Source organism: Saimiri boliviensis, chromosome 11 (genome assembly GCF_048565385.1).
Source record: "Saimiri boliviensis isolate mSaiBol1 chromosome 11, mSaiBol1.pri, whole genome shotgun sequence".
NCBI lineage: Eukaryota > Metazoa > Chordata > Mammalia > Primates > Cebidae > Saimiri > Saimiri boliviensis.
In genome coordinates this window covers 90331301-90403389 of record NC_133459.1, presented here as the reverse complement: position 1 = coordinate 90403389, position 72089 = coordinate 90331301, and the positions used below count along the sequence as shown (strand labels likewise).

General features: G+C 39.5%; 2 protein-coding genes and 1 pseudogene across 2 annotated transcripts; 2 read left to right on the top strand and 1 right to left on the bottom strand.

Moving 5' to 3' along the window:
* Positions 1–13465: 13465 nt before the first annotated feature.
* Positions 13466–15467, bottom strand: LOC141580458 (prefoldin subunit 5 pseudogene; annotated as a pseudogene).
* A 1407-nt stretch (positions 15468–16874) lies between these two features.
* On the top strand, positions 16875–65745 carry LOC101032310 (transport and Golgi organization protein 1 homolog). Its single transcript, XM_074381166.1, has 23 exons — positions 16875–16985; positions 17930–18061; positions 21553–21574; positions 23023–23111; positions 23361–23438; positions 23521–23631; positions 25302–25373; positions 25556–25660; positions 26328–26450; positions 26552–26663; positions 27583–27638; positions 27730–27820; positions 27994–28132; positions 33502–33603; positions 34124–34184; positions 34290–34325; positions 34401–34468; positions 34570–34670; positions 39037–39174; positions 41286–41354; positions 41482–41567; positions 61634–61784; positions 64992–65745. Exons 1-23 carry the CDS (start codon positions 16875–16877, stop codon positions 65279–65281), a joined length of 2343 nt encoding a protein of 780 aa, XP_074237267.1. The 3' UTR covers positions 65282–65745.
* LOC141580359 (uncharacterized) lies at positions 45971–60200 on the top strand. Its single transcript, XM_074381465.1, has 11 exons — positions 45971–46171; positions 47811–47961; positions 50506–50574; positions 50702–50781; positions 52421–52571; positions 55121–55189; positions 55317–55396; positions 57036–57186; positions 59719–59787; positions 59915–59994; positions 60117–60200. Exons 1-11 carry the CDS (start codon positions 46067–46069, stop codon positions 60198–60200), a joined length of 1089 nt encoding a protein of 362 aa, XP_074237566.1. The 5' UTR covers positions 45971–46066.
* Positions 65746–72089: the final 6344 nt, after the last annotated feature.

Below are 72089 nucleotides of genomic sequence, written 5' to 3'. Positions count from 1 at the left end.
CTGAGGAACACTCATGCCTCAGAGGTGTCACTGAAGCCAAATACTGAGAAAGACTTGGGCCCAGGTAAAGCTTGCTAATTTTTTTCTATGAAGTGGAGGTGTCATAAAGAAGGCCTTCTAGGAAATTGATTGTCAGAGGTAGTAGCTAGAGACATGTTAAACTCAAAGGAAAAGCAGATCCCAGAGCTAACTGAGAGAAAAGCAGGCGTTAAGACAGATGGAGATCAAAAATAGGAAAGACACCAGAGACTGTAACTAACCTACAAACCAGTGTTAGGCTGTCACTATCTTGTGTAAATTATTTCAATCTAAAATATTATTCTTCAGAGTCCTCATGCTTTAAAACAGTAGTTTTTAACCAAACCAACAGCATCAGAAGCTCTGGGGGTGGAACTAGCAGTCTGTGCTTAACAAAATGCCGATTGATTATTCCTCCAGGGAAGACTGACCTGATGCAAATTAGCAGTGTTTGGAGAACCACTGCTCTGAAACTCACAAAAGGCCAGGACAAAAAAACCAGGCCAGGCCAAAAGACCAGGCCAGGCCAAAAGACCAGGCCAAAAGACAAGGCCAAAAGGTAAGGCTGGGCCAGGCCTGGCCTAAAGGCAAGGCAAGGTCAGACCAGGCCAAAAGGCTAGGCCGTAAGGCAAGGCCAGACCCAAAGGCAAGGCCTGGCCAAGCCAAGAGGCCAGGCCAGGCCAAAAGGTCAGGCCAAAAATTGAAGCCAGGCCAAAAGGCCTGAACAAAAGACCAGGACAGGCCAAAAGCCCAGGCCAAAAGGGCTGCCCCGGCCAAAAGTTCACGCCAGGCCAAAAGGCCAGGACAAAAGGCAAAGCCAGGCCAAAAGGCAAGTACAAAAGGCAAGGCCAGGCCAAAAAGCAAGGCCAGACCAGACCAGGTCAAAAGGGCAGGCCAGGCCAAAAGATGAGGCCAGGCCAAAAGGCCAGGCCAAAAGTCAAGGCAAGGCCAAAAGGCCAGGACGAAAGGCAAGGCAAGGCCAAAAGACCAAGCCAGGACAAAAAGCCAGGACAAAAGGCAAGGCTGAAAGGCCAGGCCAAAAAACCAGGCCAGGCCAAAAGGCAAGGCAAGTCCAGGGGAGAAAAAAAGGCCAGGCAAAAAGGCCAGCCCAGGCCAAAAGGACAGGCCAAGAGGCCAGGCCAGACCAAAAGGACAGGCCAAAAGACAAGACCAGTTTGGGCCAAAAGGTGAGGCCAGGCCAAAAGGCCAGTCCAGGCCAGAAGGCCAGGCCAAAAGTCCAGGCCAGGCAAAAAGGTAAGACCAGACCAGGCCAAAAGGTAAGGGCAGGCCAAAAGATAAGGGCAGGCCAAAAAAGACAGGCCAGGGTAAAAGGCCAGACCAAAATGCAAGTCAAGACCAGGACAGACCAAAGGCCAGGCTAGAACAAAAGGCCAGGACAAAAGTCCAGGACAGGCCAAAAGGCCAGGCCAAAACGCAAGGTCAGGCCAAAAGGCCAGGCCAGGCCAAAAGCCAAGGACAGGCCAAAGGGCCAGGCCAAAAGGCAAGACCAAGACAGGCCAAAAGGCCAGGTCAAAAGACAAGGCCAGGACAAAAGGCAAGCCCAGGTTAAGAGGCCAGACCAAAAGGTGGGTCCAGGCCGAAAGCCCAGGCCAAAAAAACAGGACAGGCCAAAAGGCCAGGCCAGGACAGCCAGGCCAAAAGGCAAGACAAGGCCAGGCCAAGGCAAAAGACAAAGCCAAAAGGCCAGCCCAGGCCAAAAGTCCAGGCCAACAGGCCAGGTCAGGCCATGCCAAAAGGCCAGGCTAAGAGACCAGGCCAGGCCAAAAGGCCAGGCCTAAAGGCAAGGTCAAAAGGCAAGATCAGGACAGATCAGACCAAAAGGCAAGGCAAGGTCAGGCCAGGTCAAAAGGTAAGGCCAGGACAAAAGGCCAGAACAGACCAAAAGACCAGGACAGAAGAGCTGTCCAGGCCAAAAGGCAAGGCAAGGACAAAAGGCAAGTACAAAAGGCAAGGCCAGGCCAGGCCAGGTCAAAAGGCCAGGCCAAAAGGTGAGGCCAGGCCAAAAGGTGAGGCCAGGTCAAAAGGCCAGGACAGGCCAACAGCAAGGCCACCGCAAAAGGCCAGGACAAAAGGCCAGGCAAGGCAAAAAGGCTAGGACAGGCCCAAAGGCCTGGGTGGCCAGGCCAAAAAATCAGGCCAGGCCAAAAGGACAGGCAAGTCCAGCTCAGGCCAAAAGGCCAGGCCAGGCCAAAAGGCCCAGACCAAAAGGCTTGGCAAGTCCAGGCCAGGCAAAAAGGCAAGGCCAGGCAAAAAGGCAAGACAAGTCCAGACCAGGCCAAAAGGCAAGTCCAGACCTGGCCAAGAGGCCAGGTCAGGCCACACCAAAAGGCCAGGCCAGGACAAAAGGCCAGGCCAGGACAAATGTCCAGGCCAGGACAAAAGGTAAGTCCAGACCATGTCACACCAAGAGGCAATGGAAGGGCAGGCCAAGAGACCAGGCCAGGACCAAAGAACAGACCAAAAGGCCAGGCAAGGCCAGGCCAGGTAAAATGACAAGGGCAGGCCACAAGGCCAGGCCAAAAGTTCAGGCCAGTCAGGACAGGCCAAAAGGCCAGGCCACCACAAAAGACCAGGCCAAAAGGCAAGGCCAGGTCAAAAGACCAGACCAGGCCAAAAGACCAGCCCAAGCCAAAAGGACAGGCCAAAAGGCCAGGCCAGGCCAAAAGGCCAGGCCGAAAGACAAGGCCAAAAGGCAAGACCAGGCCAGGCCAAAAGGATGGGCCAAAAGGTGAGGCCAGGCCAAAAAGCTAGGAAAAAAGGCCAGGACAGGCCGAAAGGCCAGGCTAGCACAAAAGGCCAGGCCAAAAGACTAGGCAAAAAGACCAGCCCAGACACAAAGGCAGGCCAAGAGGCCAGGCCAGGCCAAAAGACCAGGCCAAAAAGTTAGGCCGAAAGGCAAGGCCGAAAGGCAAGGCAAGGCCAGACCCGGCCCAAAGGCAAGGACAGACCAGGCCAAAATGCCAGGCCAAAATGCCAGAACAGGCCAAAAGTGAAGGCCAGACCAGACCAAGCCCAAAGGCAAGTCCAGGCCAGACAAGACCAAAAGGCAAGGCAATGCCAGGCCAGACCAAAAGGCAAGGCCAGGCCAGACTAGACCAGGCCAGTGCGAGAACCACTGCTCTAAAACTCACAAATTCTGTTTTCCTTCTAATTTACCCCCTCTTTCCAAATACAGTACAGTGCAATGCAGTACTTTTTTTTTTGATTTGCTATCTGGACATGGTAAATAAAACTTCTTAAAATACAGTGAAGGGATCCAGGTATGTTTATACCATAAGCTTATAGGAGACAATACAGACATTGAACTGTGTAATAGTGCAGGGCAGACTGACACCAAGAGTATTTTACCATAGTGCATGGGAAACATCAGGTGAGAGATGGGAAAGTTTACTTTCCAGGCACAGTGCCTAACATTTAGTGGATACTCAATAAGTATTTTTTTTTAATGGGAAACAATTCTTATTTTAAAGCACAAAATATCTTTTTCCTCCCCATTCCAGGGCCAATTACAACAGAAGACCCTCCTATGGATGGCGTTGAAGCAAACAAGCAACTAGAGATGGTTGCCAAAGAGCCAGCAAGCGTCACACCTTTGGAAAATGCAATCCTTCTAATCTGTTCATTCACATTTTATTTAACTGAGTTGGTAAGTTCGACACATAGGGCTTTTTTTTTTTTTTAGCTAAAATGTTGATTATTACAGTTTCTAAGTTGATTTTGAGCATGAGGTGAATGACTTAAAATGTGTTTATGAAGATGACTCCTGATCCTGTGAACAGAGATCCTGAAATGAGCCACAGGTGTTTGGCTTTAATGGGCTCTTAGTTCCACACATAAGGAGGCTTTACTGTGTGCCGGAGCTGGACACAGGCACATCTGTCAAATGTGGTTCTCTTCAGGATCCTTTTCAGTCTAGCCAGGAGAGAAAGACATTCACTTGAAATGTACTATGATAATGAGCAGGAAGAGAAGTATTTACTGATGGTAGCACAATCTATGGCATAAATTGGTTCACTGTGGTGGGAGAGTGATACGAAAGGGCAGAAGTTTGCTGAGAGATGCTTTAAGCACAGTCGAAAGACAAATGGGAGCTTGACTTGGACTTGTCGAATAGAAGGGCTGGGGAGGGAGATGGGCAGGCAGCGGGCAGCATGCAGTCAGAAATAAGACATTCAGGAAGTGAAGGCATGAAGAAAAGGTTATTTGGGGAAGCCAGGGAAGCATGAGTAGTTGGTGTTTTCTTTCTTTTCTTCCTTTTCCTTGAGACAGGATTTTGTTCTGTCATCCAGGTTGGAGTGCAGTGGCGTGATCTCAGCTGACTGCAGCCTCTGCCTCCTGGGCTCAAGTGATCCTCCCGCCTCAGTCCCCTTACTGCCTGGGATCACAAGTGTGCACCACCACGCCTGGCTTTTTTTCTTTTTTTGTATTTTTAGTAGAGTTGGGGTTCCGCAATATTGCCCAGGCTGGTCTCGAAGTCTTTAGCCCATGGGAGCCGTCCACCATGGTCTCCCAAAGTGCTGGGATTACAGGCGTGAGCCACTGTTCTTGACCAGTTGGTGCTGTTAAAGTGTGGAGTTAAGATTAGCTGGGCATGGTGGTGTGCACCTGTAATCCCAGCTTACTTGGGAGGCTGAGACAGGGGAATAGCTTGAGCCCAGGAGGCAGAGGTTGCAGTCAGTGGAGATTGTGCCACCACATTCCAGCCTGGACAACAGAGCAAGACCCTGTCTCAGAAAAAATACAAATTAAAAAGTATGGAGCTAAGAGGGGGAAGGTCTATTGGAGGGACGCAGAAGTCAGAAAATTGTGTGCCATGGTGAGTGGTCAGATCATTGTTGGCAGAGATCCTTTGAAGATTTTAAGCAGGAAAGGGGTTGTTGGGTCTGTTTCTTAGAAAGAGTCACTTATGGTAGAATATTTATTTAAATCTTTCTAAGAGAGCCATGCTTGAAATGAGACGTTTAATGTCTGGAAGCTTATCTAGGCTTTTTAGGACTTAGCTCCCCCTTGTGGTACTTGCTGAAATCGGACTTTTTTTCTTGGTTAGCTAGAGGAATGAGCAAGCTCTTGAAGTTGGAGGCCAGGTTGTTCTTAGAGCTACAGAGAAAGCATGCTCCTCACCAAAGCAGTTTCCTCTAGGTCCTGTTATTTCAAGACTCAAATAGGAAAGAGGGTTTTTGTTGTTTTTCTGTCAGAATACATGGGTTTCAAGCCAGGATGATTTGCTTTCAAATCCTAAAGCCATTACTTAGAGGTTTAGGGCAAATTACTAAACTTTGAACCTCAACCTTCTCATCTGAAAAATGTAGATAATACCTACTCCAATTGTTGGTAAGAATTAAATGATTTAATAATGCTAAATGTCTGATATAGCATCTGGCATTTTATAAGATCTCATACCTCACCTAATTCTCATTTGGATGGTCAGAGGGCATGTAAAGATATTGAAAACCTGGGGATTTCAGGAGAAAGACCACCAGAATGGAAAACAAGGAGGAAACCAAACCATTTTTCAGTATTCTCCATGGTCGTGGTGGTGAAGATGTGTATTATCTATGCAATTGAGATAATGAAATTTTCAGTGATTAAGACTGCCTCGGCATTCAGAATTTGGTTTCCAGAATGAAATTATCACTTGGAAAGTTTAATAGTCCCAGTTGTGGAAGGAATTCTTTATTCATTGTATTTCTACATAGCCACAGAGCCCCCTTCTGGGCCTGGGTTGGGGGGATAGGAGTGGTGTGGGATATGATCTGTGATTAGGGGCTAACAAGGAAAGACAGACATGAATGGCAAGATAGAAGGGCACAGAGTTATAAGATGCTGACTTGAGAGGGATTGTCAAAAGAGCATTTTGATGGCTAAATGTGTACTAGAAATTGCTAGACATAAAAGATTCTAAGAGATATAAAGTGTAATTCTGACTTTTGAAAGGCTTAAAAAAAGTTTACCTAATATATGTGAAAATTGGAGAAAATGGAAGATATCTAAAGTAGTTGATGTAAAGTATCAAGTAGTTTATATATATAATTATTTGATAGGGTTGGAGAGTCCTGGGGTGCTGACTTTATTGGGAAAACTACACCAGAGATCAGACTCATAGATCAATAGTTGATTAATAGTTAGTGGAATTTTAGGGTTGGAAGAGACTTAGAAGCCTACTAGTTTAACTTCTCAGAAATTGTAGCAATTCCTTTTTTTTTTTTCTGCAATGGGGTCTTACTCTGTTGCCTAGGCTGAAGTGCAGTGGTGCAGTGGTATGATCATGACTCACTGCATCCTCCACCTCCCTGAGCACAGGTTATCCTTCTACCTCAGCCTCCTGAGTAGCTGGGACTGTGGATGTGTGCTACCACTCATAGCTAATTTTAAATGTTTTTTGTTTGTTTGTTTGTTTGTTTTTGTACAGACAGGGTTTTGCCATGTTTCTCAGTCTGGTCTCAAAATCCTGGGCTCAAGTAGTTTGCCCGCCTCAGCCTCCCTAAGTGTTGGGATTACAGACATGAGCCACCATGCCTGGCCAGTTATTCTTATTGATGATCAATTTCTCCCATTTTTGAATGGACGCCTGTTTGGCTTGTTTCTGGGCCCATTTGACACCCCTAGATGGTCATTGCTCCTTTCCAGGCCTTCTACTGATAGTATGACAAGATGTTCCAACCACATCTTGTACATTTCCTGCCCAAATCTTAAAGGAGCTACTTCTCCAAAGAATTTTGGGTCCTTTTAATGAGAGATGCTATTTAGAGATTACATTCTAGGTACTAAGATTGCTTATTGCTTATGAGTTAGCCATGACTTCTAGGACTTTTCAGAGGACAAAGCTAGGAAGTATGTGATGGTTTTTTTATGTGAATATTCATCATAATGTCATGGTGATTACAGGTGCCCATCCTCTATAAGAAATCCCTCTATAAGAAATAGAGACATCCCTCTATAAGAAATTTTATTTCGTTATTTCTCCTACCATTAAGAAATAAGCAAATGATTTGCACACCCATTCATGATGGCTTTATAGGGTCAGCTTTACCCTCCCAACTGAAACAATTAAAAAAAACAGACAAAATAAATGAAACAATATTTTTCAAGACATTGAACATCAGGCAACAAAGGACAGTAAGTCTTGAAAGATAAGGGACATACGCCATGAGCTCTCCAGTTGTCCCAGATTACTCCCCTAAGAGAGTTCCCAGGCCATGGCACAGAAAGAGAGAACCCAAGTGGAGCCTGGTGGACACCCTGAGTTGAAGAGATGGTACTGGGAGTCCAAAGAGACCCAGGTAGCTAGAGTTCACAGGATGGAACTCTAGCAAGAAGAGAGAGCTATGCAGAGAGAGAACTCTGGGAGTCTGTGAAGGATCCCTGTGAGTATTCAGCAGAATATTGATTGGCACATGAGTGTAACAGAACTACTCACAGTCAACAGAAATCTAATTGTTCAGAGGGAATGGTTTTTGACACAGAGCTAGACATAGTGCCTGAAAAACCTAATAATTGTGGAGAGATCCAGAGTACTCAGAAGGGTCTTGCCTCTGACTAAATGCTACTAATGCCTTGCTTGACAATCTTAAGATTGAAAACCAAACTCTTTCCAAGTAATTGAATTGCATCCTACTGCAAAGCTCAACGATATGTGTTCATAAGCATGACATTCATTCAAAGGTTATCAGGCATGCAAAGAAGCAAGAAAATATAAACCAGGATGAGGAGAAAAATCAACCCATCCAAGCCAACCAAGAACTGCCAGAGATGTTAGATTTAGGCAAGGATATTCAATCAGTGACTATTTCTGTACTTTAGATGTTTAAAAATTAAGGAGAAACTGCTGGGTGCAGTGGTTCATGCCTGCAACCCCAGCACCTTGGGAGGCTGAGGAGGGCAGATCATGAGGTCATGAGTTCAAGACCAGCCTGGCCAACATGGTGAAACCCTGTCTCTATTAAAAATACAAAAATTAGCCGAGTGTGGTTGTGGGCACCTATAATCCCAGCTACATGGGAGGCTGAGACAGAAAAATAGCTTTAACCCAGGAGGCTGAGGTTGCCTTGAGCCAAGATCACACCATTGCACTCCAGCCTAAGCAACAGAGTGAGACTCTATCTCTAAATAAATAAATAAATAAATAAATAAGGAGAGACATGAAAGATTTGTTTTTTTAAAAAGACCCACATCAGATTTCTGGAGATTGAAAACTACACAGTGCCTGAGATGATAAATGCACCAGAAGGGATTCATGCCAGAGCAGCCATTGTAGATGAAGAGATGAGTGAACTCGAAGATACAGCATTAGAAACTATCCTCAATGAAACAAAATGGGAAAAGGACACCAGGAAAAATGAACACAGCATCAGTGAGCTATGGAACACTGCCAGACAGCCTAATAGATGTGTAACTGGAATCTCTGTAGCGGAGGAGAAGAAAGGTGTTTAGAAAAATATTTGAAGAAATAATGGCTGAATTTTTTCCAAAATTTATGAACTGTAAAGCCACAGATCCAAGAAACTAAGTGAAACCCACAGCACAAGAAGCATGAAGAAATCCGCTCCAAGGTCTATCATAATCAAATTGCTCAAAACAGGTGATAAAGAGCAACCTTAAAAGCAACCAGGGCCAGGCACAGTGGCTCACGCCTGTAATTCCAGCACTTTGGGAGGCTGAGGAGGGTAAATCATGAAGTCAGAAGTTCGAGGCCAGACTTCCCACCACAGTGAAACCCTATCTCTACTAAATACAAAAATTAGCCAAATGTGGTAGCTTGTGCCTGTAGTCCCAGCTACTCGGGAGGCTGAGGTGGGAGAACTGCTTGAACCTGAGAGGTGGAGGCTGCAGTGAGCCGAGACTGTGCCACTGCACTCCAGCCTGCAGAGTAAAACTCCATCTGAAAAAAAAAAAAAAGACATTTTACATATATAGAGAGAAAGCATGACACAAATGACATTAGACTCCAATAATAAGGCATGAGAGCATACAATGGAGTAATAACTTTAATATACTTGAAGAGCAATATTGTTAACATGCAACATCAAACTTACCAAATATCTTTCAAAACCAAAGGTGAAATGAAGACCTTTTTCGACACCGACATACAAGAAATGAAAGAATTTACCCATATGTTTTCACCAAAAGAAATGTTAAAGGAAGTCCTGTAGGCATATGCAAAACGACAACAGATGGAAATAATGGAACTACACAAAGGAATGAAGAATGGCAGGTGATAGAACACTCCACACAAGAGCATTTACCAAAATAAACTATATTCTCAGCCACGAAACAAGTCTTAATGTATATACAGTGATTCAAGTAGTATACAGTGTGTTCTATTCACAGTATAATTAGGTTATAAATCAATAATGAAAAGATCTGGAAAATCCCCAAATATCTGGAAACTAGATGACACACTTCTTTCTGAACATCTTATGAGTTTAAAAGGAAAAGGAGAAATTATTATTTTGAGATAAATGAAAATGAAAACAGGTGAGGTACAGTGATTCATGCCTGTCATCTTAGTATCTTGGAAGGCTGAGGCAGGAGGATCCCTTGGGCCCAGAACTTTGAGACCAGCCTGAACCACATATTGAAAGCCTGTTTCTACAACACACACACACACACACACACACACACACACACACACACACACACAGATGCACACAAAGTTGGGCATGATGGCATGTGCCTGCAGTCCCAGCTACTCAGGAGGCTGATGTGGGAGTATTGCTTGAGCCTAGAAAGTTGAGGCTGCCATGAGCAGAGATTGCACCACTGCAGTCCAGCCTGGGTGACAGAATGAGACCTTGTCTCAGGAAAATGAAAAAAAAAAAGAAAGAAAATGAAAACAAATATGTCAAATATGTGCAGTATCACCAAAGCACTAGTGGGAAATGTATAGCACTACCTATATTAGAAAAAAAAAAAAAGGTCTCAAATAAGTGACTTTATTTTCTACCATAAGAGACTAGAAAAAGAAGAGCAAACTAATCCTCAATTAGGCAGAAGAAAAGAAATCATGAATACAAGGGCATAATTGAATGAAATAGAAAACAAAAGGAAAGGAGAGAAAATCAATGTAACCAAAACCTGGTTCTCTGGGATTAATAGCCAGAGTGAACAGGGAAAGAAGGGATACAGATACCAATGGCAGCAATCAGAAAGACATCACCACAGATTCTTCAGATGTTAGAATGATAATAAGGGAATATTATGAGTAACTTATGTCAACTAATTTGAAAGTTTAGATGAAGAAATTCTAAGACACAGACTGCAAAAGCTCTTTCAGGAAGAAACAGATAAACTTAGGACTATTAAATAAACTGCATTTGGCTAAGTGTGGTGGCTCACACCTGTAATTACAGCACTATGGGAGGCCAAGGTGGATAGATCACGAGGTCAGGAGTTTGAGACCAGCCTGACCAACATGGTGAAACCCCGTCTCTACTAAAAATACAAAAATTAGCCAGGCATGGTGGCACACACCTGTAATCCTAGCTACTCGGGAGGCTGAGGCAAGAAAATCGCTCAAACCCGGGAGGCAGAGGTTGCAGTGAGCCAAGATCATGCCACTGCACTCTATCCTGAGCGACAGAGCGAGACTCTGTCTCAAAAGGATAAATAAATACATTGGATTTATTGCTAAAAATCTTTCTACAAAGGAAGCCCCATGCCCAGATGGCTTCACTGCTGAATTGTATTAAACTTATGAGGAAAAAATAATACAAATTCTACACAAACTCTTCTATTAATCTGAAGAGCAGAAAATAACTTCCCAGATCATTTAAGAAGCCAATAATTATCAGGATATCCAAACAAGGCAAAGACAAGACAAATAAGAAGAAAACCACAGACCAGTATCTCTCATAGACATTGGTAAAAAATATTCTAAATTTTAGCCAGTCAAATCCAACAACATACAAAAAGAAAATATTCTATGACCAAATAGGGTTTAAAACAAGAATACAAAGTTTGTTTAACATTTGAAAATCAATGTAAAATTAACCGTAATGACAAACTTTAAAAAGACAATCCGTATGTTCAGTTCAATAAACACAGAAAAAACCCTTTGAAAAAAATCTAAAATTAATTACTATGTAATTTAAAAAACAATACATGTAACAACAAACTAGGAATGGAACTTAAATCACTTTTATGAAAAACTGAAAATGAGCATCATACTTTGTAGCTAATGATTGTTTTTCCCCAATATCCAGATGTAAAACGAGTGTCTACTCTCATTACATCTGTTCAACATTGTAAGGAAGCAGCAAGTGCACTAAGGCAAGAAAAAGAAATAAAATGCATCCAGATTGGGAAAGAAGTAAAACTGTCTTTTTCTTGCAGTCGACATGCATAAAATCTGGTGGGATGTAGAAAAACATCTAGATGTACTAAGTTTAGTAAGGTTGCTAGATAAAAATTTACTTCTAAAAGCAATTGTATTTATATATACTAACAATGAACAATTGGAAATTGAAGTTAAATTCCATCTACAGTAGTATCAAAAATATGAAGTACTTATGGTTAAATGTGGCAAAAAGTGTGTAAGACATATGCATTGAAAATGGTACAATATTGCTGTTAGAAATTAAAGAAGACCTAAATACATGGAGAGATATACCTTGTTTATAAGTCAGAAGACTATATTGTTAAGCTCCTCAATTTGATCACTTGCATCAACATAGCCCCAATTAAAATCTCAGAAGGATTGTTTTAAATGACAAACTAATTCTGCAATTCAAAGAACCTAGAATAACCCAAGCATCATGTAAGTTCAAGACTTATTACAAAGCTCTAGTAATTAGGACAGCAGATGAATAGCCCGTTGGAACAAAATAGAAAATCCAGAAATAGATTTATATATGTATGACAATAGACCTCTGACAAAGGTGCAAAGACAGTTAAATGGAGAAAGGAAAGTCTTTTCAACAAATGATACCAAAACTGTTAGATATTTATAAGCAAAAAATTGGGCCATACCTCACATCATATACATAAATTAACTCAAAGCAGGTTGTAGAGTTAAATTTAATACCTAAAACTATAAAACTTCTAGGAAAAATTAAGAGAAAAATTTTATCGAGATTTCTATTTTTAGGTCCTTGAGGAAAACAGAAATCCCATTTGACCCAGCAATCCCATTACTGGGTATATAACCAAAGGATTATAAATCATTCTACTATAAGGACACGTGCACACGAATGTTCATTGCAGCACTATTTACAATAGCAAAGACCTGGAACCAACCCAAATGCCCAACGATGATAGACTGGATAGGGAAAATGTGGTACATATACACCATGGAATATTACGCAGCCATCAAAAATGATGACTTCACGTCCTTTGTAGGGACATGGATGAATCTGGAAACCATCATTCTCAGCAAACTGACACAAGAGCAGAAAATCAAACACCGCATATTCTCACTCATAGGTGGGTGTTGAACAATGAGAACACATGGACACAGGGAGTGGAGCACTACACACGGGGGTCCATTGTGGGGAAAGGGGGGAGGGACAGGGGGGTGGGGAGGTGGGAAGAGATAGCATGGGGAGAAATGACAGATACAGGCGAGGGGACGGAAGGCAGCAAACCACACTGCCATGTGTGTACCTATGCAACAATCTTGCATGTTCTTCACATGTACCCCAAACCTAAAATGCAATTTAAAAAAAACTGCTATAAAACCATAATTTAAAAAGGAAAAAAAATTACTGAACTTGAATTAGGCAAAGATTTCTTACAGTTGACATCAAAAGTATGATTCACAAGGAGAAATTTGATAATTTGGACTCAATCAAAATAAAAACATATCTTCAAAATACACTTACACAAACTACACACTGGGAAAGAGTTACTGCAAAGTATGCATCTGATAAAAGATTTGTATTCAGAATACATAAAGAACTTTAAAAATTCATCTAAAAATGTAACCCAGTGAAATAATGCTTTACCAAGGAAGATATACTGATTGCAAGTAAGCACACTAAAACATGTTCAGCATAATTATCAGGGAAACGTCAATTTAAACTATAGTGAGTTACCACTACACACTTAATATAATGGCTAAAATTTTTAAAACTGATTGTACCACGTGTTGGAGAAGATATGAAGGAACGGAAAGTATCATACACTACTGGTGGTGATAGCTCTATGAAGTGGTACAGCTATCTTGGAAAACAGCTTGTCAGTTTCATAAGACAGTAAACCTATACTGGTCATATGATCTAGCCATTTGTCTCCTAAACATTTACCCAAGAGAGAGTTACCTGAGTGAAAATAAATTATACATGCATAGAAAGACTTGTAGATCAATTTTTGACAGTTTATTTTGGTACATTTATTGGCATTAAACATAAGACCCTTCCCTTCACTGGCATCAGGAAGCCACACCCAAAGGATGTTCCTCTGCATTATTTCTGCAACAAACTCTCAGGCCTTAAGTAGCCTGAGCTGCCCCCAGGGCTGTGATCTGCTGAATCTTCTGGCTCATCATTTCCATGACAGCCTGTTTCATGACGTGCTTCTCCTGGAGAGCTGGCTGAGTTTTCTCCATCTGTGTGGTTAAGAAGTCTGTCTTCCTCTTGAAGAAGTCCTTGGCATCCTCAGCTATCTTCTCTACATGGTACACAGTTCCCACATCGATGAGCACATTTTCCACATCATGCATCTTCTCAGGAACAAACATAGAACTTGTCAGTGGGATGGGTAATTCTCTTCCCTCGTTGCTCTTATTCAGCATGTTTAGTCTTTGGCTTCTACATAGTTGGTCTGTACCACCTTGGGCTGAGCAGTGGACATGGACAAGAACTCCACTTCCTGGTCCAGCTGGTTCTTGAGCATTTCCAGCTGTGGCAGATTCATCTCCGTGATAGTCTTGGCAGTTTTATTTATAAAAGCCTAAAACTGGAAAAAAAAAAAAAACAAGTATCCATCCATAGGTGAAAGATAAACAGATTGTGGTACACCCATGCAATGAAATACTACTCAGCAATAAAAACAAGTGAACCATTATAGATACGTGTAGCAATGAGGGTGAATCTCAAATTATATTGAATGAGAGAAGCTAGAGAAACTATAATATAATCACGCATTATTATTTACATATCCAACTTCACGAAATGCAAACTAATCTACTAGACCAGAAATTCTGCTTGGGGGGCAGGGAAGGGTGAAAAGGAGCAGGAGATTACAAAGGGAGACTTCGGGAGTTTCACTATGTTGGTTGTGTTGATGGTTTCACAGGTGTCTTCATATGCCGAAATGATCAAACTGTGCACTTTAAATACACGTAACTTACTGAATGTCATATTTTCTTCAAAGCTGTAAAGAAAAAATTCTTACTTTCTTAGATAACTGTAGGCTTATTCAACTTGAAGGTAGACCTCTACTTTACCTTTAAAAAAATGTATTCTGACACCATACCCTAGCAGTATATAAAATTATTTTCTTTTATAGCTTCACAGTATACTTCATTTTATTTAAATGTCTTTCATTGATGACCATTTTGGTTGTTTCCAGTCTTTTGTTATAAGTAATGCTCGAATAATATAGTTTTGTGCATGTATTTTTTCCAGCATTTGTTGTTAGATCCCCAGTATCTTTGAGATAGATCTTTAGAAGTGGGATTGTCGAGTCAGTAGGTAAATAAACAAATTATTTTGGAAGATGTTGCCAAATCATAGGGGTTGTATAATATTATATTAAAATCAGCAGAGAATGAGAGTGTCTGCTTCCTCCACATTCTCTCACCTACAGTGTGTGCTGTCATATATTTGGATCTTGCCAAGATAAATGAGAAATCATATTTCATTGTAAGGTTCAATTTGTATTTCTTTTATTATGAATGAGGCAGAGCACGTTTCTATATATTTTTTAAATTATTTGCATTTCTTTTTGTGGGATCTGCTTGTTTCCTCAGCCCATTTCTCTCTAGGTTTGCTGGCTGCCATCCTCTTATTTACAAAGCACTTTATATGTTAGGAATATTAATCCTTCAGTATATGTTACAAATATTTTTTCTTGGGTTATCATTGCCAACTCTGCTTATTTTGCAATTTTTGTGGATTGGGTATGGGCAAGTTTTTTTGCTTTTCTGTAATCAAATTTACAAATCTTTTCCTTTGTTGCTTCTGGATTTTGATACATAATTAGGAAGGTCTTCTCCACTCACATAATACATAGAGACATTCACACAATTTTTTCTACTACTTGTTTTCATTGTTTACATTCAGGTTTCTGATTCACTTGGAGTTTATGAATGTAAGAAAAAGATCCAATCTTATCATTTCCATGTTGTTATCTAGATATGTAATACCATTTATTAAAAACTGTTTTACCTCAGCTGACTTGCTGTATCCCAAATTTCCAGTGCAGTTGGGTCTATTTCTGGATATTTTATTCTGCCCTGTGATCTGTATACATTCTTGGACCAGTACCATTCTGTGATTATAGATCCCACTCTCCTCTCACATTGAACCCTTCATTTCTCTTCTTTCTCAGGGTTTCTTCTTGCTTGATTGTTCCTCCGAGTTGAGTTTAGGCTTTTTCTTTTCTTTTCTTTTTCTTTTTTCTTTTTTCTTTTTTTTTTTTTTTTTTTTTTTTTTGAGATGGAGTCTTGCTGTGTTGCCAGGCTGGAGGGCAGTGGCTCGATCTCAGCTCACTGCAACCTCCGCCTCTTGGGTTCAAGTGATTCTCCTGCCTCAGACTCCCGATTAGCTGGGACTACAGGCATGTGCCACCATGCCAAGCTAATTTTTGTATTTTTAGTAGAGATGGGGTTTCACCACATTAGTCAGGATGGTCTCCATCTCTTGACCTCGTTATCTGCCCACCTCAGCCTCCCAAAATGCTGGAATTACAGGCATGAACCACTGTGCTTGGCCAAAGATAGACCTTTAAAGGTCTAAGAATGGTATCTTTATTTACAGCTATCATGTTTCCCCCACATATCAAATACCTCCAGTTTCTTCAACTTTTGGAATGTGATTTCCATACTATTCATTATCCTTGTCCTTTTCCGCAAGCCATATAACTTTAAGATGTGGCCAGGCACTTGTAGTCCCAGCTTCTCAGATGGCTTGAGCTCCAGAGTTCGAGTCCAGCCTGGGCAACATAGGGAGACTCCCTCCTCTTCCCCACAGCCATCATCTAAACTAAAAAGTGGGACCCATAACTGAACACCTGTGCATGGGGGGAGGTGACATGATGACATGACTCCTGGGCAAGGCTTTTTAATAGAGCATCATGTCAGCAAGAATGTAAGAGAGTGTGTGCAATGGAGGCCTGGAGGTGGAACAATAAGCAGAGGACTGAGTGGGCAGGGCAGAAAGACCACTCAGGGCAATGGCACCACATCTGGGTGGTGGTCCTTACACACTGTGACAGGAAGGGCCAGCTCCCGCTGGCACAAGAGGCCTGCCTTTCTCCATTTACTCAGCTGCCACCCAGAATCCTCTGGGTAGCTCCCTGGTTCCCTCGCTCCGGGCTTTTTAAATTGCCGGTTCCTGGCGGAAGCTCCACTCACCCCCACCTCTCTTTACCTGGATTCTTTCGCTCCAGCTCTATCTGCCCTTTCACCCCCGCTCCCTCGACAGTTGGTTCCGTCCACTCTAGCCCCACCCCCACGGGCTGGCTCCTTAGGTGCGGTGACGTGTGCCAGAGGGCAGTGGCTGATGACGTGTTTTATAGGAGGCCTCAAGTGAAAGTGGCCGCAGCTGTGGAAGGCGGAGTTCAATCCCAGTGGCCGCCCCCTGAACTGGGGCCTTTCCGAAGGAGGAAGCTCTGAAACACAGGGACCCAGTGCCATTCCGCAGGGAAGTGTCGCTTGTGTTCAGCTGTTCTACACAATGGACTCAGTACCTGCCACTGTATCTTCTCTCCCCGATACCCTGGGGGACTGGGAACTTCTGGGACCCCTGTCGGTGCTCTACACAGCCTTCATAGCCAAGCTGCTGGAGGTGACGGTCCCCATTCCCAGGGAGGGACCCCACCTTTGGCAGGCAGGTGGACGAATTCTAAGCAGAGTGGGTGCACTGATTGTCTATGCAAAGGAGAAATGGAGTGTCAGATTCAAGGAAGGCAAGACGTTTTATGCTGTTTAGGGAGTCAGGTGGAAGTGTGTTTGAGGTTTTGTCACTTTCTTTTTTAATTGAGTACTTAACAAAATGACAGCACTTTGTGTTCTGGGGTACAGTCATGATCTAAACACAGTCTACAGGTCTTTTCACTATAGCCCGCGGCTCTGTTGGGGGATGAGACCAGTATGATAGTGTACTTGTAGAGGACCGTGAAAACATCATAGAGCAGACAGGTGTTTAATGTACTGTCTTCAAGGAAACATTTAGAATTAAGGCACTAAATTCAAAGCAGTTTATGTAGATCAGTTATCAGAAGCTATCATAATTTACTCAGCATTTGTTTGTTTATGTAAGAGTTGATTTAAGATTGTAAATCTAAGAGGAATAGCACATTCTTTATGGTATTCATTATCATAATATTGGTTGTATTTTTAGCCATAAAAAGTTGATCACTTGTATATCTAAAGTTGTCTTATGTGTTTTCTTAAGCAACAAAAACCAACTTATTCAAGAGAAAAGTATGTTCCAGAGAGATTCTAGCCATGTTTTAGATAACATATTGTATCAGGTCCTGTTGCAAACTAGAAATACATGCTCAACCTAAAGACATTTAGACTCATAATACTTCGAAACACTACAAGCCAAACAATGAGTATAAAACTCCCAGTGTCCTATTTTTCTTGAAACAGTGAGAGCTATGTAAAATTTTTGAGGGGATAGGTATCTGACAGAGTTGTTTTAGAATTTCTATGGATGAGTCTTTGTGACTGCTTTATGTTAAGTTTCTTTAAGGTTTCTCATTATTTCTAACATGCCCTTTTCAGCTAGTTTCTACATTGCCTGATGATGTTCAGCCTGGGCCTGATTTTTATGGACTGCCATGGAAACCTGTACTTATCACTGCCTTCTTGGGAATTGCTTCAGTTGCTGTTTTCTTCTGGAGAACTATCCTTGTTGTGAGTAAATTAATGTATACTATATCTCATAAATTCAAGTATGCTTTTATAATCATAGCCCTTTTGTTTCTATTTTAGTTACTAACATGAACAGAAATTAACACTTTTAATTCAAGCTAACCCTGTAAAATAATTTGGTGTATTTTTTGTCTTGGTAAGTTATCATTTTTTTTTTTTTAAGACAAGAGTCTTGCTCTGTTCTCCAGGCAGCTCTTGGCTCACTGCAACCTCTGTCTCCCGGGTTCAAGCAATTCTCTGCCTCAGCCTCCTGAGTAGGTGGGATTATTGGCACCCACCACCATTCCTAGCTAATTTTTTTTTTCATATTTTTAGTAGAGATGGGATTTCACCATCTTGGCCAAGCTGGCCTTGAACTCCTGACCTTGTGATCCACCCGCCTTGGCCTCCCAAAGTGCTGAGATGACAGACATGAGCCACTATGCTCAGCCCTTGTGTTGATAAATTCTTAAGTAAACAAGATGACATGTATAATCTCAACAGGAAAATTTCAATTTATATGTCCCTTATATCAAAATTTAAATAATAAGAATTAGTTGGATCTTTATCTCAACTCAAAAAGGAAAGAAAAAACAAGAATTAGATAAGTCATATGTACACTGTTGGTAAAATTGGGAATTTTTAGAACCATCCTGAAAAGTAGTTTCATGATGTGTGTCAGAAGTCTTAAAAATGGTTATCTCCCTTTATATTGTATTAATATCATGCCTAGTAATCTATCCAAAAGAAATAACTAGTCAGCTGGGCATGGTGGCTCACACCTGTAATCTTAGCACTTTGGGAGTCCAAGGCAGGCAGATCACTGAGGCCATGATTTTGAGACCAGCCTGGCCAACATGATGAAACATCATCTCTACTAAAAATTAAAGAATTAGCTGGGTGTCATGGTGCACGCCTGTAATTCCAGCTACTTGAGAGGCTGAGGCAGAGACTCCCTTGAACCTGGGAGGCAGAGGCTGCAGTGAGGCCAGATGCACTACTGCACTCCAGCCCAGGCCACAGAGTGAGATTCTATCTCAAAAAAAAAAAAAAAAGAAAGAAAGAAAAGAAATAACCAGTTATACATTAAATATTTTTCGTGGCTGGGCCTGGTAGCTCACACCTGTAATCCTAGCATTTTGGGAGGCCGAGGTGGGTGGATCACAAGAGGCTAAGGGTTTGAGACCAGCCTGGGCAACAAGATGAAACCCCATCTCTATTAAAAATACAAAAGTTAGCTGGGTGTGGTGGCAGAATCTTGTAATCCCAGCTACTCTGGAGGCTGAGGCAGGAGAATCACTTTAACTGGGGAGGCAGATCATGCCACTGCACTCCAGCCTGGACAACAGAGTGAGAATCTATATCAAAAAAAAAAAAGTTTTAAATATCTTACATAAGAGCATTCAATGGAACAGAATTTATTAGAGTGAAACTTTGCACAACCTACCGTGATTCACAGTAGGAAAATTGTTAAATTATTTTATGTTCATATAATGGGATATTAGTCTGCTTTATATAATTCAAAAACAGGAGCACAACAAATACTCACAATTTAACATGAAGTAGAAAAAAAGTAGAAACTAAGCCTTTAACGTGTAGATAAACTGTATATCGTAAATATACACACAGAAAATAAATGCTGCAAGGAAATACAACAAAATGATAAAAATTCTTTAGATGAGGTAAGTTTTCAGTTTTTAAAAGATGTGTGTTTTCGATTTGATTATGTACCATTTTACTCTAAGTATTTTTTTATTTGGAAATACAGATTATATCATGAGCAAAGACACACCATTAATTTTTAAAAATCTTTTAGTCTTCTGTGCAGAATTTGTCGTTCAGACTTAAACATATGTACTTATAAGTGTATATACTCATACTTGTACATACTTATGATTATACTGTATTGCATTTAGCTTAAGATATTTGGGAGAATATGTTATTTAACATAATTGGGAGAAGATTATTTTGTATAAATGAGCTTTGTAGATATGAAAAACTTTTGATTGAAATTTAACAGTTAAAATGGCCAAAATTATTGAATGCAAATCTTTCTAAAACTAAGTATTCTTTTTCTGATTTTATAATTATATCATATATATCATCGTTAATAATTTTTCTCTGCTTTCAGAGTTGATTGTAAAATCGCTTATAAAGAAGAGTCTTTTTTCCTGTGAGGCTTTCTCGAACCTCATGGGTGTTTTTCTCAGATAAAAAGGGAGAATTAAAGGGTAAATGGAAAGGGAAAAGGTGAAAACATTTTACATTTCCCATTCTTGTTTCTCCTATTTATTAATAAATAAACTAACACCTTTTTTTGTTTTTCAGAAAGTTATATAGGCTCTCTGTCCTAACTGCTGTTCCTCAGCCTCAGCATTTGAGTTTTGGAAACTTGGTCTCTGCTTGCCTGTTAGTTTGGGTGAAATGGAGCACAGGAAGTTTACTCTCATTAGCAAGGCCATTAGAGAGATAGTAATTTCTTTCCATGTTGGAAATTTCTGAATGCATATTCCTATAATAATAGTATTTTAAGTGAGATTTAGATACTGTAATTATTATGTATACAGTATATTAATTACTATATATAACAGTATATTATACAGTGTATTATGTAAACAGTATATTAATTTAATGAGATGATTATGAGTGATTTGTGAACTGGTGTTAGTATCTCATCACTATTTATAACATTTGAAGGGATAAATATGTTCTGGGCTGCAAAGAAATTTAGTAATATTCTCTTTTAAAAATTAGTTACTGCTTGGCTTTTATTGACCTATAATTTAGTGCTGTCTTTGGGGGATGATTTGAGTTTTGTCCTTTCAGGAAGATGATAGTTGTCATTTCTCTTGTTGCTTGTGCATTTTCCTCAAGCAATCTTCCCTTTCCTGTCAGGTTCATGAGCACTGTTTTTAATGGTCTAAGAAAGTCAACCTTAGTGTTAATAGAATTGTTTCTATGTTCAGCCAGTAGTCAACTTTGAATAGGATTTCTGAGATATTTTCTGGAAAGCAAAGGAGATTTATCTTAGTACAAAGATTATACCTTTAATTTTGTTTCCTCAGAGTCTTTTTGAGTGGTCGATGTTTTTAGATTTCATTCTGGCTCTTTGAAGTTGCCAAATAAGTGACTTTGAGTAAATAAAATATTAATATATTTTTTATAAAAAATATTAGCCATTTCTGTTATTCAAGTTAAGTGCTCATTTCATAAGACTGGTGTTCATTTAGATATGTAAACATATATATATCTTAGTGCTTTATCTGTCAGACTGCAACATATAACTACTGGTTAAATTTGAAATGCTTTTTAACCTTTTTAGTATTTTTAATCTTGTGGATTTATTATGCTAAAGCAAACTGTTATTAAATTACCATTTGGTTATAATTCCAACTGTTGTTGGAATTATATACACCTATTATATAGTTAGGAACTATATATACCTATTAATGAAATGTTTGACATACAATTTAACTTTTATTTCTCTTTTCTAGGTAAAGAGTAGAGTATATCAAGGTAAATCTTTAGGCTTGTTTTTTATTTGTGCTATTCCCTCTCTACTGGTGTTTGATATGGCTTTTATATGTAAGTAGTTTTAGTGGCTTTTGATGTCTGACTGACTTACAGCTTCTGAAAACTTTCCTATTCCTAGGTTGCTAGCTTGGATGATAGAATAAATGGTGATGCTACCAACTGATACAGGAGATGACGAGGAACAAATTGTGGGAGTAGGGAGAAGATTAGTTTCATTGGGGGCTGATTTACCTTAAACATTGATGTGCTAGTTTATTACATGTGACCAGTTTTTCTGTGCTAATGATTTAGTACATTAAATATTTATTTAAGTAGATAATTTCAGGACTAGAAATACAAATCAGCATGCTTGCATTTTCTGTTTCTCTTTGCAAATGACATATTTGAAGTGATGCCATTTTCTGAGAATAAAAAGTGCTTCATGCAGGGAGTAATATTGACCTATAACGTTTTACTGGGTTTTCCATCTTGGAAATAAATTTAAATTAGACTCTCATTGAAATAAAGGTTCTTATTATATTTTTCTTAAGTTGTAACAATATTTTTACATTCTTATTCTTATTAGCAGATCGCTTTTTGTATTAATCTGTTCTAACACTGCTGTAAAGAAATACTCAAGGCCATGTATGATGGCTCATGCCTGTAATCCCAACACTTTGGGAGGCCAAGGCAGGGGGATTGCTTGAGCTCAGGATTTTGAGACCAGCCTGGGCAATATGGAGAAACCCCATCTCTATTAAAAAAATAGAAAAATTGGCTGGGTGTGGTGGAACACACCTGTGGTCTCAGGTGCCTGGGAGGCTGAGACAGGCGAATTGCTTGAGCTCGGGAGGTGGAGTTTGCAGTGAGCTGAGATTGTGCCACTGAACTCCAGCCTGGGCAACAGACTGAGACCCTATCTCAAAAAAAGAAATATCTGAGACTAGGTAATTTATGAGAAAGAGGTTTAATTAGCTCATAATTCTGCAGGCTATACAGGAAGCATAGTGGCATCTGCTTCTGGGGAGGCCTCAGGGAGCTTTTACCCATAGTAGGAGGCAAAGCAAGAGCAGGTCAACTTACATGGCAGAAGCAGGAGCAAGAGAGAGTGAGTGGGGAGATGCTGCACACTTTTAAACAACCAGACTCCCCAAGAACTCAGTCACTGTCACAAGAACAGAACCACAGGGATGGTGATAAACCACTCATGAGAAATCACCCCTATGATCCAATCACCTCCCACCAGGCCCCACCTCCAACATTGGGGACTATAATTTGACTTGAGATTGATGGAGACAGAATCCAAACCATATCACATTTCAAAACCATAATAGTTATGTTAAGAAGTTCTTTTTTCTCATAATGCCAGATAACATTTCTTTCTGCTGATACATTGGGTAATTCAGTTTCATTTAGTGATCATAATAACCTTATATATTTTCTTTTTTCAGTTACTGAACAGCAGATTTCTGAGAAGTTGAAGATTATTATGAAAGAAAATACAGATCTTGTACAGAAATTGTCAAATTATGAACAGAAGGTATAATTATTCTTTGTTTTTTTTTCCCATGGTCCCAGCTTGAATTATTTTCACCTGTCTTATAGTTCAGTTATTATGGTATTTTAAAATCATATTTATTATTCCATTATTTTCTACAAACAATCCAGAGCTTAAGCAATCATGTGTGTAAAGTACTGGTTTCTTCTGTAAGAGGTCAGTCACTTCAAAGTAAGTTCCAATAGCACAATACTTGGTATTTCTGGATTCTGAATGCTTTATATTTTGTAGATTGAGGAATCAAAGAAACATATTCAAGAAACCAGGAAACAAAATATGATTCTCTCTGATAAAGCCATTAAATTTAAGGTAAAAACTTCTTTTGGGGATTACATTTGAAAACAAAAGTAAAAATTAATGAATATAACTAATCTTAATATCTTTTTTGTAGGATAAAATCAAGACACTTGAAAAAAATAATGAAATTCTGGGCGACATAGCTAAAAATCTTCGTGTTACATTAGAATCTGAGAGAGAACAGAATGTCAAGAATCAGGATTTGGTAAGAGTTTTGCTGCTAAGAGTTACTAATAATTTGGTTTTTGAACTCTGTAGATGGATTTGAACTTTTTATTTTCCATAGTGTTCTGTGAAGTAAGAGTGCGAGTCAGGGTAGTTGAACCTACTTTTGTCCTTTTTTTGTGGGATTTTAAGTACTTACACAAGAAGTTACTCTTACAGGCCTAGGAAGTATTTTGGTTCTCAACCTTAGGTACTTGTTGTATTGCTTGGCTCTGCCCTCCAAAACATGTGGAGCAACTAAGAAACCACAACCTAGTTGAACAGTCCTTGTGTTTTGTTTTGTTTTGTTTTGCAAAGTTTTTTTTTTCACTATAAGCATTTTACTTTATTAATAGAATAGTTTCAGAAGGACATAAATATTGCAAAGATAGTAAAGAGGGTTCCCATAAATCCCACATTCTATTAATCTTGATGACCTGACTGAGCTTAGTATTGCCAGGTTTCTTCACTGTAAAATTCCTTTTTCTTTTTTTAACCTTTTGCATTATTACTCTTTGGAAGGAAGTTAGCAACACAGCCCACAGTTAAAAAGTGAAGGATTATGCTCCATCCACTTGAGGAGCCAGGATATCCATAAATTATTTGGAATTTTTGTATATGCATGATCTGTCTATTCTCACTCTAATTCTACCATTTTTAATTCGGGCAAGAGAATTTTTAAAGTACCTTAGGGATTTTTTTGAAAAAAAGACCACATTGATTTGAACTGGTTAACTTGAAAGTTTTTTCAGTTTCTTTTCTTTCATCTTTTAGTCTCACCATGTACCACATTTTATTCTAACAAGGAAAGTTGTGTATGCCATGAAATATTTATGCCTTTGTTTATTTTCTTTTTTTATTTTTTATTTTTATTTATTTATTTATTTATTTTTTATTGCATTTTAGGTTTTGGGGTACATGTGAAGAACATGCAAGATTGTTGCATAGGTACACACATGGCAGTATGATTTCCTGACTTCCTCCCCTTCACCTATATCTGGCATTGCTCCTCATGCTATCTCTCCCCACCTCCTCACCCCCATCCCTTCCCCTCAACAGGCCCCAATGTGTAGTGCTCCCCTCCCTGTGTCCATGTGTTCTCATTGTTCAACACCCGCCTATGAGTGAGAACATGCGGTATTTGATTTTCTGCTCTTGTGTCAGTTTGCTGAGAATGATGGTTTCCAGGTTCATCCATGTCCCTACAAAGGACACGAACTCATCGTTTTTGATGGCTGCATAATATTCCATGTTGTATATGTACCATATTTTCCCTGTCCAGTCTATCATTGATGGGCATTTGGGTTGGTTCCAGGTATTTGCTATTGTAAACAGTGCTGCAGTGAACGTTCGTGTGCATGTGTCCTTATTGTAGAACGATTTATAATTCTTTGGATATATACCCAGTAATGGGATTGCTGGGTCAAATGGAATTTCTATTTTTAGGTCCTTAAGGAATCACCACACTGTCTTCCACAATGGTTAAACTAATTTACTTTACCTCTTTAAGTTCTTGATTTTTCCCTAGGACAAAACTGAAAAACCTGCTTTTGCCTGAAACACAGGATGGCTCTGGGATTTACTTCGTTGATGTTTCCTCTTTTTAGTGTATATCCCGGTGTTTCTACTGAAATCCTAATATGCATTTTGTGTTCTGTTTTTACATGGAAGATATCAGAAAACAAGAAATCTATAGAGAAGTTAAAAGATGTTATTTCCATGAATGCTTCAGAATTTTCAGAGGTAAAGCTGACTATAATTCCTGCAGGATATTAAAACTATATCATCGTTTTATTGAGGAGCAAAAAATGTGACATGTGCTAAATTGTGCAAAAAATGAAAACTATATGATGTTGGGTTGGGAAAATAACTTCTTTTTTGGTTTTATTTGGAATTAATTCACTAATAGAAGTGTTTTGCATTAGGTTCAAATTGCACTTAATGAAGCTAAGCTTAGTGAAGAGAAAGTGAAGTGTGAATGCCATCGGGTTCAAGAAGAAAATGCTAGGCTTCAGAAGAAAAAAGAGCAGGTAAAGAAAAGTACATGTCCTGGGTCATGTAAAATAGAGAATCCAGTATCATATCACATGAATACCTTTTTTCAGATCTATGTTTAAGGTAATGTACATGCAGGATTCTGTTCTTAGATATGCAAAGTTTATAATTCCAAAATTGAGTATAGGTATGCACTTTCTGTCTGTTGTGGATTTTCTGTTCTGTACAATTTATTTTGCCCATCATAGTGTTTAGTCTTGTTTTGTCAAACACCAATTACTATTAACTTGAGTAGCCTTAAGTGGGTAATAGATTGAATTTTTAGACCTAATAGTTAGATATTTTATCACCCTCCTTTTAGTGGTTACTGCTTCACTAGCCAAGGGAAGGTTACATGATCAGGAGTCTAGACTTGAGAGATAGTAGGATGAGCCCTTCAGTTCCTTCTGGAAGTGAATTATTTGAATTGGCTATAATTTTCTGGAGGATGCAATAAACGAGATCAATTTCCTTGTCAGCTCTGAAGTTCTCACTACAGCTCTGAGGATTGGGGTCACTCTCTCCTCCCACTTAACCAAGGCCTTAGCCCATAGTGACAGGCTAAGGAGAGGCATGGCTCCTTGCCTCCCTGTCTCATTCACTTGGTCTTGTGCCCAGTGCAAAAGCCCTAACCTGTGGGAATTATATGTTTTAACTTTTCAGTTGCAGCAGGAAATTGAAGACTGGAGTAAATTGCATGCCGAGCTCAGTGAGCAACTCAAATCATTTGAAAAGTCTCAGAAAGATTTGGAAGTAGCTCTTACTCACAAGGATAACAATATTATTGTAAGTACATTCTCACAAGTACAAGCTAATTCTTGTGAATTATCATGAAATCTGTTGAACTAAAATGGAAAGACTTTAATGCCCTTTTACTTCTTTTTTAGGCTTTGACTAACTGCATTATGCAGTTGAATCGATTAGAGTGTGAATCTGAATCTGAGGGTCAAAATAAAGGAGGAAATGATTCAGATGAATTAACAAATGGAGAAGTGGCAGGTAAGATCAGTCTCAAGGAGGATGGATCCCTTTTCCCTTCCTATCTTTAAGTACACTAATGCTACTTTTCAGCTGGTTGGATTTCCTCTTAAGCTTTAGAGTTGCTAACACCTATCACTGGATTTGTGTATATGTCTGTTTGCATTGGGCAGAGGTGGATTGCTAGGGTGTGGCATAGCAATGAGCATGCAAGGAACACTGACTTTGTGGTTACATCTCCTTGAGACTAGAAGGGTGCACGGGAGCTGCACTGGTCATGTCTTACACCTCTAAATATTGAACATATACAGTAGTAGAAACTGTATTTCTCAACTGAATGGAGATAACATTTTAAAACTCGTCATCTCAGGAGCTGTTTGCTTTTAAGGCCCACCACTGGTTTTAAGAGTACTAAGGTGATTGGAGGCATAAACTAAGGCCATGAGAGAAAACCACAACTGGTTTTAAGAGTACTGAAGTGGTTGGATCCAGAAACTAAGGTCATGAGAGTGGAAGCTATAGGGTAGCAGTGTTTACTGATGAGGTAAGTGTTTCTAGATGTTGTCTCTCTAGTTGGATATTGCTTACGTAGTGTTTTAAACCACACCTGACAGCAGATTCTGGAGGAGAATAGGAGGGAATATTTCTAAATGAGACACTTACTAAGCCCAGGTGGAGACAGATCTGAGATAGAAGACAGAGCTTTATCTCACGTTTCTTCTTGCTCAAGAATGGCATGTATAGCATGTTTATTGTGCAAATGGGAATTCACTTTTTGGATCTAGGTTTGCAGTTCTCTTAAAAGTCAGTCTAATCCTGTTCTATTTTTGTTTGTTCTTTAAATGTTTGAACATGATAATTGTTTAGTTTTGCATAAATCAAGAAAATACAGATTTAAAATGCAAGGAAAGAAAAAACAATGAGAGTTTTTGTTTTTTAGGTGACCGAAATGAGAAGATGAAAAATCAAATTAAGCAGATGATGGATGTCTCTCAGGTATAATCATTTTTTAGAGTCCCATAAGCGCCTGTGAATGCCTTTACTGTGTCTCACTTATATGAATACTTCTCTCTTCTGTAATTTTTAGACACAGACTGCAATATCGGTAGTTGAAGAGGATCTAAAACATTTACAACTTAAGCTAAGAGCCTCCATGTCCACTAAATGTAACCTGGAAGGTAGGTTGCATGAGAAGAAATTGCTGTGTACTGGAAAGATGCAAAATTGCATTAGATAGATAAAGAGTGGTTTCCTGCTTTCATGCTTCTCATTCCTCTCAGCACCAATCCCCCAACCAAGTTCTCAAGTTCTTGTGCACACACATAGAGCTCAACTGTTTTGCCCTTTACAGACAGGTCAAAGAAATTGGAAGATGACCGCAACTCACTGCTATCTGCCAAAGATGGGCTGGAAGATGGGTGCAGAACCCTGAGGCAGAAAGGGGAGATTCTGAATGAACTGTATCAGCAGAAGGAGATGGCTTTGCAAAAGTAAGATTTTCATCATTTACTGTTCACTGTCATGTGACTAAATAAAGGAGTACTAATATAGACAATGTTATCTTTTTTTTAGGATTTCTTATACTTTTTTCCATCTCTAATTATTTATTACACATTTGTCTTTCTTCCTATCTGCTTTGTTTCTCATAACCTGCATTTTTCTTTCCTTTCTAACCAGTTGCCAGAAACTGTTGCCTGTAACTCATGTAAGAGGGAGCAGTTGACTGGTCCTGACAGTTACTGCTGTGGAAGTGCTTCTCTTTTGAAGATCTGTCCATGCCTTTTCTGTGGCTCCACCACTTATTTCACTTTCCTTTCTTTGTGGTCAGTTATGTAATTTCCTTTAAAAAGTCTGAGTGATTTGTATGACAAATATAAAGTTTTTATTTTAGTAGAATAAAAACTTCAAAAAAGGAAATTTTACTTATTAAAGATACATAAAGTTTTGGACTTCACAGAGTCAAATATTCAGACTACATGTAATTGTGGCAAAGATGAGGAGTTTTGAATATAGAACTATTTGTTGTATATATTTAGATACTAACCTTCTGAAATACACATCTCAAATTTTGAGCTAGGTATCTTTTGAAAACTATATTTTTATAATTCATTTCAAGTTTTTTTCTCCACAAAAACATCTGAATTCCCTAAAAATAGATTGTCTGTGGCAGTTACTATTTGTGTTTGCTCTTATATTTTACTCTATGGTGTATATGGCAGTATGTGAGAAGACCTCGTTTGCTAAGCAAATTTAACCTTCTAAAATGCTTAGGCTGCTACTGCCGTATGCCATTAAACATTAAAACTATACCATTAACTTTTTCTCTAATTCTTTGCTCACCAAGCAGCTAGTTTAGATTTTCCAGATTTTGCTCAGACCAGGTCTAAATGCCTGTCTTGCTTCAGAGAGACATTCCTCATTTCATTACTTTTTAAAAAAGAGTACGAATCTGCCTCCAGTAGTAATGTGAATTACTTAAATGGCAACTGTTTTTCTTCATGATCCAGTTAATCCATTTATGTGCCACAACATTCATTCAGTCTCCATGTGTGTTTTGTACTCTGCCGTCCACCCCTAAAGTCACTGTGTGTGTTCAGGCCCTTGTCATCTTTTATGCCAGTCCCCTAGCTAATCACCTATCTATCTTCAGTCTTTCTTATACATCTGCTTCCAAATTCTGATTGTCTCTATAGGTGCTAGAGTGAACTTTCGAAAATACAAGTCATTATGTGCTTGAAATCTATCAAGTATGCTCCATTCCCTTGAGGGTCAATTCCATACTCCTTAACAGGTACAGAGGCCACTTTCCCCTCAGCTAGCCCTGAGCTGCCTCTCCAGGTGCACTTCCTGTGGTTTCTTCTGATGCTTTTTGAACTGTAGATACTCAGCAATTCCTCCATGCCACTCTAAACTTCTTTGTCTTTATGTATGCTGTTTTATCTGCAGTAAAAATGTCCTTTATTGTTTCTGCCTGGCAGACACTTACCTACTCACATGTTCCTGCTCCTAAAAATCTTTTCTGGAGTGAGTAGCATAAATAAATAGGTAGCTACACAGGCTGAGCACTCATTTGCTTCTTAAATGTAATTCCTAAAATATATTTGAGTTTAAATCTACATATTGGTATCTGCTCTTTATTTGATGGCTTGTTCTATGTTCCTTTTTCCTTTTTTTGAATTGTTAGAGTATTTTAAATTCTTCTGCTCTTCTCTATTTAAGCTTGATAGTTACAAGTTGTTCTACTTGTCTTGTTGTAATTACCTTAAAGGCCACAGTATGTATCCTGGACTTATTACAAAGTCTGACATAAGGGAGTTACCTCTTTCTTCATAGAGGAGTTACCTTTCTTTTCTTTCTTTTTCTCTTTTTTGAAACAGAATCTCTCTCTGTCCGCAGGCTGGAGTGCAGTGGCACAATCTCGGCTTACTGCAACTTCTGCCTCCTGGGTTCAAGCGATTCTCCTGCCACAAGTAGCTGGGACTACAGGTGCCCACCACCATGTCTGGCTAATTTTTGTATTTTTAGTAGAGATGTGTTTTGTTTCAGAGCCAGGGTTTCACCATGTTGGCCTGGATGGCCTGAATCTCTTGACATCATGATCCACCCACCTCAGCTTCCCAAAGTGCTGGGACTACAGGCGTAAACCACCACACCAGGCACCAGGCCGAGGAGTTACCTCTTTCTGGGCTTTAACTTCCTCCTGACTTAAATGTCATGTGGTAATGTACTGTAATGCTCTCTATAGCTCAAACTCCTCAAAATGTTGTGTGTTTTACAGTGCTATCCTGCTGATACTGAATTTACATACATATTTATAGTTACTGTCATACTTTATTCTCCTACGTCTTCAGTCTTCCATTTGTGATCGCTGTCATTCTATTTGAAGAATATACCTTAATTCAGGTTCAGTGAGTTTATTTTTGTATGAAAATGTCTTTATTTTGACTCTATTTTAAAGGGATCTCTCTTTTTTTATTTTTATTTATTTATTTATTTATTTATTTATTTATTTATTTTTGAGACAGAGTTTTGCTCTTGTTGCCCAGGCTGGAGTGCAACAGTACAATCTCTGCTCATTGCAACCTCCGCCTCCCAGTTTCAAGTGATTTTCCTGCCTCAGCCTCCTGAGTAGCTGTGATTACAGACATGCACCACCATGCCCAGCCAATTTTTTTGTTTTTTTGTTTTTTGTTTTGTTTTGTTTTGTTTTGTTTTGTTTTTAGTTGAGATGGGGTTTCTCCATGTTCGTCAGACTGGTCTTGAACTCCTGACCTCAGGTGATCCACCTGCCTCAGGCTCCCAAAGTGCTGGCATTACAGGTGTGAGCCACCACTCCCACCCTTAAAAGGATATTTCTACTGGTTATGGAATTTTGATAGTTGTTTAATACCAGCACTTTAAAGATAACCAATTATCTTCTGGTTTTAAAGTTTCTTTGATGAATCTATTATCATTCTTATTTTCTCTTTTTCAAATACATCATGCCCTCCCTAGCTGCCTTTAGTCATTTTTCTTTTTGGTTTTTCAGCTATTGGGAGATGCCTCATGTAGGGTTTTGTCGTCACCCCTACAACCCTACCCTCCTGCTTTTTCTTTTGCATTTATGCTGCTTGAGGTTATAAACATTTCTTGAATTTGAGGCCTCTTTTTTCATGTATTAATTCCATTTCATTCTCTCTTGTCCTGAGAATCCAATTAAACATACTAAGATCCCTCATCCTTGCCCAGTGCTCTTACCCTTTCCCAGTGCTCCTACATCCTGAATTTGCTTCATTCTGGATGTTTTCTTCTGACGTATCTTCCAGTGTGCTAAAATCCAACCTCAGTTATCTAATCTGCTGTACTCATTAATTGAGTTCTTTTTGGTTTCACTTACTATTTTTTACTTTTACACTTTCTGATCCTCTGCTGAAATTCATAATCATGACTTTTACTTCCTTCAATATGTAAGGCACAATTGTTTTAAAATCTATGTGGTAATCCTATCATGCGGATCCCTTATGAGTCTGTTTCTCTTGTCTTTTAGATTGCAATCACATTGTCTTGTCTTATGAAATGCCTGGTTGGTTCTGATAAAGTGCTGAACATTGTTTATGAAAATTTGTAGGGGGAATTTGAGGTCCCGGATAATGTTATCATCCTACAGAAAAGATTTGAGATTACCTCTAGAAGGTGGTCATCAATTTATTCCAATTAGCTATTAAGTTCATTGAAAAATGGCTTAGTCTGTTTAAAGGACTTTATATTGCCTGTTCAGTACTCCAAGTGTGCAGCTCTTCTCTGGGCTCAACCCAAAGCCTAGGGCTCTTTCTCAGGGGTCTTCTCATTGTCAGCTCTGAACTCACCTCTTGTTTCTCTGAACCCAGGGATCTGTTGAAAGTTTTTCTCAACCTTCGTATATGTCTGGTTTATCTTTAATGTGTGGATGAACCTGGGGGACAATGGCTTAAAATGCAGATTACTTATAATGCTGTGGTTTTTCTTACTGGATTTTCTGCACTGCCTTATTAGCTTTCTGAGGCCTTCAAGCACCTTCTTTATATTTTTGTCCATATGTTCTTATTTTCAGTGTTGGGAATCTTTCTTTAAGACTTGCTTTTTACACATCCCCTCCTAAGCCGGAGTCAGAGAGGGCTTGTTCTATTCTTATACGTACCTTTTATACATTCAACTGTGAGCTCTTCTAGTGCAGAGGTAGTACTTACCATACCCAAACCTTTATCTTAGCCTCTTATAAGGTAACTAGTATGTTATAACCACTCACAAAATATTTGCTGAAATAGTAAATGAGCAGTTATAAAAGAATACGTACACTTTTTTCTCTTTGGTGTTAATAACCTTTTTTACTATAGTTCCTCTATTTTTGTTTCCAATTTATAGAAAAGTTTCAAGTATCTTTTGTATCAGAACTATGAGTAAAGAAGTACAAGGGTAACTACAAGCAACACTTTTAATCCATTAAATGTTGCTGCCTTTACAATCTGTGTTACACTAGTTGACATCTTGAGCTTGAAATTTATCAGATTAAAACCAATTTTCAGGACATAGCACCCTGATTACAGGACAGTTTGGATTCTTTTTCTGTTCAACAGACATTGGCAATACTCAGATTTGTCTCTCTGCTTAATCATGATTCCTTTGAAATATGTAAGGGAGCTCCATATCTGAAGTGTGAAAATGTTCTGTGGTTAACCGTACAGTTAGAAGGCATTTTCTAAAAAGCCCTTTCATTGGCTGTCTTTATCATGGTACCAGTCTTGGATTGAGAAACAGCCCATAAGAAAATTAATTAGTGGTTTTTCCATGGTTAAAAATAAGATATTCCATGGTGGGGAGGTGGGAAGAGATAGCATGGGGGGAAATGACAGATACAGGTGAGGGGAAGGAAGGCAGCAAACCATGCTGCCATGTGTGTACCTATGCAACAAACTTGCATGTTCTTCACATGTACCCCAAAACCTAAAATGCAATAAAAAAAATAAGATAAGTAATTATCCCCTGCTTTATCCTAATAAGCTTAACTGTGTTCGGTTGATCAGTCCTGGCTTTCCACACTAAAGAAAAGTGAGCATTCATCATTTCAACATAACAGTCTTTCCCATGGGACACATAGTGTTATTTTAATTACATTTACTTACTAGTGAGGAAAGAATTATGAGACATTAGAAAATACAGGTGATGTATCAACAGGCCACAGTTGGATTTTTATCCTAAAGGACAGTTTGAATTCCATCCTATGAATTTGTATAGTCTGTGCATTTTTAAGAATAGGATAGGAAGTGACATTTTAATAGAGCATTCAGACAGAATGCCAGGAGGAAAAGAGAAATACTTTCACTGACAACCAGTTTTATCTTAGGAAATTAAGTCAAGAAGAGTATGAGCGACAGGAAAGAGAGCAGAGGCTATCAGCTGCCAATGAAAAGGCAGTTTCGGCTGCAGAGGAAGTAAAAACTTACAAGTAAGTTCACCCTCTAAAGACGATGTCACTGGCTAATAAAATTGTTTTTTATTTTTATTTTTTTTAGCACAAAAGCATAAATAAATGGTTAGAGGACATGAATACATAAATTCACACAAAAGAAAAACTAAATATTAAGTTAACAAATGGAAAAATATTAACAACTACTCAGTGCTGGCAAAACTATAAGGGAACTTGGTTCATGCAAACAGTTCTTGGGGTAGGGGCAGCGAGGGGTCAGTTTGTTGCATGATGTATCAAAAGCCATTAAAGTGAGTTTGCCATTTGATAGACCCAGTAGTCCTAACTTTGGGAAATTTTTTAATGATATAGTTAAAGGATGAAAAAAGGAAAAAAGGGTTTATAGTGGAAGATAACAGGGATATTTGAGAAACATATTTAGGAACAGTTAAAGTAGCTCTATTAGGGTACAGTTGTTAGGGTAAGAGTTAACAAAGTCATATTGTTTGGGTTTTTATTTGGTTGTGCTTTAACTCATAAAGTCAAGTGTAATTCTTAGGTGGAGAATAGAAGAAATGGAGGATCAATTACAGAAAACAGACTGGTTATTTAAAAACCAGGTAATGATTCTAGTCTTCTATTTAGTGCCCCAAATTCTTTGATAATTAATACAGGCCATTATAATGAATCTGTAAGCATATTTTGTGATGTATTATCTCTTTCAGATCATTACCCATGAGAAGAAAGCTCATGAAAACTGGGTAAGATTTCTTTTTTCTTTCCTTTATTTGGTGCATAGTCTCCTAGAACTTAATTTTAATATATTTCTTCAATAGCTCAAAGCTCGTGCTGCAGAAAGAGCTATAGCTGAAGAGAAAATGGAAGCTACCAGCTTGAGACACAAGTACGTGATTTTGATGTCTATGTTTTCAGTGTTACCTCTTAAAAATTTTGTTTCTGTTCCATATTTAAGCCTTTCTTAAATACTCTTTCTCTACATTGAAGATTATTGGAATTATCGCAAAAGATGACATTGCTTCAAAAAGAACCTGTGATTGTAAAACAAATGCCGAGAAGACAAAATACAAAAAACCATCCCCAGAGAGGTAAGGGAGCACCTTGTAAAGGGGAACAATCTATTTTTGGTGTAAAATATACATAAACGACTTTTGTTTCTGTGTCTCATGGCTATGATACCCCAAAAATAATCGCAAGAAATTAAGAAAAAAAGGCTGTCTTAAAATGATAATAAGACACTGTCATCTTTAGGTCCTGTGAGCCAAAATGGCTCCTTTGGCCCATCCCCTGTGAGTGCTGGAGAATGCTCATCTCCACTGACAGTAGAGCCACCTGTGAGACTGCTCTCACACAGGTTTGATTTGCGCAGGTCCGTTTATATGCAGAGGTTTTCCAAAAAATACCTTGGGAAAATTTTTGGAACTTTGCAAGAATTTGAAAGAACTTGCAGATGAAACACACAGCCTAGAAATATTTTTTTAAAAATTTAGGTCTGTAATGAATGCATACAATATATGTAGATACTAGTCTATTTTATCATATACTATTGTAAAATATTCAAAAATCTATTTTTAAAAGTTTATCAAAACTTGCACACACAAACACAGATATACATGACACCATTCACAATTGGAAGAAAGTAAACACAGGTAAAGACACAGTGTTAAATCATGAATGCAAAAAGGTGGCTGTAGTACACTCTGGACTACTACAGTAATTTCATAGCCACCTCCTGTTGCTGTGGCAGTGAGCTCAGGTGTGGCAAGTATCCGCCTTAAACACCACGTGAGGTTAATCTCCAGGTAAACATAATCTCTCACAGTTCTTGTGTATTTCTTATGTTTAGTGCAAGAACATAAACCTTGAATAACACCATGTGACCCATATAAAATGCCACTTGTGATGCTGGAAGTATTCTCAAGAAGCAATGTCATGATATTACTAGAAAAGTTGAACTGCTTTGATATATGCCATAGATTGGAGTGTGCAGCAGCAGTTATCTGTCATTTCTGTCAGACGATTCATCTTGTAAACAGATCCTGCACACTCATAGTATACACAAATACCATACAGTATTGTACATACATTTCCTCTTAGGATTTCAGTAACATTTCCTTTAGCTTACTCTATTAAGGTAAGTATACAGCTTACAACATATATACAAATAGATAGATAGATAGATAGATAGATAGATACACACACAAAATATGTGTTAATCAACTGCTTATGTTATTGGTAAGGCTTCTGGTCAATAGTAGGCTGTTTATTAGTAGGTTGGCTTTGGTGAGTGAAAAGTTACTCGTGGGTTTTTGACTGCACAGGGGATCAGCATACCTAATCCCTGCATTGTTCAAGAATCAACTGTATTTGCCTTAGTAACTTTATAGTTTATGAGGCATACATGGTTCCCCTTCTCATTACTATGGTATGAAATGCTGTTGAGTCTATTTTGAATCCTAAATATGTCTGTAATAGTAAGATATGGAAGTCAGCTTACATATACAGCAAACAAAAATCACAATGTAGAACACTGTATATAGAAGTCTGTAGCTTGAAGTGTAGATTAGAGTCATTAATGTGCAGAGATTATTATTCTTTCAGTGCAAGGCACTTCTTTTTGTTTGTTTGTTTGAGATGGACTTTCGCTCTTGTTACCCAGGCTGGAGTGCAATGGTGCAATCTCAGCTCACCACAACCTCTGCCTTCTGGGATCAGGCAATTCTCCGGCCTCAGTCTCCTGAGTAGCCGGGATTACAGGCACGTGCCGTCATGCACAGCTAATTTTTTATATTGTTAGTAGAGTCGGGGTTTCACCATGTTGACCAGGATGGTCTCGATCTCTTGACCTCGTGATCCACCCGCCTCGGCCTCCCAAAGTGCTGGGATTACAGGCATGAGCCACCGCGCCTGGCCCGGCATTTCTCATTTTAATTCTCTAAGTCTGTGAATAAATTATAAATGATTTGCCTTCATGAGTATCAGGAGACCCGTTTTTAATGTTGCTTTCCAGATAGACTTGAACCCTAACCCGTCTGCAATTTGTTATTTCTTCTGCAAAATACATACACGGGCTCTGTTCTTTCTTTCCCAAGGATCTGTGGGCGGGCCTCTGTCTCATCCTCAATGGTCAGCTGAGGAATCTGGGAAACCCTCTCCTTCTGGTAAGGGAGCAAGAGTGTTTAAAGAGTCTAAAGCCATGCAGGAAGCGGGGAGAGGATTTTTGTTTTAGCCTCCTCATAGAGTACACAAGTCAGAATAAGCCTATGTCAGTTATCTGGCCTTTAACAGATGCAGGATCTGGTCCAGCTGCCATGATGAACAACGGCTCAAGAGGCTCTTCCCCTTCCAGGGCGATGGATGAAGGCAAGGTAAATGTACCCATTTTGAATAGTCATTTCAAGAACCTGTAGCTTTTCCTGCAACTCTCTCTTTGCTTCATCTCCTATTTGTGTGTTCTATCTGTACTGTCCCATATATTTTTCTAAAAAAGCAAACTGTTCTCCAAGAGCCTGAAGTCCCCTCAGTTCTCAGCATTGCATCTTCAGCTGAGCATCCAGTAGCAGTAAGTCCTTAGAAGTGTGGACTGAACTGGGCTATAAATTGCCTGGCGATATTGATCTTACTTTTGTCCTTGACTTGGGAGTGCTGCTGAAATCTGACTGATTTGCTGGCCTTTTCTCCTCTCTCCTGATTGCTTCGACATTCATCCTGTGTAGAGCATTTGCTGTAACTGTAATTAACTTAAACAAAGTGAATCGTCCCCACTCTTCGGTATTTCAGTGTTTAATGCTCTTTTGCAGAGTAAATTCATTGTAAATTGTATAATTCATTATTATGCCTCCGTTTGGAAATGTACTATTTAAGAATGTCTCCAATTGTATAGTAGGCAAAACCTACTTTGAATGATCTGAAATTACAGATTGATAACAGAAGAATGTTTGTTGGAAGTACTGAACAGTGGAAGACTGTAATTACCCATTGAGCCATTTCTCAGCAGTGTCGTTAAACAGTGTTCACACAAGTGTATTCTCTTCTAACCTGTTTAGCTGTCAAGGCTGGCAGGTCCTGTGATGATACCTCACCATGCTTCTCTGTATTGAAATCAGAGTACATTTATTTTTACGACTGAGAGTTTCCAAACCACTTTTCCATAGGAAATGATTAGTCCGTGTCTCACAGTAGACAGTATTACTAGTGAATGAAGGTAAATAGAGTGTGCCTGCGTAATTTGTGTATATAACATTGTTTCTCTTGGAACATACTTTGGAGTTCCAGTACATGACTCGAGGAATACACATGTCTTGAGAAATGTTTTTATCCAGGGGCAACTTGGATAAGACCCAAGACCCATTTGAAGTAGAAGACCTCAAAGAGAGTAGTGACTCCTTTGTTAGAGAGTAGAAGTAGAGGTGGAAAGAACATGACCTTGGAGTCCAACCCGGCCTTGAATTCCAGCCCAACTTCTTACATGCTGTGTGACTGTCAGCAAATTATCTAATACTCTCTGTGCCTGTGTTCCTGCATATTTGGAACAAGATGGTCCTATTAGAGATTTAGAGATAGGAGAATTCGAGTTGCCATATGTAAGGCCTGTTGAAGGTACTCTGAATAATTGCTATTACATGGCAGAGAATGGATTTTTCATTCCCTTTCATTCTCTGCGTTCTAAATATGGAAATTATCCTGATGGGAGGGATGTGCAGAGGGAGTGACTGCCTTAGAAATAGTGTTAGTCAGGAAGGACTTCCCTTTATAACCTCTGCTTTCCCTTCCATGTGCAGATATAAGCAATAAGACGATTATAGCAAAAATGTTCACTCCTGTGACATACTTTTAACCTCTCTAAGCTGTGAGTGGGAACAAATGAGGGCAGTAGTTGCTGCACTAATTCTGCTCTTTGGACAAGTGCCTGACATCTGCTTCATTGGGTTTTAGTTTTGACTGGTGTTGGTACTTTTGTCTGTCATACCAGAGTATTTCAAAACTTCAATTGCTTCTACTCTGCAGGGTCATACGACTCCAAGAGGGCCCCCTCCTTTCCCAGGAGTCGCTCTGATGAGCACCCCCATGGGAGGCCCTGTACCACCACTCATTTCATATGGACCACCACCTCAGCTCTGTGGACCTTTCGGGCCTCGGCCAATTCCTCCGCCCTTTGGTAAGATGATCTGAACACCGGTGATTAACTTGTAAAGCGTAGTCATCTTCTCTCTCTGTCCCTTGCTAAAACAACTGCAATTGCAGGGCTTTGCCATGCAGCGAGGAAGCTGACTGAGTACCTTGTAACTTCTTCCCAAGTTTCTTAAAACACAAAGGGTGCTGCATAATGTCCTGTGATTAGATGGGCAATAATCGTCTCTAAAAGAAGAAGGAAAGGAGCTAATTCTAGAAAGCCGGGAATATTCAGCACATGTTTTTTTGAACATCTCTGGCCGTGTACTAGGTCATCTTTAGGTCCCGTGAGCCAGAATGGCTCTTTTGGCCCATCCCCTGTGAGTGGTGGAGAATGCTCCCGTCCATTGACCGTGGAGCCACCTGTGAGACCACTCTCTGCTACTCTCAGTCAAAGAGATATGCCTAGAAGTGAATTGGGTGAGCATTCACATGTTTCCTTGCAATACTGTTTATTGTGGCTTTTTCCCTTTTATTTGAGGATTCTGACGCAGACAACAATTTAGAATTTGGGTCTGTCCAGTATAGAAAAGAAAATTTCTTAATTTGTCTTGGTGGATAAGTATTCAATTGCAAGGTTTGTTTTAGAACAGAAAGAATTTATTATTTCCCTTGAGGTCCTTTTATTGTTTCTTTTCATTGATTTTACTAGGAATTGTAAGCCTTTATCTTTTAATTAAAGTTCTGTGGGATTCCTCTTCCAAATGCAGCTGACCATTGAACAACACAGGTTTGATTTGCGCAGGCCCGTTTATACGCAGAGGTTGTTCAAAAAATACCTTGGGAAAATTTTTGGAACTGCGAGAATTTGAAAGAACTTACAGATGGAACACGCAGCTTAGAAATATTAAAAAAAAAAATTACGTCTGTCATGAATGAATACAATATATGTAGATACTAGTCTATTTTATCATATACTATTGTAAAATATTCAAAAATCTATTTTTAAAAGTTTATCAAAACTTGCACACACAAACACAGATATACATGACACCATTCACCATTAGGGAGAAAGGAAACACAGGTAAAGACACAGTGTTAAATCATGAATGCAAAAAGGTGGCTGTAGTACACTCTGGACTACTACAGTAATTTCATAGCCACCTCCTGTTGCTATGGCAGTGAGCTCAGGCGTGGCGAGTATCCGCTTTAAACACCGCGTGAGGTTAATCTCCATGTAAACATAATCTCTCACAGTTCTTGTGTATTTCTTATGTTTAGTGCAAGAACATAAACCTTGAATAACACCATGTGACCCATATAAAATGCCACTTGTGATGCTGGAAGTATTCTCTAGAAGCAATGTCATGATATTACTAGAAAAGTTGAACTGCTTTGATATATGCCATAGATTGGAGTGTGCAGCAGCAGTTATCTGTCATTTCTGTCAGACGATTCATCTTGTAAACAGATCCTGCACACTTACAGTATACACAAATACCATACAGTTTTGTACATACATTTCCTCTTAGGATTTCAGTAACATTTCCTTTAGCTTACTCTATTAAGGTAAGTATTCAGCTTACAACATATATACAAATAGATAGATAGATAGATAGGTAGGTAGATAGATAGATAGATAGATAGATAGATAGATAGATAGATAGATAGGTAGATAGATAGATAGATAGATACACACACATAATATGTGTTAATCAACTACTTATGTTATTGGTAAGGCTTCTGGTCAATAGTAGGCTGTTTATTAGTAGGTTGGCTTTGGTGAGTGAAAAGTTACACGTGGGTTTTTGACTGCACAGTGGATCAGCACACCTAATCCCTGCATTGTTCAAGAATCAACTGTATTTGCCTTAGTAACTTTATAGTTTATGAGGCATACATGGTTCCCCTTCTCATTACTATAGTATGAAATGCTGTTGAGTCTATTTCGAATCCTAAATATGTCTATAATAGTAAGATATGGAAGTCAGCTTACATATACAGCAAACAAAAATCACAATGTAGAACACTGTATATAGAAGTCTGTAGCTTGAGGTGTAGATTAGAGTCATTAATGTGCAGAGATTATTGTTCTTTCAGTGCAAGGCACTTCTTTTTGTTTGTTTGTTTGAGATGGACTTTCACTCTTGTTACCCAGGCTGGAGTGCAATGGTGCAATCTCAGCTCACCACAACCTCTGCCTTCTGGGATCAGGCAATTCTCCGGCCTCAGTCTCCTGAGTAGCCGGGATTACAGGCACGTGCCGTCATGCCCAGCTGATTTTTTGTACTGTTAGTAGAGTCGGGGTTTCACCATGTTGACCAGGATGGTCTCGATCTCTTGACCTCGTGATCCACCCGCCTCGGCCTCCCAAAGTGCTGGGATTACAGGCATGAGCCACCGTGCCCGGCCCGGCATTTCTCATTTTAATTCTCTAAGTCTGTGAATAAATTATGAATGATTTGCCTTCATGAGTATCAGGAGACCCGTTTTTAATGTTGCTTTCCAGATAGACTTGAACCCTAACCCGTCTGCAATTTGTTATTTCTTCTGCAAAATACATACACGGGCTCTGTTCTTTCTTTCCCAAGGATCTGTGGACGGGCCTCTGTCTCATCCTCAATGGTCAGCTGAGGAATCTGGGAAACCCTCTCCTTCTGGTAAGGGAGCAAGAGTGTTTAAAGAGTCTAAAGCCATGCAGGAAGCGGGGAGAGGATTTTTGTTTTAGCCTCCTCATAGAGTACACAAGTCAGAATAAGCCTATGTCAGTTATCTGGCCTTTAACAGATGCAGGATCTGGTCCAGCTGCCATGATGAACAACGGCTCAAGAGGCTCTTCCCCTTCCAGGGCGATGGATGAAGGCAAGGTAAATGTACCCATTTTGAATAGTCATTTCAAGAACCTGTAGCTTTTCCTGCAACTCTCTCTTTGCTTCATCTCCTATTTGTGTGTTCTATCTGTACTGTCCCATATATTTTTCTAAAAAAGCAAACTGTTCTCCAAGAGCCTGAAGTCCCCTCAGTTCTCAGCATTGCATCTTCAGCTGAGCATCCAGTAGCAGTAAGTCCTTAGAAGTGTGGACTGAACTGGGCTATAAATTGCCTGGCGATATTGATCTTACTTTTGTCCTTGACTTGGGAGTGCTGCTGAAATCTGACTGATTTGTTGGCCTTTTCTCCTCTCTCCTGATTGCTTCGACATTCATCCTGTGTAGAGCATTTGCTGTAACTGTAATTAACTTAAACAAAGTGAATCGTCCCCACTCTTCGGTATTTCAGTGTTTAATGCTCTTTTGCAGAGTAAATTCATTGTAAATTGTATAATTCATTATTATGCCTCCGTTTGGAAATGTACTATTTAAGAATGTCTCCAATTGTATAGTAGGCAAAACGTACTTTGAATGATCTGAAATTACAGATTGATAACAGAAGAATGTTTGTTGGAAGTACTGAACAGTGGAAGACTGTAATTACCCGTTGAGCCATTTCTCAGCGGTGTCGTTAAACAGTGTTCACACAAGTGTATTCTCTTGTAACTTGTTTAGCTGTTAAGGCTGGCAAGTCCTGTGATGATACCTCACCATGCTTCTCTGTATTGAAATCAGAGTACATTTATTTTTACGACTGAGAGTTTCCAAACCACTTTCCCAAAGGAAATGATTAGTCCATGTCTCACAGTAGACAGTATTACTAGTGAATGAAGGTAAATAGAGTGTGCCTGCGTAATTTGTGTATATAACATTGTTTCTCTTGGAACATACTTTGGAGTTCCAGCACATGACTCGAGGAATACACATGTCTTGAGAAATGTTTTTATCCAGGGGCAACTTGGATAAGACCCAAGACCCATTTGAAGTAGAAGACCTCAAAGGGAGTAGTGACTCCTTTGTTAGAGAGTAGAAGTAGAGGTGGAAAGAACATGACCTTGGAGTCCAACCCGGCCTTGAATTCCAGCCCAGCTTCTTACATGCTGTGTGACTGTCAGCAAATTATCTAATACTCTCTGTGCCTGTGTTCCTGCATATTTGGAACAAGATGGTCCTATTAGAGATTTAGAGATAGGAGAATTCGAGTTGCCATATGTAAGGCCTGTTGAAGGTACTCTGAATAATTGCTATTACATGGCAGAGAATGGATTTTTCATTCCCTTTCATTCTCTGCGTTCTAAATATGGAAATTATCCTGATGGGAGGGATGTGCAGAGGGAGTGACTGCCTTAGAAATAGTGTTAGTCAGGAAGGACTTCCCTTTATAACCTCTGCTTTCCCTTCCATGTGCAGATGTAAGCAATAAGACGATTATAGCAAAAATGTTCACTCCTGTGACATACTTTTAACCTCTCTAAGCTGTGAGTGGGAACAAATGAGGGCAGTAGTTGCTGCACTAATTCTGCTCTTTGGACAAGTGCCTGACATCTGCTTCACTGGGTTTTAGTTTTGACTGGTGTTGGTACTTTTGTCTGTCATACCAGAGTATTTCAAAACTTCAATTGCTTCTACTCTGCAGGGTCATACGACTCCAAGAGGGCCCCCTCCTTTCCCAGGAGTCGCTCTGATGAGCACCCCCATGGGAGGCCCTGTACCACCACCCATTTCATATGGACCACCACCTCAGCTCTGTGGACCTTTCGGGCCTCGGCCAATTCCTCCGCCCTTTGGTAAGATGATCTGAACACCGGTGATTAACTTGTAAAGCGTAGTCATCTTCTCTCTCTGTCCCTTGCTAAAACAACTGCAATTGCAGGGCTTTGCCATGCAGCGAGGAAGCTGACTGAGTACCTTGTAACTTCTTCCCAAGTTTCTTAAAACACAAAGGGTGCTGCATAATGTCCTGTGATTAGATGGGCAATAATCGTCTCTAAAAGAAGAAGGAAAGGAGCTAATTCTAGAAAGCCGGGAATATTCAGCACATGTTTTTTTGAACATCTCTGGCCGTGTACTAGGTCATCTTTAGGTCCCGTGAGCCAGAATGGCTCTTTTGGCCCATCCCCTGTGAGTGGTGGAGAATGCTCCCGTCCATTGACCGTGGAGCCACCTGTGAGACCACTCTCTGCTACTCTCAGTCAAAGAGATATGCCTAGAAGTGAATTGGGTGAGCATTCACATGTTTCCTTGCAATACTGTTTATTGTGGCTTTTTCCCTTTTATTTGAGGATTCTGACGCAGACAACAATTTAGAATTTGGGTCTGTCCAGTATAGAAAAGAAAATTTCTTAATTTGTCTTGGTGGATAAGTATTCAATTGCAAGGTTTGTTTTAGAACAGAAAGAATTTATTATTTCCCTTGAGGTCCTTTTATTGTTTCTTTTCATTGATTTTACTAGGAATTGTAAGCCTTTATCTTTTAATTAAAGTTCTGTGGGATTCCTCTTCCAAATGCAGCTGACCATTGAACAACACAGGTTTGATTTGCGCAGGCCCGTTTATACGCAGAGGTTGTTCAAAAAATACCTTGGGAAAATTTTTGGAACTGCGAGAATTTGAAAGAACTTACAGATGGAACACGCAGCTTAGAAATATTAAAAAAAAAATTACGTCTGTCATGAATGAATACAATATATGTAGATACTAGTCTATTTTATCATATACTATTGTAAAATATTCAAAAATCTATTTTTAAAAGTTTATCAAAACTTGCACACACAAACACAGATATACATGACACCATTCACCATTAGGGAGAAAGGAAACACAGGTAAAGACACAGTGTTAAATCATGAATGCAAAAAGGTGGCTGTAGTACACTCTGGACTACTACAGTAATTTCATAGCCACCTCCTGTTGCTATGGCAGTGAGCTCAGGCGTGGCGAGTATCCGCTTTAAACACCGCGTGAGGTTAATCTCCATGTAAACATAATCTCTCACAGTTCTTGTGTATTTCTTATGTTTAGTGCAAGAACATAAACCTTGAATAACACCATGTGACCCATATAAAATGCCACTTGTGATGCTGGAAGTATTCTCTAGAAGCAATGTCATGATATTACTAGAAAAGTTGAACTGCTTTGATATATGCCATAGATTGGAGTGTGCAGCAGCAGTTATCTGTCATTTCTGTCAGACGATTCATCTTGTAAACAGATCCTGCACACTTACAGTATACACAAATACCATACAGTTTTGTACATACATTTCCTCTTAGGATTTCAGTAACATTTCCTTTAGCTTACTCTATTAAGGTAAGTATTCAGCTTACAACATATATACAAATAGATAGATAGATAGATAGGTAGGTAGATAGATAGATAGATAGATAGATAGATAGATAGATAGATAGATAGGTAGATAGATAGATAGATAGATACACACACATAATATGTGTTAATCAACTACTTATGTTATTGGTAAGGCTTCTGGTCAATAGTAGGCTGTTTATTAGTAGGTTGGCTTTGGTGAGTGAAAAGTTACACGTGGGTTTTTGACTGCACAGTGGATCAGCACACCTAATCCCTGCATTGTTCAAGAATCAACTGTATTTGCCTTAGTAACTTTATAGTTTATGAGGCATACATGGTTCCCCTTCTCATTACTATAGTATGAAATGCTGTTGAGTCTATTTCGAATCCTAAATATGTCTATAATAGTAAGATATGGAAGTCAGCTTACATATACAGCAAACAAAAATCACAATGTAGAACACTGTATATAGAAGTCTGTAGCTTGAGGTGTAGATTAGAGTCATTAATGTGCAGAGATTATTGTTCTTTCAGTGCAAGGCACTTCTTTTTGTTTGTTTGTTTGAGATGGACTTTCACTCTTGTTACCCAGGCTGGAGTGCAATGGTGCAATCTCAGCTCACCACAACCTCTGCCTTCTGGGATCAGGCAATTCTCCGGCCTCAGTCTCCTGAGTAGCCGGGATTACAGGCACGTGCCGTCATGCCCAGCTGATTTTTTGTACTGTTAGTAGAGTCGGGGTTTCACCATGTTGACCAGGATGGTCTCGATCTCTTGACCTCGTGATCCACCCGCCTCGGCCTCCCAAAGTGCTGGGATTACAGGCATGAGCCACCGTGCCCGGCCCGGCATTTCTCATTTTAATTCTCTAAGTCTGTGAATAAATTATGAATGATTTGCCTTCATGAGTATCAGGAGACCCGTTTTTAATGTTGCTTTCCAGATAGACTTGAACCCTAACCCGTCTGCAATTTGTTATTTCTTCTGCAAAATACATACACGGGCTCTGTTCTTTCTTTCCCAAGGATCTGTGGACGGGCCTCTGTCTCATCCTCAATGGTCAGCTGAGGAATCTGGGAAACCCTCTCCTTCTGGTAAGGGAGCAAGAGTGTTTAAAGAGTCTAAAGCCATGCAGGAAGCGGGGAGAGGATTTTTGTTTTAGCCTCCTCATAGAGTACACAAGTCAGAATAAGCCTATGTCAGTTATCTGGCCTTTAACAGATGCAGGATCTGGTCCAGCTGCCATGATGAACAACGGCTCAAGAGGCTCTTCCCCTTCCAGGGCGATGGATGAAGGCAAGGTAAATGTACCCATTTTGAATAGTCATTTCAAGAACCTGTAGCTTTTCCTGCAACTCTCTCTTTGCTTCATCTCCTATTTGTGTGTTCTATCTGTACTGTCCCATATATTTTTCTAAAAAAGCAAACTGTTCTCCAAGAGCCTGAAGTCCCCTCAGTTCTCAGCATTGCATCTTCAGCTGAGCATCCAGTAGCAGTAAGTCCTTAGAAGTGTGGACTGAACTGGGCTATAAATTGCCTGGCGATATTGATCTTACTTTTGTCCTTGACTTGGGAGTGCTGCTGAAATCTGACTGATTTGTTGGCCTTTTCTCCTCTCTCCTGATTGCTTCGACATTCATCCTGTGTAGAGCATTTGCTGTAACTGTAATTAACTTAAACAAAGTGAATCGTCCCCACTCTTCGGTATTTCAGTGTTTAATGCTCTTTTGCAGAGTAAATTCATTGTAAATTGTATAATTCATTATTATGCCTCCGTTTGGAAATGTACTATTTAAGAATGTCTCCAATTGTATAGTAGGCAAAACGTACTTTGAATGATCTGAAATTACAGATTGATAACAGAAGAATGTTTGTTGGAAGTACTGAACAGTGGAAGACTGTAATTACCCGTTGAGCCATTTCTCAGCGGTGTCGTTAAACAGTGTTCACACAAGTGTATTCTCTTGTAACTTGTTTAGCTGTTAAGGCTGGCAAGTCCTGTGATGATACCTCACCATGCTTCTCTGTATTGAAATCAGAGTACATTTATTTTTACGACTGAGAGTTTCCAAACCACTTTCCCAAAGGAAATGATTAGTCCATGTCTCACAGTAGACAGTATTACTAGTGAATGAAGGTAAATAGAGTGTGCCTGCGTAATTTGTGTATATAACATTGTTTCTCTTGGAACATACTTTGGAGTTCCAGCACATGACTCGAGGAATACACATGTCTTGAGAAATGTTTTTATCCAGGGGCAACTTGGATAAGACCCAAGACCCATTTGAAGTAGAAGACCTCAAAGGGAGTAGTGACTCCTTTGTTAGAGAGTAGAAGTAGAGGTGGAAAGAACATGACCTTGGAGTCCAACCCGGCCTTGAATTCCAGCCCAGCTTCTTACATGCTGTGTGACTGTCAGCAAATTATCTAATACTCTCTGTGCCTGTGTTCCTGCATATTTGGAACAAGATGGTCCTATTAGAGATTTAGAGATAGGAGAATTCGAGTTGCCATATGTAAGGCCTGTTGAAGGTACTCTGAATAATTGCTATTACATGGCAGAGAATGGATTTTTCATTCCCTTTCATTCTCTGCGTTCTAAATATGGAAATTATCCTGATGGGAGGGATGTGCAGAGGGAGTGACTGCCTTAGAAATAGTGTTAGTCAGGAAGGACTTCCCTTTATAACCTCTGCTTTCCCTTCCATGTGCAGATGTAAGCAATAAGACGATTATAGCAAAAATGTTCACTCCTGTGACATACTTTTAACCTCTCTAAGCTGTGAGTGGGAACAAATGAGGGCAGTAGTTGCTGCACTAATTCTGCTCTTTGGACAAGTGCCTGACATCTGCTTCACTGGGTTTTAGTTTTGACTGGTGTTGGTACTTTTGTCTGTCATACCAGAGTATTTCAAAACTTCAATTGCTTCTACTCTGCAGGGTCATACGACTCCAAGAGGGCCCCCTCCTTTCCCAGGAGTCGCTCTGATGAGCACCCCCATGGGAGGCCCTGTACCACCACCCATTTCATATGGACCACCACCTCAGCTCTGTGGACCTTTCGGGCCTCGGCCAATTCCTCCGCCCTTTGGTAAGATGATCTGAACACCGGTGATTAACTTGTAAAGCGTAGTCATCTTCTCTCTCTGTCCCTTGCTAAAACAACTGCAATTGCAGGGCTTTGCCATGCAGCGAGGAAGCTGACTGAGTACCTTGTAACTTCTTCCCAAGTTTCTTAAAACACAAAGGGTGCTGCATAATGTCCTGTGATTAGATGGGCAATAATCGTCTCTAAAAGAAGAAGGAAAGGAGCTAATTCTAGAAAGCCGGGAATATTCAGCACATGTTTTTTTGAACATCTCTGGCCGTGTACTAGGTCATCTTTAGGTCCCGTGAGCCAGAATGGCTCTTTTGGCCCATCCCCTGTGAGTGGTGGAGAATGCTCCCGTCCATTGACCGTGGAGCCACCTGTGAGACCACTCTCTGCTACTCTCAGTCAAAGAGATATGCCTAGAAGTGAATTGGGTGAGCATTCACATGTTTCCTTGCAATACTGTTTATTGTGGCTTTTTCCCTTTTATTTGAGGATTCTGACGCAGACAACAATTTAGAATTTGGGTCTGTCCAGTATAGAAAAGAAAATTTCTTAATTTGTCTTGGTGGATAAGTATTCAATTGCAAGGTTTGTTTTAGAACAGAAAGAATTTATTATTTCCCTTGAGGTCCTTTTATTGTTTCTTTTCATTGATTTTACTAGGAATTGTAAGCCTTTATCTTTTAATTAAAGTTCTGTGGGATTCCTCTTCCAAATGCAGCTGACCATTGAACAACACAGGTTTGATTTGCGCAGGCCCGTTTATACGCAGAGGTTGTTCAAAAAATACCTTGGGAAAATTTTTGGAACTGCGAGAATTTGAAAGAACTTACAGATGGAACACGCAGCTTAGAAATATTAAAAAAAAAATTACGTCTGTCATGAATGAATACAATATATGTAGATACTAGTCTATTTTATCATATACTATTGTAAAATATTCAAAAATCTATTTTTAAAAGTTTATCAAAACTTGCACACACAAACACAGATATACATGACACCATTCACCATTAGGGAGAAAGGAAACACAGGTAAAGACACAGTGTTAAATCATGAATGCAAAAAGGTGGCTGTAGTACACTCTGGACTACTACAGTAATTTCATAGCCACCTCCTGTTGCTATGGCAGTGAGCTCAGGCGTGGCGAGTATCCGCTTTAAACACCGCGTGAGGTTAATCTCCATGTAAACATAATCTCTCACAGTTCTTGTGTATTTCTTATGTTTAGTGCAAGAACATAAACCTTGAATAACACCATGTGACCCATATAAAATGCCACTTGTGATGCTGGAAGTATTCTCTAGAAGCAATGTCATGATATTACTAGAAAAGTTGAACTGCTTTGATATATGCCATAGATTGGAGTGTGCAGCAGCAGTTATCTGTCATTTCTGTCAGACGATTCATCTTGTAAACAGATCCTGCACACTTACAGTATACACAAATACCATACAGTTTTGTACATACATTTCCTCTTAGGATTTCAGTAACATTTCCTTTAGCTTACTCTATTAAGGTAAGTATTCAGCTTACAACATATATACAAATAGATAGATAGATAGATAGGTAGGTAGATAGATAGATAGATAGATAGATAGATAGATAGATAGATAGATAGGTAGATAGATAGATAGATAGATACACACACATAATATGTGTTAATCAACTACTTATGTTATTGGTAAGGCTTCTGGTCAATAGTAGGCTGTTTATTAGTAGGTTGGCTTTGGTGAGTGAAAAGTTACACGTGGGTTTTTGACTGCACAGTGGATCAGCACACCTAATCCCTGCATTGTTCAAGAATCAACTGTATTTGCCTTAGTAACTTTATAGTTTATGAGGCATACATGGTTCCCCTTCTCATTACTATAGTATGAAATGCTGTTGAGTCTATTTCGAATCCTAAATATGTCTATAATAGTAAGATATGGAAGTCAGCTTACATATACAGCAAACAAAAATCACAATGTAGAACACTGTATATAGAAGTCTGTAGCTTGAGGTGTAGATTAGAGTCATTAATGTGCAGAGATTATTGTTCTTTCAGTGCAAGGCACTTCTTTTTGTTTGTTTGTTTGAGATGGACTTTCACTCTTGTTACCCAGGCTGGAGTGCAATGGTGCAATCTCAGCTCACCACAACCTCTGCCTTCTGGGATCAGGCAATTCTCCGGCCTCAGTCTCCTGAGTAGCCGGGATTACAGGCACGTGCCGTCATGCCCAGCTGATTTTTTGTACTGTTAGTAGAGTCGGGGTTTCACCATGTTGACCAGGATGGTCTCGATCTCTTGACCTCGTGATCCACCCGCCTCGGCCTCCCAAAGTGCTGGGATTACAGGCATGAGCCACCGTGCCCGGCCCGGCATTTCTCATTTTAATTCTCTAAGTCTGTGAATAAATTATGAATGATTTGCCTTCATGAGTATCAGGAGACCCGTTTTTAATGTTGCTTTCCAGATAGACTTGAACCCTAACCCGTCTGCAATTTGTTATTTCTTCTGCAAAATACATACACGGGCTCTGTTCTTTCTTTCCCAAGGATCTGTGGACGGGCCTCTGTCTCATCCTCAATGGTCAGCTGAGGAATCTGGGAAACCCTCTCCTTCTGGTAAGGGAGCAAGAGTGTTTAAAGAGTCTAAAGCCATGCAGGAAGCGGGGAGAGGATTTTTGTTTTAGCCTCCTCATAGAGTACACAAGTCAGAATAAGCCTATGTCAGTTATCTGGCCTTTAACAGATGCAGGATCTGGTCCAGCTGCCATGATGAACAACGGCTCAAGAGGCTCTTCCCCTTCCAGGGCGATGGATGAAGGCAAGGTAAATGTACCCATTTTGAATAGTCATTTCAAGAACCTGTAGCTTTTCCTGCAACTCTCTCTTTGCTTCATCTCCTATTTGTGTGTTCTATCTGTACTGTCCCATATATTTTTCTAAAAAAGCAAACTGTTCTCCAAGAGCCTGAAGTCCCCTCAGTTCTCAGCATTGCATCTTCAGCTGAGCATCCAGTAGCAGTAAGTCCTTAGAAGTGTGGACTGAACTGGGCTATAAATTGCCTGGCGATATTGATCTTACTTTTGTCCTTGACTTGGGAGTGCTGCTGAAATCTGACTGATTTGTTGGCCTTTTCTCCTCTCTCCTGATTGCTTCGACATTCATCCTGTGTAGAGCATTTGCTGTAACTGTAATTAACTTAAACAAAGTGAATCGTCCCCACTCTTCGGTATTTCAGTGTTTAATGCTCTTTTGCAGAGTAAATTCATTGTAAATTGTATAATTCATTATTATGCCTCCGTTTGGAAATGTACTATTTAAGAATGTCTCCAATTGTATAGTAGGCAAAACGTACTTTGAATGATCTGAAATTACAGATTGATAACAGAAGAATGTTTGTTGGAAGTACTGAACAGTGGAAGACTGTAATTACCCGTTGAGCCATTTCTCAGCGGTGTCGTTAAACAGTGTTCACACAAGTGTATTCTCTTGTAACTTGTTTAGCTGTTAAGGCTGGCAAGTCCTGTGATGATACCTCACCATGCTTCTCTGTATTGAAATCAGAGTACATTTATTTTTACGACTGAGAGTTTCCAAACCACTTTCCCAAAGGAAATGATTAGTCCATGTCTCACAGTAGACAGTATTACTAGTGAATGAAGGTAAATAGAGTGTGCCTGCGTAATTTGTGTATATAACATTGTTTCTCTTGGAACATACTTTGGAGTTCCAGCACATGACTCGAGGAATACACATGTCTTGAGAAATGTTTTTATCCAGGGGCAACTTGGATAAGACCCAAGACCCATTTGAAGTAGAAGACCTCAAAGGGAGTAGTGACTCCTTTGTTAGAGAGTAGAAGTAGAGGTGGAAAGAACATGACCTTGGAGTCCAACCCGGCCTTGAATTCCAGCCCAGCTTCTTACATGCTGTGTGACTGTCAGCAAATTATCTAATACTCTCTGTGCCTGTGTTCCTGCATATTTGGAACAAGATGGTCCTATTAGAGATTTAGAGATAGGAGAATTCGAGTTGCCATATGTAAGGCCTGTTGAAGGTACTCTGAATAATTGCTATTACATGGCAGAGAATGGATTTTTCATTCCCTTTCATTCTCTGCGTTCTAAATATGGAAATTATCCTGATGGGAGGGATGTGCAGAGGGAGTGACTGCCTTAGAAATAGTGTTAGTCAGGAAGGACTTCCCTTTATAACCTCTGCTTTCCCTTCCATGTGCAGATGTAAGCAATAAGACGATTATAGCAAAAATGTTCACTCCTGTGACATACTTTTAACCTCTCTAAGCTGTGAGTGGGAACAAATGAGGGCAGTAGTTGCTGCACTAATTCTGCTCTTTGGACAAGTGCCTGACATCTGCTTCACTGGGTTTTAGTTTTGACTGGTGTTGGTACTTTTGTCTGTCATACCAGAGTATTTCAAAACTTCAATTGCTTCTACTCTGCAGGGTCATACGACTCCAAGAGGGCCCCCTCCTTTCCCAGGAGTCGCTCTGATGAGCACCCCCATGGGAGGCCCTGTACCACCACCCATTTCATATGGACCACCACCTCAGCTCTGTGGACCTTTCGGGCCTCGGCCAATTCCTCCGCCCTTTGGTAAGATGATCTGAACACCGGTGATTAACTTGTAAAGCGTAGTCATCTTCTCTCTCTGTCCCTTGCTAAAACAACTGCAATTGCAGGGCTTTGCCATGCAGCGAGGAAGCTGACTGAGTACCTTGTAACTTCTTCCCAAGTTTCTTAAAACACAAAGGGTGCTGCATAATGTCCTGTGATTAGATGGGCAATAATCGTCTCTAAAAGAAGAAGGAAAGGAGCTAATTCTAGAAAGCCGGGAATATTCAGCACATGTTTTTTTGAACATCTCTGGCCGTGTACTAGGTCATCTTTAGGTCCCGTGAGCCAGAATGGCTCTTTTGGCCCATCCCCTGTGAGTGGTGGAGAATGCTCCCGTCCATTGACCGTGGAGCCACCTGTGAGACCACTCTCTGCTACTCTCAGTCAAAGAGATATGCCTAGAAGTGAATTGGGTGAGCATTCACATGTTTCCTTGCAATACTCTTTATTGTGGCTTTTTCCCTTTTATTTGAGGATTCTGACGCAGACAACAATTTAGAATTTGGGTCTGTCCAGTATAGAAAAGAAAATTTCTTAATTTGTCTTGGTGGATAAGTATTCAATTGCAAGGTTTGTTTTAGAACAGAAAGAATTTATTATTTCCCTTGAGGTCCTTTTATTGTTTCTTTTCATTGATTTTACTAGGAATTGTAAGCCTTTATCTTTTAATTAAAGTTCTGTGGGATTCCTCTTCCAAATGCAGCTGACCATTGAACAACACAGGTTTGATTTGCGCAGGCCCGTTTATACGCAGAGGTTGTTCAAAAAATACCTTGGGAAAATTTTTGGAACTGCGAGAATTTGAAAGAACTTACAGATGGAACACGCAGCTTAGAAATATTAAAAAAAAAAATTACGTCTGTCATGAATGAATACAATATATGTAGATACTAGTCTATTTTATCATATACTATTGTAAAATATTCAAAAATCTATTTTTAAAAGTTTATCAAAACTTGCACACACAAACACAGATATACATGACACCATTCACCATTAGGGAGAAAGGAAACACAGGTAAAGACACAGTGTTAAATCATGAATGCAAAAAGGTGGCTGTAGTACACTCTGGACTACTACAGTAATTTCATAGCCACCTCCTGTTGCTATGGCAGTGAGCTCAGGCGTGGCGAGTATCCGCTTTAAACACCGCGTGAGGTTAATCTCCATGTAAACATAATCTCTCACAGTTCTTGTGTATTTCTTATGTTTAGTGCAAGAACATAAACCTTGAATAACACCATGTGACCCATATAAAATGCCACTTGTGATGCTGGAAGTATTCTCTAGAAGCAATGTCATGATATTACTAGAAAAGTTGAACTGCTTTGATATATGCCATAGATTGGAGTGTGCAGCAGCAGTTATCTGTCATTTCTGTCAGACGATTCATCTTGTAAACAGATCCTGCACACTTACAGTATACACAAATACCATACAGTTTTGTACATACATTTCCTCTTAGGATTTCAGTAACATTTCCTTTAGCTTACTCTATTAAGGTAAGTATTCAGCTTACAACATATATACAAATAGATAGATAGATAGATAGGTAGGTAGATAGATAGATAGATAGATAGATAGATAGATAGATAGATAGATAGATAGGTAGATAGATAGATAGATAGATACACACACATAATATGTGTTAATCAACTACTTATGTTATTGGTAAGGCTTCTGGTCAATAGTAGGCTGTTTATTAGTAGGTTGGCTTTGGTGAGTGAAAAGTTACACGTGGGTTTTTGACTGCACAGTGGATCAGCACACCTAATCCCTGCATTGTTCAAGAATCAACTGTATTTGCCTTAGTAACTTTATAGTTTATGAGGCATACATGGTTCCCCTTCTCATTACTATAGTATGAAATGCTGTTGAGTCTATTTCGAATCCTAAATATGTCTATAATAGTAAGATATGGAAGTCAGCTTACATATACAGCAAACAAAAATCACAATGTAGAACACTGTATATAGAAGTCTGTAGCTTGAGGTGTAGATTAGAGTCATTAATGTGCAGAGATTATTGTTCTTTCAGTGCAAGGCACTTCTTTTTGTTTGTTTGTTTGAGATGGACTTTCACTCTTGTTACCCAGGCTGGAGTGCAATGGTGCAATCTCAGCTCACCACAACCTCTGCCTTCTGGGATCAGGCAATTCTCCGGCCTCAGTCTCCTGAGTAGCCGGGATTACAGGCACGTGCCGTCATGCCCAGCTGATTTTTTGTACTGTTAGTAGAGTCGGGGTTTCACCATGTTGACCAGGATGGTCTCGATCTCTTGACCTCGTGATCCACCCGCCTCGGCCTCCCAAAGTGCTGGGATTACAGGCATGAGCCACCGTGCCCGGCCCGGCATTTCTCATTTTAATTCTCTAAGTCTGTGAATAAATTATGAATGATTTGCCTTCATGAGTATCAGGAGACCCGTTTTTAATGTTGCTTTCCAGATAGACTTGAACCCTAACCCGTCTACAATTTGTTATTTCTTCTGCAAAATACATACACGGGCTCTGTTCTTTCTTTCCCAAGGATCTGTGGACGGGCCTCTGTCTCATCCTCAATGGTCAGCTGAGGAATCTGGGAAACCCTCTCCTTCTGGTAAGGGAGCAAGAGTGTTTAAAGAGTCTAAAGCCATGCAGGAAGCGGGGAGAGGATTTTTGTTTTAGCCTCCTCATAGAGTACACAAGTCAGAATAAGCCTATGTCAGTTATCTGGCCTTTAACAGATGCAGGATCTGGTCCAGCTGCCATGATGAACAACGGCTCAAGAGGCTCTTCCCCTTCCAGGGCGATGGATGAAGGCAAGGTAAATGTACCCATTTTGAATAGTCATTTCAAGAACCTGTAGCTTTTCCTGCAACTCTCTCTTTGCTTCATCTCCTATTTGTGTGTTCTATCTGTACTGTCCCATATATTTTTCTAAAAAAGCAAACTGTTCTCCAAGAGCCTGAAGTCCCCTCAGTTCTCAGCATTGCATCTTCAGCTGAGCATCCAGTAGCAGTAAGTCCTTAGAAGTGTGGACTGAACTGGGCTATAAATTGCCTGGCGATATTGATCTTACTTTTGTCCTTGACTTGGGAGTGCTGCTGAAATCTGACTGATTTGTTGGCCTTTTCTCCTCTCTCCTGATTGCTTCGACATTCATCCTGTGTAGAGCATTTGCTGTAACTGTAATTAACTTAAACAAAGTGAATCGTCCCCACTCTTCGGTATTTCAGTGTTTAATGCTCTTTTGCAGAGTAAATTCATTGTAAATTGTATAATTCATTATTATGCCTCCGTTTGGAAATGTACTATTTAAGAATGTCTCCAATTGTATAGTAGGCAAAACGTACTTTGAATGATCTGAAATTACAGTTTGATAACAGAAGAATGTTTGTTGGAAGTACTGAACAGTGGAAGACTGTAATTACCCGTTGAGCCATTTCTCAGCGGTGTCGTTAAACAGTGTTCACACAAGTGTATTCTCTTGTAACTTGTTTAGCTGTTAAGGCTGGCAAGTCCTGTGATGATACCTCACCATGCTTCTCTGTATTGAAATCAGAGTACATTTATTTTTACGACTGAGAGTTTCCAAACCACTTTCCCAAAGGAAATGATTAGTCCATGTCTCACAGTAGACAGTATTACTAGTGAATGAAGGTAAATAGAGTGTGCCTGCGTAATTTGTGTATATAACATTGTTTCTCTTGGAACATACTTTGGAGTTCCAGCACATGACTCGAGGAATACACATGTCTTGAGAAATGTTTTTATCCAGGGGCAACTTGGATAAGACCCAAGACCCATTTGAAGTAGAAGACCTCAAAGGGAGTAGTGACTCCTTTGTTAGAGAGTAGAAGTAGAGGTGGAAAGAACATGACCTTGGAGTCCAACCCGGCCTTGAATTCCAGCCCAGCTTCTTACATGCTGTGTGACTGTCAGCAAATTATCTAATACTCTCTGTGCCTGTGTTCCTGCATATTTGGAACAAGATGGTCCTATTAGAGATTTAGAGATAGGAGAATTCGAGTTGCCATATGTAAGGCCTGTTGAAGGTACTCTGAATAATTGCTATTACATGGCAGAGAATGGATTTTTCATTCCCTTTCATTCTCTGCGTTCTAAATATGGAAATTATCCTGATGGGAGGGATGTGCAGAGGGAGTGACTGCCTTAGAAATAGTGTTAGTCAGGAAGGACTTCCCTTTATAACCTCTGCTTTCCCTTCCATGTGCAGATATAAGCAATAAGACGATTATAGCAAAAATGTTCACTCCTGTGACATACTTTTAACCTCTCTAAGCTGTGAGTGGGAACAAATGAGGGCAGTAGTTGCTGCACTAATTCTGCTCTTTGGACAAGTGCCTGACATCTGCTTCATTGGGTTTTAGTTTTGACTGGTGTTGGTACTTTTGTCTGTCATACCAGAGTATTTCAAAACTTCAATTGCTTCTACTCTGCAGGGTCATACGACTCCAAGAGGGCCCCCTCCTTTCCCAGGAGTCGCTCTGATGAGCACCCCCATGGGAGGCCCTGTACCACCACCCATTCCATATGGACCACCACCTCAGCTCTGTGGACCTTTCGGGCCTCGGCCAATTCCTCCACCCTTTGGTAAGATGATCTGAACACCGGTGATTAACTTGTAAAGCGTAGTCATCTTCTCTCTCTGTCCCTTGCTAAAACAACTGCAATTGCAGGGCTTTGCCATGCAGCGAGGAAGCTGACTGAGTACCTTGTAACTTCTTCCCAAGTTTCTTAAAACACAAAGGGTGCTGCATAATGTCCTGTGATTAGATGGGCAATAATCGTCTCTAATAGAAGAAGGAAAGGAGCTATTTCTAGAAAGCCAGGAATATTCAGCACATGTTTTTTTGAACATCTCTGGCCGTGTACTAGGTCATCTTTAGGTCCCGTGAGCCAGAATGGCTCTTTTGGCCCATCCCCTGTGAGTGGTGGAGATGCTCCCGTCCATTGACCGTGGAGCCACCTGTGAGACCACTCTCTGCTACTCTCAGTCAAAGAGATATGCCTAGAAGTGAATTGGGTGAGCATTCACATGTTTCCTTGCAATACTGTTTATTGTGGATTTTTCCCTTTTATTTGAGGATTCTGACGCAGACAACAATTTAGAATTTGGGTCTGTCCAGTGTAGAAAAGAAAATTTCTTAATTTGTCTTGGTGGATAAGTATTCAATTGCAAGGTTTGTTTTAGAACAGACAGAATTTATTATTTCCCTTGAGGTCCTTTTATTGTTTCTTTTCATTGATTTTACTAGGAATTGTAAGCCTTTATCTTTTAATTAAAGTTCTGTGGGATTCCTCTTCCAAATGCAGCTGACCATTGAACAACACAGGTTTGATTTGCGCAGGCCCGTTTATACGCAGAGGTTGTTCAAAAAATACCTTGGGAAAATTTTTGGAACTGCGAGAATTTGAAAGAACTTACAGATGAAACACGCAGCTTAGAAATATAAAAAAAAAAAATTACGTCTGTCATGAATGAATACAATATATGTAGATACTAGTCTATTTTATCATATACTATTGTAAAATATTCAAAAATCTGTTTTTAAAAGTTTATCAAAACTTGCACGCACAAACACAGATATACATGACACCATTCACCATTAGGGAGAAAGGAAACACAGGTAAAGACACAGTGTTAAATCATGAATGCAAAACGGTGGCTGTAGTACACTCTGGACTACTACAGTAATTTCATAGCCACCTCCTGTTGCTATGGCAGTGAGCTCAGGCGTGGCGAGTATCCGCTTTAAACACCGCGTGAGGTTAATCTCCATGTAAGCATAATCTCTCACAGTTCTTGTGTATTTCTTATGTTTAGTGCAAGAACATAAACCTTGAATAACACCATGTGACCCATATAAAATGCCACTTGTGATGCTGGAAGTATTCTCAAGAAGCAATGTCATGATATTACTAGAAAAGTTGAACTGCTTTGATATATGCCATAGATTGGAGTGTGCAGCAGCAGTTACCTGTCATTTCTGTCAGACGATTCATCTTGTAAACAGATCCTGCATACTTACAGTATACACAAATACCATACAGTTTTGTACATACATTTCCTCTTAGGATTTCAGTAACATTTCCTTTAGCTTACTCTATTAAGGTAAGTATTCAGCTTACAACATATATACAAACAGATAGATAGATAGGTAGATAGATAGTTAGATAGATAGGTAGATAGATAGATAGATAGATAGATAGATAGATAGATAGATACACACACATAATATGTGTTAGTCAACTACTTATGTTATTGGTAAGGCTTCTGGTCAATAGTAGGCTGTTTATTAGTAGGTTGGCTTTGGTGAGTGAAAAGTTACACGTGGGTTTTTGACTGCACAGTGGATCAGCACACCTAATCCCTGCATTGTTCAAGAATCAACTGTATTTGCCTTAGTAACTTTATAGTTTATGAGGCATACATGGTTCCCCTTCTCATTACTATAGTATGAAATGCTGTTGAGTCTATTTCGAATCCTAAATATGTCTATAATAGTAAGATATGGAAGTCAGCTTACATATACAGCAAACAAAAATCACAATGTAGAACACTGTATATAGAAGTCTGTAGCTTGAGGTGTAGATTAGAGTCATTAATGTGCAGAGATTATTGTTCTTTCAGTGCAAGGCACTTCTTTTTGTTTGTTTGTTTGAGATGGACTTTCACTCTTGTTACCCAGGCTGGAGTGCAATGGTGCAATCTCAGCTCACCACAACCTCTGCCTTCTGGGATCAGGCAATTCTCCGGCCTCAGTCTCCTGAGTAGCCGGGATTACAGGCACGTGCCGTCATGCCCAGCTGATTTTTTGTACTGTTAGTAGAGTCGGGGTTTCACCATGTTGACCAGGATGGTCTCGATCTCTTGACCTCGTGATCCACCCGCCTCGGCCTCCCAAAGTGCTGGGATTACAGGCATGAGCCACCGTGCCCAGCCCGGCATTTCTCATTTTAATTCTCTAAGTCTGTGAATAAATTATGAATGATTTGCCTTCATGAGTATCAGGAGACCCGTTTTTAATGTTGCTTTCCAGATAGACTTGAACCCTAACCCGTCTACAATTTGTTATTTCTTCTGCAAAATACATACACGGGCTCTGTTCTTTCTTTCCCAAGGATCTGTGGACGGGCCTCTGTCTCATCCTCAATGGTCAGCTGAGGAATCTGGGAAACCCTCTCCTTCTGGTAAGGGAGCAAGAGTGTTTAAAGAGTCTAAAGCCATGCAGGAAGCGGGGAGAGGATTTTTGTTTTAGCCTCCTCATAGAGTACACAAGTCAGAATAAGCCTATGTCAGTTATCTGGCCTTTAACAGATGCAGGATCTGGTCCAGCTGCCATGATGAACAACGGCTCAAGAGGCTCTTCCCCTTCCAGGGCGATGGATGAAGGCAAGGTAAATGTACCCATTTTGAATAGTCATTTCAAGAACCTGTAGCTTTTCCTGCAACTCTCTCTTTGCTTCATCTCCTATTTGTGTGTTCTATCTGTACTGTCCCATATATTTTTCTAAAAAAGCAAACTGTTCTCCAAGAGCCTGAAGTCCCCTCAGTTCTCAGCATTGCATCTTCAGCTGAGCATCCAGTAGCAGTAAGTCCTTAGAAGTGTGGACTGAACTGGGCTATAAATTGCCTGGCGATATTGATCTTACTTTTGTCCTTGACTTGGGAGTGCTGCTGAAATCTGACTGATTTGCTGGCCTTTTCTCCTCTCTCCTGATTGCTTCGACATTCATCCTGTGTAGAGCATTTGCTGTAACTGTAATTAACTTAAACAAAGTGAATCGTCCCCACTCTTCGGTATTTCAGTGTTTAATGCTCTTTTGCAGAGTAAATTCATTGTAAATTGTATAATTCATTATTATGCCTCCGTTTGGAAATGTACTATTTAAGAATGTCTCCAATTGTATAGTAGGCAAAACCTACTTTGAATGATCTGAAATTACAGATTGATAACAGAAGAATGTTTGTTGGAAGTACTGAACAGTGGAAGACTGTAATTACCCGTTGAGCCATTTCTCAGCGGTGTCGTTAAACAGTGTTCACACAAGTGTATTCTCTTGTAACTTGTTTAGCTGTTAAGGCTGGCAAGTCCTGTGATGATACCTCACCATGCTTCTCTGTATTGAAATCAGAGTACATTTATTTTTACGACTGAGAGTTTCCAAACCACTTTCCCATAGGAAATGATTAGTCCGTGTCTCACAGTAGACAGTATTACTAGTGAATGAAGGTAAATAGAGTGTGCCTGCGTAATTTGTGTATATAACATTGTTTCTCTTGGAACATACTTTGGAGTTCCAGCACATGACTCGAGGAATACACATGTCTTGAGAAATGTTTTTATCCAGGGGCAACTTGGATAAGACCCAAGACCCATTTGAAGTAGAAGACCTCAAAGAGAGTAGTGACTCCTTTGTTAGAGAGTAGAAGTAGAGGTGGAAAGAACATGACCTTGGAGTCCAACCCGGCCTTGAATTCCAGCCCAGCTTCTTACATGCTGTGTGACTGTCAGCAAATTATCTAATACTCTCTGTGCCTGTGTTCCTGCATATTTGGAACAAGATGGTCCTATTAGAGATTTAGAGATAGGAGAATTCGAGTTGCCATATGTAAGGCCTGTTGAAGGTACTCTGAATAATTGCTATTACATGGCAGAGAATGGATTTTTCATTCCCTTTCATTCTCTGCGTTCTAAATATGGAAATTATCCTGATGGGAGGGATGTGCAGAGGGAGTGACTGCCTTAGAAATAGTGTTAGTCAGGAAGGACTTCCCTTTATAACCTCTGCTTTCCCTTCCATGTGCAGATATAAGCAGTAAGACGATTATAGCAAAAATGTTCACTCTTGTGACATACTTTTAACCTCTCTAAGCTGTGAGTGTGAACAAATGAGGGCAGTAGTTGCTGCACTAATTCTGCTCTTTGGACAAGTGCCTGACATCTGCTTCATTGGGTTTTAGTTTTGACTGGTGTTGGTACTTTTGTCTGTCATACCAGAGTATTTCAAAACTTCAATTGCTTCTACTCTGCAGGGTCATACGACTCCAAGAGGGCCCCCTCCTTTCCCAGGAGTCCCTCTGATGAGCACCCCCATGGGAGGCCCTGTACCACCACCCATTCCATATGGACCACCACCTCAGCTCTGTGGACCTTTCGGGCCTCGGCCAATTCCTCCACCCTTTGGTAAGATGATCTGAACACCGGTGATTAACTTGTAAAGCGTAGTCATCTTCTCTCTCTGTCCCTTGCTAAAACAACTGCAATTGCAGGGCTTTGCCATGCAGCGAGGAAGCTGACTGAGTACCTTGTAACTTCTTCCCAAGTTTCTTAAAACACAAAGGGTGCTGCATAATGTCCTGTGATTAGATGGGCAATAATCGTCTCTAATAGAAGAAGGAAAGGAGCTATTTCTAGAAAGCCAGGAATATTCAGCACATGTTTTTTTGAACATCTCTGGCCGTGTACTAGGTCATCTTTAGGTCCCCTGAGCCAGAATGGCTCTTTTGGCCCATCCCCTGTGAGTGGTGGAGATGCTCCCGTCCATTGACCGTGGAGCCACCTGTGAGACCACTCTCTGCTACTCTCAGTTAAAGAGATATGCCTAGAAGTGAATTGGGTGAGCATTCACATGTTTCCTTGCAATACTCTTTATTGTGGCTTTTTCCCTTTTATTTGAGGATTCTGACGCAGACAACAATTTAGAATTTGGGTCTGTCCAGTATAGAAAAGAAAATGTCTTAATTTGTCTTGGTGGATAAGTATTCAACTGCAAGGTTTGTTTTAGAACAGAAAGAATTTATTATTTCCCTTGAGGTCCTTTTATTGTTTCTTTTCATTGATTTTACTAGGAATTGTAAGCCTTTATCTTTTAATTAAAGTTCTGTGGGATTCCTCTTCCAAATGCAGCTGACCATTGAACAACACAGGTTTGATTTGCGCAGGCCCGTTTATACGCAGAGGTTGTTCAAAAAATACCTTGGGAAAATTTTTGGAACTTTGCAAGAATTTGAAAGAACTTACAGATGAAACACACAGCCTAGAAATACTAAATTAAAAAAATTACGTCTGTCATGAATACAATATATGTAGATACTAGTCTATTTTATCGTAAACTATTGTAAAATATTCAAAAATCTATTTTTAAAAGTTTATCAAAACTTGCACACACAAACACAGATATACATGACACCATTCACCATTGGGAGAAAGGAAACACAGGTAAAGACACAGTGTTAAATCCTGAATGCAAAAAGGTGGCTGTAGTACACTCTGGACTACTACAGTAATTTCATAGCCACCTCCTGTTGCTATGGCAGTGAGCTCAGGCGTGGCGAGTATCCACTTTAAACACCGCGTGAGGTTAATCTCCATGTAGACATAATCTCTCACAGTTCTTGTGTATTTCTTATGTTTAGTGCAAGAACATAAACCTTGAATAACACCATGTGATTCATATAAAATGCCACTTGTGATGCTGGAAGTATTCTCAAGAAGCAATGTCATGATATTACTGGAAAAGTTGAACTGCTTTGATATATGCCATAGATTGGAGTGTGCAGCAGCAGTTATCTGTCACTTTTGTCAGACGATTCATCTTGTAAACAGATCCTGCACACTTACAGTATACACAAATACCATACAGTGTTGTACATACATTTCCTCTTAGGATTTCAGTAACATTTCCTTTAGCTTACTCTATTAAGGTCAGCTTACAACATATATTCAAATAGATAGATAGATAGATAGATAGATAGATAGATAGATAGATAGATACACATAATATGTGTTAATCAACTGCTTATGTTATTGGTAAGGCTTCTGGTCAATAGTAGGCTGTTTATTAGTAGGTTGGCTTTGGTGAGTCAAAAGTTACACGTGGGTTTTTGACTGCACGGGGGATCAGCACACCTAATCCCTGCATTGTTCAAGAATCAACTGTATTTGCCTTAGCAACTTTATAGTTTATGAGGCGTACATGGTTCCCCTTCTCATTACTATAGTATGAAATGCTGTTGAGTCTATTTTGAATCCTAAATATATCTGTAATAGTAAGATATGAAAGTCAGCTTACATATACACCAAACAAAAATCACAATGTAGAACACTGTATATAGACGTCTGTAGCTTGAAGTGTAGATTAGAGTCATTAATGTGCAGAGATTATTGTTCTTTCAGTGCAAGGTATTTCTTTTTGTTTGTTTGTTTGAGATGGACTTTCACTCTTGTTACCCAGGTTGGAGTGCAATGGCATGATCTCAGCTAATCCCAACATCTGCCTTCTAGGTTCAGTCAATTCTCCGGCCTCAGTCTCCTGAGTAGCTGGGATTACAGGCACGTGCCATCATGCCCAGCTATGTTTTTGTATTGTTAGTAGTGTTGGGGTTTCACCGTGTTGTCCAGAATGGTCTTGATCTCTTGACCTCGTGATTCACCCGCCTTGGCCTCCCAATGTGCTGGGATTCCAGGTATCAGCCAGGAATATCCAGCACATGTTTTTTTTTTTTTTTTTTTTTTTTTTTTTTTTTTGATATCTTGCTTTGTACTAGGTTTTGCAACGGATAGAAAGGTAGATAAAACACATCCCCTATTTAAGATGTTCTGTATTGCACAGATATACACAATCCGCAACATAAAGCTTCTAATCACTCATAACGGAAGCATAAGCAGTGGGTCACAGAATATTAGACAGGGAAGTATCAAACCCTCAACCCTCATCTTCGGGCGTACAAAGGAGGGATATATCAAAGAGAAGGTAGAATTTAACTGCTATCTAATGAATGCTGCTGATTTAATTAGATGAAGGTGTAACACCTTTTCCAGCTGGGCAAGCACCTTGATTTTTATGGCATATATTAATCACATGTTGGGGTACTACGTAACTTTTTAATATACAGTAGTAAACAATGGAATTTATCAAAATATTTGTTGTAATGAAGCCAGATTTAATCTGTCTTCTTGTTATGGTATATAGTACTTCCAAGTAGAAATCTATCTCAAGATAAAGATGACAGGCCAGGCACAGTGGCTCATGCCTGTAATTCCAGCGCTTTGGAAGGCTGAGGCAGGTGGACCCCTTGAACCTAGGAGTTTGAGACTAGCCTGGGCAACATGGTGAAACTCTGTCTTTTCAAAAAATACAAAAATTAGCTGGGTGTGGTTGTTTGCACCTGCTGTCCCAGCTACTCGAAGTCTGAGCGGGGAGGATCGATTGAGCCCAGGAGATTGAGGCTGCAGTGAGCCATGATCACTTCACTCCACTCCAGCCTGGCTGACAGGGAAGACCCTGCCTCTGAAAAAAGAAAAGGATGACAGGTTATATTAACATACCTGGCATCATCTTAATTTAGCTCTGTTCCTAGGAATTTACTCGACATAATTTTTGTTTTCCAGGCCCTGGTTATCGTCCACCACTACGCTTAAGAGAATTTGCACCAGGAAAATGGGAGCTGCCACTCCACCCTCGGGAATTTTTACCAGGACATGCACCATTTGGACCTTTAGGTCCTCTTGGTCCAAGAGAGTACTTTATTCCTGGTACCCAGTTGCCACCCCCAATCCATGTTCCCCAGGATTACCCACCACCACCTGCCACAAGAGGCTTACTGTTGCCATGCTCTAGAGATGAGCCTCCTCTGGCCTCTCAGAGCACTAGTCAGGACTGTTCAGTGGCTTTAAAGTAGAGCCTATAACTATGACCTCTGATGTTTGATTGGAGAAAAAATGGACTGTACATTATTCATTACAGTAAAGGATTTCATTGGCTTCCAAATCCAAGTTTATTTTAAAAGATCTGTTGTTAGAACTAAGCTGCCTTGGCAGTATGCATTTTTGAGCCAAACAATTCAGAAATGTCATTTCTTCCCTAAGTAAAAATCACCTTTTAAGCTATAGCGTTTTTATTACTTTGAAATGTGCAATAAAGAATACTTGTGTTTTAGCTAACGTAGCATTGTAATTGCTAAATGATTTAGAATGTCATGAAAAATATGAACATTTCCTGTGTAAATGCTTTAAAAACATGTATTTCCATCATCCTGTTTTTAGTGTACACCAGCTGAATACAGAGCAATGGTGTTTATAAGCATTTTTGTTTTTCTTAAAAAACTATCTGGTCCCAAAGACTGTTAAGCTAAAAATGTTTACTAAAAGGTCACTAAAATTTCTCTCCCCTCTTGCTGAAGTTCTTTGTAGTAATAGTTCATAAAAAGTTGTTTATTAATATTTCCCAAGTGTCTGTTGATTCATTGGACTGTTAGGAGGCTTGTGCCATTTGGAGAACATGTAAACTCAATCTCCCGGAATTTAAGATGGTGGCTGCCTGCACACTTCTGGCTGCTCCCCTCAGTCACCTGTGAACTCTACAAGTGATGTCTTTTTATTTCAAAAAAGTTAGTGGGTTCCCAGTTGTGTAGCATTCACATGCTTGCTTTATGACACTCATTGTCTATTTGAGAATGGTTTTCAGAGAGTGAGTTTACATTAGTAGCAAGAGTTGTTTGACCTGATGTTCTATTGCTTTTCCATTCCTGTAGAAAGGGTGCACAACAGAAAAGTGAAAACGATGTGTCATAAAAGTACTGAAATCTCTTTTAAATGTTCAAATGTATGGTCTCTTATCTTTCCCATACCTTGCCACTGATTTTCAAGGAATATGATAAAAAATTGGAAAAGTATAACGCCATGAGAAAGAATGATGTAGGGCTGTGAGGTTTACAACATGCCCTAGGTCTGCACCAAGGGTTGAAATTAATTCTTTTTTGCGGGGGAAAGGGGGATGACAGATTCCAAAATTGGTATTTAAACATTGGTGCTTTCATTTAAAAATCATTACCTATCTGGAATTGCACCATACTTAAAAGTCTTATCCATTACTACACAGTGTCTTTAAAACAATGTTTCTTTAAAAACTATGTTTCTAAGAACTCTTCAGACATTTTAATTACAATAATAATGGCACTCCTTTTGAGGAGTTTAAGATTTAGATTAAAATTCTAAAAGGCTGATACTTTCCTTAATTGCTACTCTATGTTCTTCCATTTTTTAAAGCCCTATGATGTAATAATTTTGAAACTTGGTATATGACTTATCACTGTTTTGATATTTAATCTATTAATACCTTGTATAAAGGAGCAAAAGCTTTGACATGAAACAAAATTTTCTCTTTATACTAAACGACTGAAGATACTTTAGAAATATAAGGACCCGTGAAAGAAGGCAACCCTTTCACAGTTCATAAGGAATATATGAATTCTTTGGGAAAAGAGAATTCAGTCTGTATTTCTTCTCATTTAATATCAAGAATAGAAATTAAGAGGAAAACTCCATAGAGGGCGTAGGCCACTTTTAACCATGTAAAATAAGATTAAGTCACAAATACAGCTTTTGAGTTTACCTGTCAATCTCTTTAGAACACAAAACAATGCTGAAGTTAATAGTTTCTAATTATTATTATTACTTTTTTGTAGACAAAGTTTCGCTCTTGTTGCTCAGGCTGGAGTGCAATGGCACGATCTCGCTCAGCTCGACCTCCACATCCCAGGTTTAAGTGATTCTCCTGCCTCAGCCCCATGAGTTGCTGGGATTACAGGCATATACCACCATGCCTGGCTAATGATTTTTGTATTTTTAGTAGAAATGGGGTTTCTCCATGTTGGTCAGGCTGGTCTCAAACTCCCAACCTCAGGTGATCTGCCCACCTTGGCCTCCCAAAGTGCTGGGATTACAGGCGTGAGCCATCGAGCCTGGCCAGTTTCTAATTTTAAATGTCATTTAAATGTAGATTATGCCATCTAGGAAGGTAAGTAGGGAAGGTAAATTAAATCCATTTTTAAAATTCAAAATTAGAGCATTTTTCCCCTCTAAAGCCTTTTTTGGTGATTTCTCTATATCCGATATCATTGAGGAATTGGTAAACTGTAAAGATTCCAGCGTAGCTTACCTGAGAAGCTGTGAACTGGTCCATAATTGCTTCCTCTCACATCCATCTGATTGCAGCATTTCTACAGCAAAGCCCTAGCAGGGTGCCAATATGCAGATAGTACAGGGAGTATCATCCCTCAGTCAAATAACTTCTCCATCTCTAAAGTTTCATCTCTTTCAGAAGTCATCACCAACTAATTGTGTCTGGATTTAGTTGCTAAAATGGACTTATTTATGAAGCAGCAATACTCAGCCTAAAAACATTTCTACTATAGTTGTAGTTATATCATCAGTGGCTGATTTTTTTCTTTGGAAAGTAAATTTAAATAATTTGTGGGATATGTTATATTCTGTGTCAATTTCAAGACAATCCCTCATTTTTTTTTTTTTTGTTACATTCAGGGCTGAATTAAAGTTAAGCTAATCACACAGTGTTAAATTTAAGCTTCTTTAATGTTGATGAAAGGTATTGGTAGTTCATATAAACCATACTTACGTGAAGGATAGCAGATGCTTCATAGAAATTATCACTTTGATATACATATCTTATGGTTTATGAGAAAAGAGACAAAATAATACATCGTTTTTGCTACATTTTAATGAGTTTCTTTAAGGGATTTTTTTTTAGGTCTTGTCAGCAACATCAGACTAAAGGTACTGAGTACTCCACAGGGTACAGAGTGCTTCCAAGCACCTCAGAAACATTGCCTAACACGGAGAAAATGTGCTTCTTGCTCCTTGAAGAGCTTACAGTCTAGGGATTTGACAACTCACAGTCTTAAGATCTGAGTGAACAAAGTAAGGCAAATTCTTCATCCCCTAGATCTGTTGTGGACTGAATCATTTTAGGATTTGGAATTAATCCAATCAAGATGAGAGACAAGATGAAATTTGGCCGAGAATTTTTTCAGGCTCACATAGTTTTTATTAACATCCATCTAGTAAACGGAATGGACCTAACAGACAACTGAAAGTACAGACTAGATCTCTTGAAGTGCAAGGGCTAAAGCAACTTAATTGTGGTTACTTATTTTAAAAAGCAAACATACTGAATGGTATGACTAGGGTGATTACAATAGTTTAAAAATAGGCCAGGTACTGACACTCATTCCCCTCATGCATTGCTCATTTACAATAGTGAATATTAAAATATGTGGGCTTTACATCTAACCCACAGAAAGCCCACCACAAATCTTAATGTTCTATGTATCAAATATCCACCTCATGTGTACTACAAAAGTTTTCTTTATGCCCCATTAAGTCAAAAGTAAATAGTCAAATTATAGTAAGCTAATGACCTGCATATTTTCATATGAATGAATGTCAGTATATCTAAATAGGAAATAAATGATGATCCTATCTACCTATATATAAAAAATAGAATATCTTTCCAGATTTTGCATACTCCTCACTATAAGAGGGTTTTAAGGTTTAACAATCAGTTGTCAGAAAAACAGCAGTTACGCCTGCAGTATCTCATTAGCATCTGACTCAATTATATTTAGATTACATTATTTAGAAGATGTTGTAAGCCCATCTAAAAATTTGTAATTCTTTTGAGATGGTTCCAATGTTAACCCTAGAATCATCATCAGAAAGAGTAATAATGTGATGTAGAAGAGCGGCTAATCAACATGACTAAAAATATGCTCACTTTCAGAAAAACAATCTGGTCATCTGGTAAAAATCACAGGTACAACCTAGGGAACACTCCCTTATGGGATACTGATCTGGCCAAGGGACACTTTCTAAGCAGGAAAAACTATCAGATCAGGGTGAATTTAGGCCACTTCAGAGGAGAAGCCTATAAATACCCAGACAGACCTTCTTAGGCAGCAGAACTGGTCCAATACCTCTCAAAGCAGTATGACACTATCTTACCCACATCAACCCAAAGCTTGAAGTTAAGTCAAAAGAGCATATTGGAGCAAAAGTGAACAGATGCGTAAACTCTAGCACATTCTTATTGCTGTATTAAGTCTGAAGGTGAGCACATCCCACAACAGTATTGTTCCAGGAAGCAGGGTAGGAGTAGTGGTGAATTAGAAAATAGACTATTAATTGCACAATTAATAGAAAAGTAAAAACATGTTTCAAAATTTACAATAGACCTGTATACAAAGGAATCTTATACATCAGTGATGTGCTGAACTTTGATTCTGTGGTATAGGTTTGCAAAGGACTCCCTCCGGCCTACCAGTCTAGGTGCGGCTTGCTTCCTGCCTGTTTAAGGGTGAATATGCTACACAGAGGTATGATGGTTTCTACTGAGTGGTAAAATTCACAGAAGTTCCAGGTTCATCATGTCAGGATCATTTCCTTGTGCAAAGTTTGATGTAGATGAAGATAAAGTGGTTTCTTGGTCAATAATTGCAATTTCTTTCTTTTAAAGTCAGTGGGTTTCTTGATCTATAATTACAACAGAAAAACCATTGTTTAAAATACTAAATTATTCCAGGGTTAAATACTGGATATGGGATATTAAGAAGAAAGATAAACGAGTCACCATCAAATTAGTACTAAGTCTATATGCACATCACTTACAGTTCTATTACAATTGGCCCAGGTTTAATTTCATCCATCTCCATGAAAGCAAAACACTTGGTGCTGGTAAACCATTTTTTAGGATTGCAGTGTTTGAATTCAAGGAAGATAGCTGCGCCTAAGGAATTAAAACAAGCCACATAAACCACTGGTGTGTCAATTCATTTCCTTTGGTCACCAGAAACATATGAACAGCTACGGCTGGCATAATTTAAGAAAGCAACTTGTGCAAGTCTCAATGATTTGACAATAACAATATGGTTGTTACCCCAAACTCTTCTGTATCTGAGTAGAGTGACATGTCTCCTTATCATCCAATTCTACAAACTATAGCAAAACTTCTTTAGCTAGACTGCTTCAAGTGTGTATAACAGTTATGTACGCAGGTAGAATCACAAGCTGCTATAAAACATGAAATACCAAAGAAGAACAAAGATACTTCAACACTCATAGAAACTCCTCAGATAGAAAATGCATTTAAAAGAGTTCCTAAAAAAATTAAGCTTGAATCATTTCCCTTAACCCAAAGCAAAAACTCAAAACTTCAAACTTGGGGGTATTTTGGAATTCAAACAACATAAATCACATGCTGATTCAGCTGTAAAATGTTACCTCTTAATAACTTTTTCAGTACTCAAAGCACTGTTCTGATGTTTCTCCTGGAATTGCATGTTTGTGTTAAGACAGTGCCGTGGAAGACAAAGGTTCAAAGAGTTAATCTATTTATTCTGTCCCTCTTCTCCAATGAACAAGTGATAATGAGAATTCAGACAGTTCTGGCCGGGTGTGGTGGCTCATGCCTGTAACCCCAGCACTTTGGGATGCCAAGGTGGGCAGATCACTTGAGCCCAGGAGTTTGAAACTAGCCTGGGCAACATGGTAAGACCCCAACCTCTACAATTTTTTTTTAATAGCCGGGTTTGGTGGTGTGTGTCTGTAGTCCCAGCTACTTGGGAGGATAACCTGAGCCTGCAGAGATTAAGGCTGCAATAAGCCATGATTGTGCCACTGTGCCCCAGCCTGTGTGACAGAGTGAGACACTGTCTCAAAAAAAAAAAAAAAAGAAGAAAAGAAATTTAGACAGTTCTATGTCCCCAAAATCCAACACATAAACTCTTCCCCCAATTCTGCAGAAAAAAGCTAAAAAGAGAGAAATAAGTTGCTCATCAATGTGGCCAAGAAAAATGAATTTCTAAAGAAGGCATGGAAAGCCAAGGAAGGAAATCAGTCTCACTCTTTACTGACTACTTCTAATTACTGCCTTAACCAGAGGAGGGCAGGAGCTTGGCTTTCAAAGACAGCACACGTTCAATACTTTCACTGATGACAAAACTCACAAGTCACTAGAAGTTTAGCAATGTTCAGAAATGTATGTGCAGCACTGGCACTTGAGTCCAAACGGAGCATGTCACATGACAAGGAGGGAAAGCAAAACCAATCGCTCAGGAGACACTGGGATGTGGGTGAGGGAGAGATGGACATATTCAGCCATCCACTCCCAACATGCTCGAAAGGATTACAATAGTTAGGTTACTGGTAAACTCTCTTCCCTAGGTGTGTGACCTTGTCATTTCTACAAATGGTAGCTTCTCTTCTCCCTTACCACAAGAATCACAGAGGCATTTTGTCATTAGAAAACCTCAGAGATTTTTAAGATAGCAGAGTCTTTTCAGCTCGGAAACCCATCTCCTCATCATGGTTGTGTCTTGAGTTCTGAATAAATGTGAAGATAGAGTCACGTTTGAAAACAATGCTAAAGTTCAAATATGTTACCATCGTTTTGAGGAAGTTAAATGATTAATCTGCATCACCTGTAGATAGTATATTTACTGTGTCCCTCATCATGCTATTTATAAGAAAGAACAAAATATGAAATAAGAATGTCCTGGGAAGATTATGTTAAAATGTTTATAAGCATGAAAGTATGCTCATTAACAATAATATCAGTTAAAACTACAGCAACTGTAAACAGTAAGTTTGAAGCTAGAGAAAATTGAATGGAGTCAAATTCTGAATCTAGTTCTA

Bases quoted from the DNA above. Each gene is read 5' to 3' on its own strand.
- LOC141580359 (XM_074381465.1), top strand. From the start codon at position 46,067: ATGTCAGTTATCTGGCCTTTAACAGATGCAGGATCTGGTCCAGCTGCC. The intron at 50,782-52,420 runs GTAAATGTACCC...TCTACTCTGCAG, and splicing joins GGGCGATGGATGAAGGCAAG to GGTCATACGACTCCAAGAGG. The intron at 52,572-55,120 runs GTAAGATGATCT...TTCTTTCCCAAG, and splicing joins GCCAATTCCTCCGCCCTTTG to GATCTGTGGACGGGCCTCTG.
- LOC101032310 (XM_074381166.1), top strand. From the start codon at position 16,875: ATGGACTCAGTACCTGCCACTGTATCTTCTCTCCCCGATACCCTGGGG. The intron at 34,185-34,289 runs GTAATGATTCTA...TATCTCTTTCAG, and splicing joins ACTGGTTATTTAAAAACCAG to ATCATTACCCATGAGAAGAA. The intron at 41,568-61,633 runs GTACCCATTTTG...TCTACTCTGCAG, and splicing joins TGGATGAAGGCAAGGTAAAT to GGTCATACGACTCCAAGAGG.